Source organism: Diabrotica virgifera, chromosome 2 (genome assembly GCF_917563875.1).
Source record: "Diabrotica virgifera virgifera chromosome 2, PGI_DIABVI_V3a".
Classification (NCBI taxonomy): domain Eukaryota; kingdom Metazoa; phylum Arthropoda; class Insecta; order Coleoptera; family Chrysomelidae; genus Diabrotica; species Diabrotica virgifera.
Window position 1 is genome coordinate 209,416,412 of NC_065444.1, and position 57,344 is coordinate 209,473,755.

At 33.1% G+C, this 57,344-nt stretch overlaps 1 protein-coding gene across 1 annotated transcript; it reads left to right on the top strand.

Moving 5' to 3' along the window:
* The first annotated feature begins 2,270 nt into the window (after positions 1 to 2,270).
* Positions 2,271 to 56,925, top strand: LOC114331561 (radial spoke head protein 4 homolog A). Its single transcript, XM_050643061.1, has 9 exons — positions 2,271 to 2,437; positions 5,540 to 5,729; positions 9,766 to 9,956; positions 13,816 to 13,903; positions 25,178 to 25,411; positions 35,729 to 35,921; positions 53,187 to 53,396; positions 55,309 to 55,620; positions 56,543 to 56,925. The coding sequence occupies exons 1-9, from the start codon at positions 2,304 to 2,306 to the stop codon at positions 56,776 to 56,778; spliced, it is 1,788 nt and encodes a 595-aa protein (XP_050499018.1). The 5' UTR covers positions 2,271 to 2,303; the 3' UTR covers positions 56,779 to 56,925.
* Positions 56,926 to 57,344: the final 419 nt, after the last annotated feature.

The following is a 57,344-nucleotide window of genomic DNA, read 5'->3' on the forward strand; positions in this document are numbered from 1 at the left end:
GGAGGAGTTATGTTTACGGACGAACGGACGGACGGACAGACGGACAATATTAATATTATTATTAAAAGAAAACAATTATTGTTAAAATTCCAGCGAGCAGAGGAAATAGAGGACGAAGAAATGTTAGAAATCTCAAGTGGTCTAAGATTAGAAAAACATGCAATATTTAAAAGAAGACAAGAAGAAGGATACTTCAAAATTGTAATAAACAACTATTTATTAGGAAATAATTAAATGAGACATACTTATAAAAACAACCTACACTTCACAAACTGCTAAAAATCTCTCAAATAAAAAACTGCGAAACACACACCGCCAACAATAATGGTACGGGAGCCAAAGCGGGGATTTTTGCAGTTACTCGAGTGCGTCAGAATATTACATGGGGAGAAACCTTGTACCCTGAAAATGTACCTCTACCATACCTATATTGGCTCTTAATGCAGGGGAGTTCGTTAAGGGGGGACCGAAAAAATAATCTATCCTTAGAAAAACTCGAAATCGTCAGATTAAGGTAAGGTAAGTTAAGTACATGCAAAACAGTGTATATTTAAAAAATCTGACGATTTGAGCGGGGCGTAAGGAAATGGGTGAGTCCCAAAGTTTCACAAGAAAAAAGCGAATATTTCGCGAAATAAACGACAGATTGAAAAACTATTTTTTATTGAGCCCCCATTTTTTATTGCAGATTTGGATTCCTTGCGTATTATGGATAAATGGCGCTATAATCTAAAAAAAAAAGATTGTTGGAAATGGAAAATTACATTAAAAATGGAAATCCCCACTAAAATGAAAAACTTTACTTAACTTTTTTGATTTTAATACCTACTCTTCACAACCCAATAGGTCCCCAAAGCACTCGAGTGACTGCACATTTAGCGTACTTTACTCCCCTACCACAAACCACACAACCAGTACACCTCTCAGCTATCAGCGATGATCTTTCAGCGATTAACGAGCCAGCCGCTCCAGTAAAAACGCACCTTAAGAGATAATAACACCATATAGACATCAAAGAGATAAATTATTACGGGAATATCTGAAGAACAACATAACTAAGTCAGAAGTAGATAATTATGTTGAAAAGTAAATAAACACTTAGAAAACATTGGGAGAAAAATATTAACCCTTTACCTATCTGCGACTAAGAATCACAAAAAAGCAAAAACCAGCGTCTAGAAAGACAGATAAGAAAAGCTCTCAGAGAAGGTAAGAACATAATTCTGAAAGTAGAGTGTAAAGAAATCGAGATGTTAGAACGTAAACACGACTCGTTTAACCTTTACAAAAAGATCAAAGAAGCAACAGGTCTCTAAATCCAAAGGCGAGCACACTTGAGACCCTCAAGGAAACTATTTTTCCACCTACCTCTACCGAAAGTATACTTTTCCGGGCCTGATTGTAGCGAGCAAAGTTGTACTTTTCCTCCCTAGGGAGGAAAAGTAAAAGTGACGTCATAATATTTCGTTCATGAAATATAACTTATTGACGCCCTGTACAATATGTATTTTCTATTACGTAAGTATCTATACATTTTAACGTTTATTTAAAAACACTCTGTATTTTGCAGAATGATAAAAAGCAGTAAACTGTTATTCTGATTTAACAATGTTTACATTAATAATTTGACCTTTATTTGACAGTTGACAGTTATATTGTACCTACTTGTTAGTTTTAGTTCTAATAAATTTTGTTGGTTAGTTACATAAATAAATTAAGTAAAAATGAAAAAATGACTTGTTATTTGAGGAAGGTGGAAAAACCATATGTATAACATGGGAGTAAAGTGCCTTTTCCTCCCTTGAATGATTACTGCCCTCCGCTACGCGTCGGGCAGTAAACTTCATTCTCGGGAGGAAAACTAGCATTTTCCTCCCTTGTTATACAAATAGCTATTTCACGTGCCTTCTCCTCAGCGAAGGTTGGCGACCATCAATCAATTCTTGAGTTTTTCCTCATTATTTACAACGGGGTTACTAAAACAAAAGTTACCCTCTAATAAAGTCGTCTCAGACAAGTACCTCAGAAGTGTTAACAATATCATTAGTCTTTCACTTAATAAAAATATGTAATATACCTGAATTGTTATTACAAATTAAAAATTAATTGAACATAAAGTATTAGAAGAATTTTTTTTATAACAACAAAACAAAATATTTTAATTGTTTAATTTGTGTTTTGAAAACGAGTTATAAGGAGGAAATCTTAACTATATGATAACTATCTTAAAGGTTAATAATTCTGTCAAACCCCAAAAAGTCAAAATAGACAATTATTAATATTATATAAAACAACTAACAAAAATGATTACTGATTTCGAAATAGAAGAAGCCGAAGAGCAACCTGGTGATGCTAGAAGTCTTCCTCAGTATGAAACAGAATTTACCAATGCTAAAATATTCTTACAAAAAGCAAGTACAGACACGGGGGAAAATTTGTAAGTACTTATATTGAAAATATTACTATATTATAGTACACGTCAAATTATCCAAAATATTCACGATATTGGCGTGAATAATATGACTTCTCCTTTCTACAGAGTGTTAAATTAAAATTTTCTTCCTCAGCTTCATATTTCTTTTTCGCTTTTCGCTTCATCGCCTAACTATTTTAGCATTATTTGTCTTGACTGGTTTCTTTTATCCAACGCCTATTCATTATTTTTTTAGTTTCATAGTCTTCTTGAACCATTAGTTTATCTACACTCTCCTTGAACCATTAGTTTATCTAGTACCTTCTACTTGAATCCGTTCTTGATCCGACCAGATGATTTAAGTTTACTCCTCGCATGGCTTTCTCGACTAATCTGTATTTCATTTTTATGTTATTTGGGTTGTCCTATGAAGTACCCTTTTTGGTATATTTATCTGTTTTAATGTCTTTGGAAATGCATCTTTTGTTCTTAACTTTGCCATATGTTCGTCGTTACATATTGTTTCGATATTATTCTTTGTTGTAATTTGGTAATCTTTAATGTATGCGAAAGGTTAAAGTTAAGAATAAAAATAAATGCAGCGAAATAAACAATAAAAGAAAAACAGCTTTTAGAATAAAAAAAAACATAAAAAATGAGTTTTTAAACTTTTATAAAATTTTCAATGGAACTACAGGTTTTTATTGGTATTGGAAATAGGGCAGTATAAGGATTTTTGGATAAATTATGCGGAAGTACAAGAACTTGACCCCAAAGTGGTTCGTATCAAAAAACTCATTTGGAGTATATGTAAGTTCAAGAGATTGGCCCATCGAACAACAGTTCATTTCTGCTAAGTTTTCTAGTTTAGTTCCAACGTGAAATGTAGTAGAACTTTGTACCAGGTTTCGTAATCTTTGAAACGACGTGTTACTCCAAGCTTGGCCAAACTATCCAACATTTTTTTTAATGACCTTATAGCTCGATTTCAACTTGAATCAGTATATCGAATTACTTCAGCAAGAGCACAGAGTTGCAGACTAAGTTAGATTTGTACTGCAATTTCCACAACCTTTATTATAAAGTTTGGTCATCAAAAGAAATATAGATTGCTTTTTAAGACATTTCCTTATAATAGCTATGATATTTCTATCCTGATTACTTCTACCTAACAGATGAGTCTCCTTTAATTTTCATACCATTTTGGTATTTTCAGTCTAATTATGGTATTTTTTGTAACTGTAGATTTGTTCAATGTATAATAAAACAAGAATAAAAAACCCCTAAACGCCGTAAAAAGAAGTGGCGTATACAATATTCCAGCTACAAAAGATCTGATATGAATATTGCCTGGCGCGAAAATGTATTTTTATTTTGATGCAAAACAAAATTCTAGTTTTATTTTAAAATATTTTTCCATAATGTTTGCTAAATTTGAAATAAACGCGCCAAAAAAGAGTTTCAAAATTCAAACTGTATCAAAGTTACTCTTTTGTAGCGCGTTTTACTTCAAATTTAACAAATATTATGGAAAAATCTTTTAAAATAAAACTAGAATTTTGTTTTGCATCAAAATTAAAATACATTTTCGCGCCAAGTAATACTCATATCAGATCTTTTGTAGCTGGAATATTGTATGCGCCACTCATTTTTACGGCGTTTAGCGGTTTTTTATTCTTGTATAAGGAGTTTTTCAAAGTTACTTATAAATTAAATGTATGAAGTTAAATGCAATGTTTCTCGATTACACGTTAAGCTTTATAAATAGTCGCCTTTGTCGCATTATCTCCCAAATGATCTAGTGTCCATCGAGTGTACACTAGATTTTTTTTCTATTCGAAATAGATGAAACAAAAATATTGGGATGGCCGGAAAATGAACTCGAATTGCCCGTTGCCAGATCAAATTTAGCGTCGTAACAACTACAACTACATAAACCATTTAGGGAATAATCGTTAATTGGATTATACATTTGTAGCTTAATAACTTCTAAACGGCTTAACCGATTTTGATTACTACACATGAGTTTGAAACGTATTGACAAGTAATATCTGATGAATTTAAGGTCAAGTATGATAACTGAAGCTATTACAGGAATTATTGAGCTTGAAAAACCGTTTTCCCATAAGAAATAGATTTTATCATAATTGTGAAGCCTATAACTTAAACATTCGAATCTTTCCGGATATTAGGTATACACCGTTAGATTCGCCTAGAGTCCTTCTACAAACGCTCAGTTATTGGCGCAATTCGTAGGTGGAAATTTTGGGTAATTGTCGAAAAACCCAAATTTTCAAAGTTTAGTTTTTGAGTTTTTCAGCTATACTGAGCCGTGTGTATATCTGATCCTGGCAGCTTAAACACCATTTGAAAGCTTAACTCAATACTATTGATTTGGTGTATTTTTTGTTCTCCTGTCTCTTCTTAAAACGAAGATATATACCCCCAAAAAATATGCCGTTTTGTACCTACCAAGTCCTATAGCTGGCTTATGGGTGGTCAAAAGTCACAAACTACATCGGTTCTGAATCGGCCCTGACCATCTCTTCAAACACAGAAAAAAAAATTCAGATCGGTTTAACTTTAACATACATACATAGGTACATATCGACAAACATTTTCCCTTTTTTAAATAAAAATTGAGTCATATTCCGATGCTATAACCGATTTTCAAAATTAGACATGCGTTAGAAAGGTAATTATTAGTACTATCAGAAGCCGCAAAGGTCGGAGTTAAATTTTCGAAGTTTTTGGGAGTTTTTGGGGACGAGAACGAAAAACAGACCTAAATAGGAAGGGCCGTAAAATCCACACCCGTGGACCAAAATGGATGGTTGACATATGAATGGGTGAGTCTTTTCCTGAACATTAAGATGGGTGCTGGCCCAATTTTCAATTCAGTCAGATTTAGAAAATCGAAAATTTCGTGTATATATAGTGTAGCGTGTAGGGGAGTGTGGATGTGCGCCACTGGCGAGAACTACCGTTCTCTGGTAATGCTATCAATTCATTTCCTAAATATATTTTCATTGCGTTTGCCAACATCTGGTAATTTAATTCTCGATTTAGTAATAAGTTATAATCTTTTATTTTTTTTTTTATAATTAAATGAATACTTTTATTTAGGTATGATCACCTATCAGAAACGCTAAACAAAATATTAGCTGAGAGACCCCAAAATGTAATTGACTTCTTTGAAGATTTCAGCAGAAAGATTAAAGAGAAAAGATTTAGACCCCACACGGACCATCTCGAAGATATTTATGTTGCTCCTAACAGCTTGGCATTGGCCCAAAAAATGATGCCATTGCTTAAGGTGTGTATTAAATATTAGTTAACTTGTTAATCGATTTCTGCATAAGAACATGGTAAACTTAAAATGAGACAGAAGTAAAGTAAGCTGTTCATATTTTAAACTCTAATAAGTTCGGTAGCCTCAACGAAGGCCAACAGTTTCTTTATTTGTAGGTTTAGGATCACTTCCGGTTCAATCCTCAGTTGACCAGTGAATTTCTGCATCCGGTGGCACCCAAAATCCCGACAGCCAAAATCTAGACAGCCAAAATCCCGACCGCCAAAACACCGACACGCCAGAATCCCGACACGCCAGAATCCCGACAGGCCAAAATCCCGACATGCAACAATCCTCGCATAAGCAAAAATTCCGACCACTACATTTTGAATATTTATTGTTTCCTTTTCAAATGCAATACCAAATCATATTATAGTATATTGAAATTGAAAAATTAATTACTTACTAATAAGTATGGGTAATAATTATTATGTATTTTAAAAGAAAAAATAATTAAACACTTCATTTTATAATATAAAAGCTATACTTACTGAAATGGAAGGTTGTAAGTGACATGATACTATCTATTATATGAAAGCAAACATGAATTCAGGATTTGATTATATGTACATATATTATTGGACTATATGTATATTGGCAAAAAAAAATGATTTAATTCATATAGGCTATTGATTATGTACTATAGAAAGGAACTAAAACGTTAACGGGATTTTATTATTTCATATGGTCAATGAATCACTATATATGAAAAAACCGCGGAGTGCTACCATTTAAAGGGGTGCGTTTTTGAGAAATGGGTGAATTAGTCCCTGGGCATAGGTTACATTAGGGTGAGTTCTATGAACTTTTGGTACAAACACGTCTATATAAAAATTGTTCCTGGTTAAATTTTCGATCTAAATATAACTTTTTAAAGTCAAAGATACTTTTTTTTACAAAAATATATTCAAAAGAAAAAGCACAAAGAAATCCAAAAGAAAGAAATTTTGTTTTTTGTCCCATAACTTTTGTCCATGGGGATATAGGTATAGACATTGCTTTAAAAAAAAAACTTACATATTTTTTTTTAAATGATGTTTGGTAGATGTCTTTAGGATTTAAAGTTTTCGAAATATGATTTTTCAAAGTTCGCCACTCACAGCAATTTTGGGTAATTTTCCTTGTTATTTCGCAAATATTGTTCTGTAACTTTTTTCTACGTAACTTTAGGCATATGCAATGGTACATGTAAGAGGAATAGAAATCAATTACCTTTAAAATGTTCTACTGTATAAAGTTGTATGACTTCTTTTAAAGAGGTTATCTTTTTGAAGACTTTATACTTTTAACGAGTTTTTATATTTTTTACGATTATTTCTTAAATTTCCCATTAAAACTTTTTTTTCTACATTTAGGTATTTATTATATAATAAAAAGAAAGCTTATTCTGTTTACTTTAAAATGGTGTATTATAAAAAATTCTAGGATTATTTTTGAATAAGATATGCTTTTTCAAAATGTAATAAGCATACTTGCAACGATTTTTGATTTTAGGATTATATTTTAAATTCCTCATTATAACTTTTTTATGTGATTGTGTGCTATGATTGAATCTTATTTTTTATAGGTAATACTTTGGATCCAATTGACTCTGCCGGGCAAACTTCAAAATATGGATTAATTCCAATATTTACTGTCAAAGCTCCTGCACCACAAGCTTTGCTTGAAAAAATAGCATGTAAATGTACCAAAGGATGTACAAAAAACTGCGGTTGTAGGAAGATAGTAATTAGTTGTTCAATATTCTGCTAAGGGTGCATGTGCAATGGTACTAATTGTGGGAACTCTAAGATAACTGAGGTGTCAGAGGAAGATATTGAAGCTAATGCTAACGAAGAGATGGACTTTGATTTTAAAAAATTTTTAAATGACAACGTTTAAATAATTTTAACTAAAGTTATGTTTTCTAAGACTAATGTTTATGTAATTTTTGTAAAAGAAATAATTTTAAATATTACAGGTAAAAAATATCAAAGAATCACTCGGTTTCCATTACATATTTAAATATAGATGATACACCATTTTAAAGAACAGAAGGTAAGCCCCCTTTATTGAACAATATATATGTATTCATGTACAAGAAAAAAAAAGTTATAATGAGAAATTTCAAAAATAATCGTAAAAAATGTAAAAAATAATATTTTTTTTTATATTAGGTTTTATATAATATATAATATATGATATAATATTATATTGTATATACTATAATATATAATATAATATATAGTATATAATATATTATATAATAATATTATTTTATTTTTATATTATATTTTAAAAAATCGTTAAAAGTATAAAATCTTAAAAAACCATAATCTCTTTAAAAAAAAGTCGTACAACGTTATACAGCAGACCATTTTAAAGGTAATTGATTTCTATTTCTATTACGTGTACCATTGCTTATAACTAAAGCTACGTAGAAAAAAGTTACAGAACAATATTTGCGAAATAACAAGGAAAATTGCCCAAAATTGCTGTGAGTGGCGAACTTTGAAAAATCATATTTCGAAAACTATATACCTAATTACCTCTACTAAACAACATTTTAAAGAAGAAATATACAGGCTTTTTTTCTGTAAAGCAATGTCTATACCTATATCCTCGTGGACAAAAGTTATGGGACAGAGAACAAAATTTCTTTCTTTTGGGTTACTTTGTGCTTTTTCTTTTGAATATATTTTTGTAAAAAAAAGTATCATTGACTTTAAAAAGTGATATTTAGATAGGAAATTTAACCAGGAACAATTTTTATGTAGATATGTTTGTACCAAAAGTGCATAGAACTCACCCTAACGTATCCTGTGCCCAGGGACTAATTCACCCATTTCTCAAAAACGCACCCCTTTAAAAGGTAGCACTCCGCGGTTTTTTCATATATAGATGTCCATTGACCATATGAAATAATAAAACCCCGTTAACGTTGTAGTTCATTTTAGCTACAGTCGGAAAAATGAAAGAATACCCATGAACGAACATATAAAACACGCTGTATTTTCCTATCACCGTGTCACAAAGAAAATTGTCCAGTGCAAGTACTTGTAACAATAATTATTACATGTACTTGCGCTGGCCAATTTTTTGTGTGACACGGTGACAGGAAAATACAGCGTGTTTTATATGTTCGTTCATGGGTATTCTTTAATTTTTCTTACTGTATCTTATTTTGAATATAATCAATAGCCTAATATACCCATGTTAGAAATTTTATTTAGAAAATTAGTTCATATTAAATGGTAAATACTTCTGTTTGGTAACAAAAAATAAAAACAGATGGCCATAAACAAAAAACCAGAAGTAAATGTAATTATATGTTAAAAAGGAACTTATCAAACCTGTTGGGATTCTGTCGTGTCGGGATTTTGGCCTGTGGGATTCTGGCGTGTCGGGTTTTTGGGGTAGACCCTTCTGCATCATATCACTTAGCCCTTGCAATGCCATATGATCTGTATGTCAGTCTCTTCTTCCATTTAGCATTTTCTGCACCATGGTTTATTCACCTTACTGAATTTTTTTAGGTGTTTAAATTTCTCTTTTATTGAGGTTCATCGAATTGTCCTATAGTTTTTTTATCAATATTTGCCCTTGAGTAGATCTCCATTTCTTTTGATGACTCCTTATCAGCCACTTCTGAAACTCGTTTTTTGTAGCATCTTTGGTGATGTGACAGAATGGTCCGGGTCTACAAAGGTTTCTTTCAAGTCTTGTATGTATTGCAAACAAATCTACTCGTTTATTACTATAAGCTTAATGACACGTACCCATATTAAAGACACTTTACTATCTTTTGCCAGGTTATTGAAATCTTTGCAGTTGATTCTCTTTGATTTGGGGTCTTCATCCATGAAGACATTGCCTTGTAGGCAACATTTAACGATATTTTGGTAGATTTGGTGTTAGGTAACAAATATTTCTAATCTATTGTTTAGTTGAGATCATATTTAGTTTATAAGTTATGTTTTAGTTAGTTTGAATACTAAAATAAGAAAATCTAATATTTTAGCCTTTGCCAGCATCTGAACCTTCGACGATGGATCCAGCGGATTTAGAGTTAGCCGATATGTCCCAGAACAATTTGTTAGAATTGCTATACTATTTTGAGCAATGTGGCTTGGGTTTACCTCGTAAAGAAATGTTTTTTGTCATGTTGTCGATTAAAAAACTATCGAATACTGAGCCAATTTCTTCAATTAGGTAAAAAATAATATTTATTCAAAAAATCTTTTAAAACACCTATGTTATATTTACAATATATTATATAACCTTCTCCTTCTTCTTCTTAGTCCATTTTTTGAGATTGCATTTTTGGAGATCGAAAACAAAAAATTGACGGTTCCTATAAAGTTCAATAGTAAAGGTTCCACCATTGTTTGAGGTTTATCCAGTAAGTATTCTTCCCTGTGGAAACATGGGGTTCCGTACTATGTTACTATATTAGCCATTAGATCTGTGGTATTATTACCATAGAGCGAAGAAATGTAAGCTCACGGATTTGATTTGCCAATAGCTTGCCTCATGAGCAACCATTTTATCGGTGTTTATTTTCTGTAATGTCTACAAGAGCATCATATATAGATTTCTTCAATGTGGTATCTGATGGAGTAATTGCAACAATTCTACTTTCCCATCTAGTTTCGGGCAACGGTTTCAATGTTAGGCTAGAAATATGATTACTCAGAATACCCCAACGAGGAGTAGATGATGAGAAAAAGTTGTAAATTTTTGGTAACTAATTAAAAGAAAGAAACTGCAAACTAGAATGGCTAGAACATGGGATAAGAAGTGGTCTAGGGATCATTTGCAAAATTCTGTTTTGGACTCCCAAATTACTCCCTTTCGTGTTTACCCTTATGTACCCTTGTCCTCTAGTCTTCCCAGTTAATTCAATTTTTGCAAAATAACTTATGCAAGTCCTAAGCCAGTGGTTTCCAGTACAGACACAAATCCAAGAAAATATTCTGCAATTTAACACTTTGTCGACAGAAACCTAAATCGACATAATCTTGGCAAAATATCTTTATTATCATAGTTTTCATTATAATGTAATATTTGTACTTCCCGTAAAAAAACTTTTCGTTTAAAGAACTAAAGCGAAATTTATTATTTCTAGCGGATATTTTTATAAGATTTTTGAATAAAATTCGAATAGTCTAATTTATGTTTTGCTTGAATTAGCAATTTCAAGGGAATGGTAATGTCGTACTGCTAAGAGTAATAAATTTAAAATAAAAATATAAGGAAATGTAATTTTTCTCTTTAACCACATAGTTGTCAATAAATTTTTTACCACGATATTATTCATTCAAGCAGATCAAATATTAGGTAATATTATTATTTATTACATACGATAAATACTATAAATATACACCGAAGAACATAAATAAATGAAGTTGGATAAACATATTGCTATACTCTTTTTTATGAAAAAATAATAATACTTAAAAAAAGGCCATCGGTACATAATTCGTAAACATTTTGCGGCTATCCCTACTTTTTCTGTCTTTACACGGCAAATTACGTGTAGTAAAATTCACACTGGTATGGATATGTGAAAATTACTAGAACGTCATTCTACTTGACAATGTCATGATTAACTTTAAAGAGATGTCTTTTCAAATGTTCTTGGATAACTGTTATTTGTGTAATTGCAAATTATTAATTTATTATTAATAAATGTGATAATTTTTTTACTATGTATTCAGTGATTGTAATAATTTATATGTAAAACAAAAACTAATACTCAATCGAGAAAAGAGGAAAAATGTTAAAGTGATTTTTTTATAATATGTATATTGTTACTATGGAACGCTTACAATTTTGAACATCTTTAACAACAAAATACTTGGATCACAGCATATATTATCCTGATGTATTCTCTGCTTGGATCTTTCACAAATAATACACAATAAATAACTTTTTATTAAGTTCACGTCTTAATCAATTATTTATCAAATACACTAATATATCAACATTATTTAATCAACAACCCAAAATATTCCCGATGCCATGTCAAATATTTAAAATTGTCACTGATTGTCACTGTCTGACTGACAATATGCTGATAATATTCTTCTCGACTGAGTGCGTTGTAAGACAAAGATTGATTTGGAAAATATTACCACGGACATTGTGTTCATTTTTTCGAATCCAGAAAAAACCAATAATAATTTTTGAAAAATTTAAACGCAGAATGAAAGACTAAATTATTACCGAGGGCCGAAAGTCCCTTGGAATAAATAAAAAGTTTATGTTGAATGAGATATTTGAAATTTAAAAATCACACTAAATTTTCTCTTAGTTTTTTCCCCTGTAACTTATTAAAATAAACATTATAGAAGTTCTCAGGGACTTTTGACCCTCGCTAATAACGTAATCTTTCATTCTTCGTTTAAATTATTCAAAAATACTTATTAGTTCTCTCAGGATTCGAAAAAAATGAATCCCCATTTGAATAGCATTGCAGCCGAAGATACGTACCCATCCCCTTAAAGCTAAGTACTATGTTAATTTTAATATAACATTTTGTTAATCTTTATTTCATTGTAAAACTGTTTCTTCTCCTTTTTCTTTCTCTCTATAAGCATGTATGATTGTTAATTGGCGGATTGATGCTTTTATGCAAAGTTGTCACTGCATATATCTTTTGCACGATAGGCCGCTATTTATTCTAACTTTTGGTCCGTTTATTCATTTGTCCATTGCTATCTTGACCAGTTGGCATCTTGTTCTGGATTTCGTATACTCTCGCAAAGCATTGGCAAAGCGTTAAGAACTACAAACGAGAACCACTTTAGCATGGGCCGCATATGGAGCTTTATCATACACCTTTGAGCATCATGCCAAATGATTTGAAAAAGAAGACGTTTAACCAATGTGTACTTGCAGCCATGACAACGAAATACTTTACTTACCCCAGGCCACAGAAAGCAAACAACTCAGAGAGACCCAACGGAAAATGGAATGGTCCTTTCTCTGTCCCTCTAAGAGACAGGGTTGGGAACAAGGAAATAAGAAGGACAGAATGAATGACGGGTGGTGGAAACCACGAATGAGTGTCGGATCTTGTTAACCATAATACGTTAATATTGGTCATATAGGGAACTTCCACATTTTGTTTTATTACATAATCATGTTCAGTTTTGTTTAAAAATGAGGTTTCCAAAATTCCACGCTTCAAAAACTCATAATAACTTAAAAGTACAAATTTAAAATCTTCTGTGATTTAAAATAGTTCAAACGACCCGTGACGTTACATAGTTCTACTATATGGTTATGTTTATATTTAGGTATATTCTTCTTCTTCTTCTTTAGTTTATTGGCTTTCGCCTACTTGGGTATTTGGCCAGCTCATCGTCGTGGAATAAGGGAAAATATTTATATTCTAATGACATTTATCGTATGTCATTGTAATAATATATACCAGTTTGTTAAGAGTGGAGTTTGATATAGTTTTTGAAGGAAAGGAAAGAAGGTTTACTATGGAAAATAAAGGAAAGTTTATAAGTGTTGTTTAGTGCCATTTTGTAAAAGTACAAGTTTTCTGTATGTATTTAAAATAGTTCAGACGATCAAAAACACTTGTGACGTCACATAACTGCATTTTTTACTGACGTTACTAGTATTTAAAAGTTTTCAATGTATTTTCAAAAACTTTTCAAGTTTTCTATGTATTTAAAATAGTTCAAACGATCAAAAACACTTATGACGTCACATAACTGTATTTTTTACTGACGTTTATAATGTCTGATTTAAAATTATTTACAATTTTGTTTACTTGTTGGTGCAGAATGAGAATTGGAATAATTTTGTATGTCTAACCTGAACATGCTTTTATTCTATAAGCTGAGTGAGGATTCTCTTCTTTTTCAGACAACACTGTAGGTAGAGTCTAAACTGGCTACTTAACCTTATACTCTGCATATTATTTTTATTCGTTTCTCGGTTTCTTGTTATTTCTAGTTATCTATATTGTATTAACTCCTACGACAAAATAGGTTATACTTTGTTATATTTCATATATCAGAACAAAAGATGAAAACGATTTATTTTGCAGGTTTTGGGGTAAAATATTTGGTACACTTAAAGATTATTTGATATTAGAATGTGAATTAAAGGATGAAGAATATATTAATAGAAATGAGGTAAGTTATTATACAGTGAGCACGTAAAGGTTGGAATAAATTCATTTTCTCGAGAACGGACAATTTTGGAAAAAATCCCGTAACAGGTCAATTTTTATTTTTAAATTACGACTTTTTGGCATATATATCATATTAGTGACGTCACCCATCTGGGCGTGATGACGTCATCGATGATTTTTTTAAATGAGAATAGGGGTCGTGTGATAGCTCATTTGAAAGGTATTTCAATTCTCTATTCAGTAGTGTAAACATTGACAAAATTATTTATACAGGGTGTCCAAAAATTTTTTTTTGATTAAATTTATTGACAAAAAAAAGAATGTATGTAATTTATTTAATACAAAATACATTTTACTGCTCTCAGAAAACAAAAAAAGTTTATTTAATAAATAAATATTGTTTTTTGCTTAAATTCAATATTAATGCAGCCACCCACCTGCCTCTCGACAGTTTGAATATTTAATTTAAGCGAAAAGCGATGATTATTTTTCAAATAAATATTGTTTTCTGTTTTCTGAGAGCATTAAAATGTGTTTTGAATTAAATAAATTACATACATTCCTCTTTTTATGTCAATAAATTTAATTAAAAAAAAATTTTTGGACACCCTGTATAAATTATTATGTTAATGTTTATACTACTTAGTAGATAATTGAATTACCTTTCAATTGAGCTATCACATGACCCCTATTCTCATTTAAAAAAATCATCGATGACGTCATCACGCCCAGATAGATGACGTCACTAGTATAATACATATGCCAAAAAGTCGTAATTTAAAAATAAAAATTGACCGGTTTTAAGATTTTTTTCCAAAATCGTCCGTTCTCGAGAAAATGAATTTATTCCAACCTTTACGTGCTCACTGTATATAAAAAAAAAATTTAATTTGAATCGATTATTATTATTTATTATACCTATACCTACTTTAGTAACTCATAAAATAAACTACAAAAATTCGCAGTTCAAATCCGTTGATGGCATGCATAATTTCAGTTTTAAAGCTACTATCGTCCAAATCTTGTCGAACTTTTAACAGTACATTTTCTTGTCCAATTTTATCTACCTATTACAGCACGAAAATCTGTAATATAAAAGGTGTTCTCTATATGATTTATTAATTATAAGGATTATATAAAAATATATAATTTTTATATTTGAATGAATATTGGTGATATATTTTTACCATCAATATTACTATCAATATTAACAAACAAAATTCCTAGACCGGAAAGGCAAGTGGACCTGATGAGTTTGCAACCTGGGATGTAATCTTATAAATTAATAGTATTCGACGGGAGAGTTATAAAAATAATGCTCGTATGATGCGTTGTAAATTCTAAGAGAGGATGACATAATGCCTGCTCAATGTATTTCATTATAAATGGATAAGAAACAAATCATCCCCTTTAGCTTGACAATCGTTCAGTGTAATATTATCATAAAGTATGACGAGCATACGACTACATATACCCGTCTGCCCGCTTCCATTTTTATAGTTATTTGAGCTGCAATCATATCTTCTGTTCAGAAACCTGAAAGTAAGCTGCGATTAATATCTTTCTCAAGTACAATAGACTCTCTGGGTTTTTAGTGAAGTCACTGAAGGTTTTCACCTCCGATTTCGTTGAACCTCCATCGATTTTCATGATAATTGGTGAGTGGTTAGAGGATACCTCAAGCAACAAAGGTGACATGAGGCAAACTTGCGCTTTTTTCACCCCTTCTCGGGGGTGAAAATTATTTTATCAAAAATAATACCATAAATCGATATAAGGACAAATTCTAGGCAAAATTTGTTATTAAAATTATTAATATTAATCAATTCTTTTTGAGTTATTGAAGATCAAAGATTTTATTTTTTCGTAAAAAGATGCATGCTTTAAAGCTGTTTTTCACGTATAACTCAAAAACTATAAGCTTTTTCACAAAAAGGTTTTATTACCAAAATTGAAGATAATAAAAAACTGAATACACTCCTCACTTAAAGAAGTAAACTAATGTTAAGTCAAAATGAGTTATGGGTAATTGAATGTAAATTTTTTTCGACGAGTACTCAAATCTAAGTATTCAAGCTTAAATAACGGGAAAACGATGCATTTTATAAAATATACCTGTTAAGCAGTTGTCAAAGCACTTCGACTTATCTATCAATTTAGCTTTAAAAGAAGTTAATAGCATTAAAATTAAGCAAGTTAGGTACACCATTTCCACAAAAATTAAAATTTATAGTAATCCTTACAATAATTTCTTTATATTAGCATAAGTAATGATATCAACAATTTTGACCGGTTAGAATGAAAAGTTTTAAAAAAAGGTATAATTTAAAAAATCAGAATTTTTAAAATGATCGTAAATTTCAATATATTTTAATAATAACTCCAAAAATACTCAACATACTTAAAAAGTGATATTTAACCAGATTTTAGTTTTCTCTGTATCAAATATTTCACCTTTTTTATTATTTCTGTAGGGTAAAAAATATCCGAGATAGAAACGTTTAAGCTTAAATTTTGCTAAAAGAACCATGTAACCGGGGCAATTTAACTTTTTATTTTTAAAAAAGTAAGTGGTTTAAAAGATTAAGTTTAACGCCGGTCGTTTAATTTCCCTTGGAATTAACTTTCAAATGGTTTTTAGGCGAACCTGATATCCACAAATTAACGGAGTTATTTTAAAAAAAAATAACATTTTTTGGAAAAAATTTTAAAAGATAAATTTTGAAAAATTTTTGGAGCATAAATTTTAATGCTCTCAACTTGTTCGAGGACTCATTTGATAGATATTTCTAAATACTTTTACAAATGTTTAATAAGTTTATGTTATAAAATGCATCATTTTCCCGTTATTTAAGCCTGAATACTTAGATTTGGGTACTTGCCGAAAAGAATATACATTCAATTATCTATAACTCACTTTCAGTTAACATAAAAAGATCTTTTTAGTAAGTGGTTTATTTCGTTTTTTATTAGCTTTAATTTTGGTAATAATAACTTTTTTGTAAAAACTTATAGTTTTTGAGTTATTTATTAAAAATCGGGTAAAAACATGCATTTTTCTCACGAAAAATTAAAATATTTGATCTTTAATAACTCAAAAAGTTTTGATTAATTTTAATAACTTAAATTGCTTAAAATTGCTTATAAATTTTGCTTAGAATTTGTCCCTCTATCGAATTTATTGAATTAGTTTTAATAACAAAATTTTCACCCTCGAGAAGGGGTGGCACCCACCCCCAGGGTAAAAGTGCAAGTTGGCATCATGTCACCTTTGTTCCTTGAGATATCATCTAACCATTCACCACTCACCAGTCACCTTCAGTGACTGCACTATTTATCCCGTTTGTTTACCCATACAATGCCTTAGTTGAGGCAGACCCTAGGCCACAAATTCGGTCTGTAACAGTAACCCTGGCTCCTGGATTAGTGGTATGTGAACCAGCCTTGGCATGTGAAATATTTTCCTGTATGAACATCATACAAAATAATAATTTTTTTCTATTGGGGAGTCTTCCCCCAGATCCTTTGGTTAGAGTCCAGGCCCGGACTGGCCCGCCGGCCCACCGGCCCTCGGGCCGGTGCGCTTTTTGCCTTGGTTACTATTATAAAAATTAAACGCTGAAAAATTTTTTTTTTGAACTGTTACACAAATATGATGCAGCTATCATTCCCCTAAAAAATATTTCTACTTGCTTGTGATTTCGCTGTTTGGCAGCAGAAACCTACATAATGAAGCCAGTGGGTACAACAAAATACCAGATATTAGATAATCAAATAACGTAGGCTATTCAGGCGCCTTTCGTGGATATCAATATCCGCTCCAAGGACGCGCAGCGCCCTCGAAGACCATTTTTACGATTTGGGCGCCTTTCGAAGGTATCAATGTCCGCTGTTTCTGTTATAATAAATTGCTTAGATACGACGCACGGCGCCCTCAAGACCATTTTTACGATTCGGGCGCCTTTGTGGGTATAAATATCTGCTCCGAGGACGCGCGGCGCCCTCGAAGACAATTTTTACGAAGCGGGCGCTTTTCGTGGGTATCAATATCCGCTCCGAGGACGCGCGGCGCCCTCGAAGACCATTTTTACGATTCGGGCGCCTTTCGTAGGTATCAACATCCACTGTTTCTATTATAATAAATTGCTTAGATGTAACGCACAGCGCCCTCGAAGACTATTTCTACGATTTGAGCTCCTTTCGTGGGTATCAATTTCTGCTGTTTCTATTATAATAAAAGGCTTAGATGCAACGCGCGGCGCCCTCGAGGACCATTTTTACGATTCGGACGCCTTTTGTAGGTATCAATATCCACGGTTCTGTTATAATAAATCGCTTAGATGAGACGCGCGGCTATTTTACGATTCAGGAACCTTTCGTAGGTATCAATATCATCTATTTATATTATATTACAATAGTGTTACATCCCACAATTGGCCTAATGAGTGCAGTTTTCTGTGCGCCATAACTAAATCATACATACCGGATTTTTGCACCCTAGAGTCCTACATCATAATGAATCCAGTGGTTACAACAAAATTCAACTCATATCAGGTAATCAAAGACCAACACACATAGCTCGAAAATGGCATCCAGGTTTGCTGACCTCTTTTGGTTCAGTTGTGCGGCGAGTCTTAGCGTCTCCGGTATGACTCCGTCTATGCCAGGTACCTTTCGGATCTTTATCCATCCAACGGCCCCGCCGAGTTCCAACTCAGTAAAGGGTACCGTCTCTATGAAACCAGTAACACTTAAACGTCTGTTCTCCACTTGAGGAAAGAACTCCTGTATTAAACAGTCTCTCCTCCTCGGCAGGGGATAGTGTGTCTTTTCCCCTTCAGTTAGATGCACACAATCTCGAAACACTGCCCCCAGATATCTCTTTTGAGATCCTGAAGCAGGTTACTCCACCTTTCTCTCTTCAATCATGTAATCTCATTTCTATACTGGTTCTGCATTCGCTTTAATTCGTTCATTCTCTTTCTCCTGCTTGAACTTTTAGTAACCACTTCCACTCCCTTCTTACTCTCATACAATTCGTTCTTAGATATTCAAGCCCCTCATTCTACCAGTATGGTTGTTTTCTTTCATACCTCCCATTTGACCTAACACAAGCCAACTCCGGTGCCCCACTCAGATCCTCGATTAACTCACTCACATCCTCACATCTCAGACCAATCAAGCTAAAAGCATCCACGAAGACTTATTCATTTAAAAATCTCTTTAGATCGATATCTTCATCTTTCCGTTTCTTCCTTTTGCTCGCTAGTTCAAAACTCACAGATTTATGTAAGCTGAGTGATTCTTCTTTTAAAACAATCCAGCTTACGACCCTGTTTAAAAGTGACGTTGAAACCAGCGAGATGTCCGGAAAGTATTAACTATTACCTACGAACGTAGGTGCGTAGATCCATTATCATAGGTATTTCCCTCTCCCATCTTGAACTCTTTGGTTCCATGGATGATCGTTCACATTCAGGTCACCGGCGCTTCCCCTTGTCCATCCTTTATTTCAAAAGTTCTAGAATTATCTTCCTCTATACTTACACATTCTTTTAAGTCAGATATTGTCATTCTAGTTGGTCGGTGTTGGTCATTCTAGTTATTCTGGTATAACAAAATCATGTATTGATTGGTATAGTACTGTTCTCTTAGCAATGTCGTACGCGGCTTTGAAGTCAACAAATAGATGAGGGTTTTACCATCGGTAACCAGAGACCGGTACACTCTCCGTCACAGCCTCTTGGATAATCGAGTCAATATACTCTTCATATACTCAAAGCGGAACATTTGGTGAAACATAGCAATTGTACACCATCAGGTATCAAACTTGTACTTTAACATACCGATTCGTAACAGAGTGTCTGATGATGCCAACTCCTCGATTCATCACGTATACGATCACGTTAGATCTCTTATCTTTAATAATTCTTTGTCGAGAGACCAAATGTGATAACATTCCCTTCGTGTGAGTGCCTCTGCAACGTCGTGAGCGGCCCTCGCCCTTCCCATATTTATTTAAAGGAACTACGAATTAGATGGTTCTTATCTCTCTAACATACCTATCTGCCGTCTGAGTTCTGGTCCTAGGTGCTTTCATTCACCCTTTTCTCATCCCTTGTGGTCAGGTATCTCTTAAGTACCCACTTTTCCAGGATGAGTTTCTTATACTCCGGACATTGTAAGCTGTCGGCTCTATGACCGGATTCTTTACAAGTGAGGCAAAAAGTCGCCTCACTACTGCACTATCGTGCCTTTTGCCCCCTTTGCCACATCTGTAGTAGGAGTCCGTCATGTTTTCTCCCTTGCAGTCGGTTTTACTATGCCCGTACGGCAGGCATTTAAAGCACCGCTGGACATGCAGTCTCTCTCGGATCTTGTACGAGTTCCAGTCAATTGGTACATGTTTTCTTTCCAGGGGATTCTTGGCTGTGATGCGTGTCAGTCCGACCGTGACGTTTGTGTTCCCTTCTTTATTATCCCTTCCTCCGTGCGGGCCACGATAGTCTTCTTCAGGCGCTTGGCCTGTTCTTTCCCTGACACTTTGAGGGTGAAGTCCTCCTCCGTAGTATTCTTAGCGCTTGTGATGCTAATCGCCTCCTTCTTTGTGTCTAGGCTACCCTTGATTTGCTTGAGCAACTCGGCGTAGGATTTTCTACCTTCCTTCCTGATGACCTTCTGCGTCTCCATCCTACTTTCCCCGCATTCGTACTCCGCCTGCGCGATGTGAAAGTCCATACCCATAAATGTAACTTCTAGGAGATTCCTGAAGTTCCTACCTCTGTTAGCCCCACTACTCTTAGGGACGCCTCTCTGGTCTCCAGTATCTCCAAGTCTTTCCTCAATTTAGAAATAATTGCCAGTAGTCTCTTGTCCCCGTCGATTTCCGTCACCCCTTTCCCTACAGGGACCATGAAAATGGTCTGACGGTTTTCCCGGTTCTCTTCCTTCTGACCCCTCCTTGTAATCGTGCTCATAGTACTAAGTTGAGGGTACTCCACCTTTCCTGGTCTGTATGTACCTCCTGCACATACTCCCATTTCCTGTTTTTCCTTATCAGGTCGTGGAACCTTCCCCCTCACCGAATCCATGACCACTACTAAGTCGCATGTAGGTTTATTCTATCTTCCTGGTTTGGCGACCGTATAGTGATCTTCTTCCCATTCGACTTTATAATGTCCTTTATCTTTTTAAAGCCTCTTTCTCCTGAGTTCAGGACCGTTGCGATCATTTCTATCTCTCATTCACTAAGTTTTTCGGGGAAGAACTCTTCGAAACCGATCTGTGTGGAAACTCCTGCCGTTTCCTTAGTCGTTCCTTCCTCACCGGTTTTCTCTACTATTCTATTTCGTTTCTCAATGCTGCCGAGGGCGACTTGTCTGAAAGTGCCCTCCATGTCTTTGGTGACTATCTTTAAGTTTTTTACCTCATTCTTGATCTCGACCTTCGTGTTTGTATGGTCGGACATTAGTTTCACTAAATTATTCGTAACTCTGGTAAGTTTCTCCATTGTTCTTACCATGACCGTTATGTCGGAGCTCTCTTCCTTCTCTCTAGGTCTTTTCTCCCTAAGTGAGGAGCTCCTTTGCAATGTTGTTTCCCCTGGGAGATCCGTCTTGGTCAGGTCCCTACCACTGACCGGAGATCTTCGAACAGATCCCCTTCTTCCGAAGATCATAGTCTCTTTCTTCCTCTTTCCCTCTTCGCTTAGAATTTTTCCTTTTTTCCCTCTACTAGAATGAACACCTTATCATCTCATTCATAGCTTGTTAAAGCTGCACCACCACCGGTGACACGCTCCATTCTCACTTCGTTTTGTTTTATTTTTTCCTAAGTGATTAAATACTTATCCATATAGTTCCCGCGATTAGGAGAGAATTATACTGTCCGGCGAGGCAGTGAGCCCTTGCCCACGCTAAGGCTTGAATTACAAAGGACTTTCGCCAGTTCTCCGGGGGCTCCGTTGGCGAGCGACTAATATTAGGCCATTCACTTCTCAGGTACGGATCACCTGAAACCGTGTGATTGCGATTTTTTTTATCTAGGTCTACTCTGCTACTATATGGAGTTTTAGAGCGCTCTAAGGATTTGAAAAAATTTAAAAAGTACATACCTTCTGTTGAACAGCAATGATCATGATTTTTGATCAATGTTTTTGAACCAGTAGATTCTTCTGTAGAAGCAGTTGAAAAATTACTCACACTTTTCGAAAATTTGTTTGGAGTCTTCAGAGAGTACCAAAGAGTCTAATGGAATAAAAGGGAAACTGGGAAACTGAAGCTATATTTTTGTGGCATCTTACTATAATTTACTATTGACAATAAAAATGGTAAATTACTTTATGTTTTTAAATTAATATTAAACTTAAGCAAATTCACAAGTAATATTAATTTACTTCACATGTAGGTCTGGTTCCGCGTACCAAAAAAAAAGTTGACTAATAGCAAGCTGAAAATTTGTTAATACGTTAACAGTGTGTAATCGGACAAACTTTGATGTATTTGTGTTTGGGAACACTGGAACAGGTGAAGTTTTAATTGTACAACAGGTTAAAAATTTGGAACGTCAGACTACGAAAACGTCTCATGTATTTTGTCGGACAGAACTTCCAATTGATTTGTTGCCCTTTCATTAAACTCTCATGTAAAAATCAGACTGATATTTATCACTAATATAATTTCTGTCATTTAACATGTTCTGCGTGTCGGACTTATTAGAGTCGAACATGAGAGTTTAATGAGTGGGTAACAAATCAATTGGAAATTCTGTCCGACAAAATACATGTGACAATTTTCGTAGTTTGACGTTTCAAATTTTTAACCTGTTCCACAATTAAAACTTCCCCTATTCCAGTATTCCCATACATCCAAGTTTGTCCGACTAGACACCGTTGAACTATTAACAAATTTTCAGCTTGCTATTATTACAACTTTTTTGGTACGCGGGATCCAGGCCTAATGCACTAGGATTTCAAAAAAGTTTGATGCAAAAGCTTATAAAGGGGTCTGGCGCCTTTGTTTAGAGATTGGGTTGGCGCCTTTTTTAGAATTTGGGTTGGCGCCTTTTTTAGGAGCCAGTCCGGCCCTGTTAGAGTCATATTTATTGGCACCACTTTTACATTTGTCTCTAAGAGGTTTGGCCTTTGGAGAGGTTATAATTTGGCTTCTCTTTCGTTTTCGATGTTTTCACGTGACGAAGAGAAGCTTTCCCCTTTTTCTTTGGCCGGAGCGCTATACTTCTTATTCAGAGTCTATAATAAAATCACAATAAAGATGCACTAGAAATAAACAAAACAAGACACGTTTAATGTTACAAGGAATAGTAACAAATCATGATTTTCAATGTATATACATTGTAACTCCCAAATCATGATTTACAAAGTTTATATGTACATTGTAAATAATGTTCGGGAGTGTTCCTTGTAACACACAACGTGTCTTGGTTTGTTTGTTTCTAGTGTATCTTTATTGTGATTTTAGTATAGATTCTTATTCATTTACCTTTGTTAAAGTTTAATAAATATACATGTACTTGAACACTAAGATAACATTATCCACCTATATTGACGCTTCTAACTTTGAAGATTTATAAACTTCTAGAATTATATCTCTTACAATACAATTGGTAACACTTATGACAGTCGATATACCTATACTCCAGAAAGCCATTGCGCATCCGCTAGGAAAAATATTCCGATTCGGATTTTTTGCACAATCTTACTCAAAAAAGGACCCTTTTTAACAAATTTGCACGTTGGCCAGGACCAAAAGTGGGTAAAAAATTTTTTAAACGTTTTTTTTTCCTAAAATTATTTTTTTTGCATGGAACAAAGTTTTTTTTAGATTTTTTGGATCATTCCAAACAGAAAATGTCTTTAGTGACATTTCTCTAAAGTTGATAGTTTTTGACATATAAACGATTAAAAATTGAAAAATTGCGATATCGGTCATTTTTAACCCTCAAAAACTATGTGAAAAACTGAAAATTTGAATGTTGCCAAGGCAGGTAGATATTCTTTAAACATCGATTGATGAAATCCCATAGACGTAGAGTATTTTGCAATACAATATTCAAAATTCCTTTGTTTTTTAATTGCTAATCAAGCATGCGCGACACTATTTTCCACCGACAGTATGGTGCAAATGAAAAGAATAAATTCGTTATTTCGTAAACGGAAAAATCCCGAAACAGGTCGATTTTTATTTTTAAGTTATGATATTGTGGCATATATGGTATACTGATGACGTCATCCATCTGGGCGTGATGACGTAATCTATGATTTTTTTAAATAAGAATAGGGGTTGTATGCTAGCTCATTTGAAATGTTCTTCAATTCTCTATTTAGTAATATAAACATTTATATAATTATTTATACAGGGTGCCCTTCTACTTCTTTTTTTGTCAAATAATTTAATTTAATAAAAATTTTTTGGACACCCTGTATAAATAATTATGTAAATGTTTACATTACTGAATAGAGAATTCAAGAACCTTTCAAATGAGCTGCCACACGACCCCTATTCTCATTTAAAAAAATCATCGATTACGTCATCACGCCCAGACGTCATCACGTCACTAGTATACCATATATGCCACAATATCATAACTTAAAAATAAAAATCTACCTGTTTCGGATTTTTTCCTTAAAGTTTACGAAATAACGAATTTATTCTTTCATTTGCATCATACTTTATACACATGCAACGGTGGAAAATAGTGTCACGCACGCGTGATTAGAAATTAAAAAACAAAGGAGTTTTGAATACTGTATAGCAAAAAAAACTCTTCGGGATTTCATCAATCGATGTTTAAGGAATATTTACCTACCTTGGCAACATTCAAATTTTAAGTTTTTCACATAGTTTTTGAAGGTTAAAACTGGCCGATTTCGCAATTTTTGAATTTTTAATCGCTTATATGTCAAAAACTATCAACTTTAGAGAAAAGTCACTAAAGACCTTTTCTGTTTGGAATAATCCAAAAAACCTAAAAAAACTTTGTTCCATGCAAAAAAAATAATTTTAGGAAAAAACAGAAAAAAAACCTTTAAAACATTTTTGACCCACTTTTGGTCCTGGCAACATGCAAATTTGTTAAAAGGGGTCCTTTTTGAGTAAGATTGTGCAAAAAATTCGAATCGGAATATTTTTCCTAGCGAATTCCCAGTGGCTTTCTGGACTACTAGTCTTTGTTTCATTAATAATTGAGCACACAAATTTAATATATGAAATTTTAATATTTTCAAATTACCATTTGCAACAATGATCTTTTTAAGGTTTATGCTCAAGACGCGCTGCAAGAAGTACCTCCAGTAATAGATAATGATGAAGAAAACATTATAGAGGAAAATAGGATCAGGAAAGCTTTAGACGAAATTGCGAAACAACAACAAATAGGTGGTGAAGGAGGAGGAAAGTATCCTCGGTCTTTGCCACCAATGCCTAAAATAATTTATGCAGAACCACCGGAACCTCCTTCAGAATTATCTGGGGTGGGACTTAATAAATTGGTAAAAAAAGATTTAATAATATTATATACATATTACATATACAACTATATAAATAAATTTTGGTTTTTTGTTTTAAATATAAAATAGTTTTATTGCACTTTTTAACTTTTTGTGTAAATATTACTCCCTGTTAGAGGCAAAATGCTGTCACTACCAGAAATAATTTTTTTTATTTTTTTACCTTAGATGTGATTAAAAAATGAGATTCAATACAATTTTCACCTGCCATCCCGTCACGCATTTACCAAAAATATCATTTTTCCTAAAATCGGTCAGAAATTTAGACATTTTTGATATTTTTGAAAGAAACGTTCGATATTTCCTTATACTTCGTCGTTGCCTGGAAACGAAAAATAACTGTACGGAAGTGTTATTTCCTTACTGTAAGGAAATATTTTTTCCCTGCAGCAGATTCAGAACAAAGGGCCCCGCAGAAACCTTAGGGAAATGGCTCTCTGTCAAATGCTCTGAAACTTTGGGTTCTGGTAGTCCTTGATGTGTAGAACAAAAGACTCAATGGGCGCATAGCTCCAAAAAATAATGGTTTTAAGATATAAGCCTCTGAAGTTATAGGTACAGTGAGGACGTTTGAGTTGGAATAAATTCATTTCCTCGAGAATGGGCAATGTCCTGTCGCCAGGGGGGGTACAACGGCCTCCTTTATTCAGATGGACTTACCCAAAATTTTTTTATGTATTTTGACCCGTAGAACACGAATTTTTTGGGTAACAGTTGATCCGGATGTCGATTAGATTGTTATAAGCAAAGAACTTGAGGAATTACGTAACAGCGATTTCTTGCAAAACAAAACAATTTTTTGGATTTTTTGGGTAATTTTAAGCAAAAAATGTTCTTACAAGTTTTTTCGTAGGATGCATAATTTTCGGGATAAACGCGGTTGAACTTTCAAAACATTGAAAAATTGCAATTTTTGAACCCGAATAACTTTTGATTAAAAAATAAAATACCAATTCTGTTTACCGCATTTGAAAATTCAAGTCAAATTTTATCGGTTTTGATTATTTGCATTACTAAAAATTTATTTTTTTATTGTTAAACAAAGCTTTAAACACATAGTGTTTCCCGTACCCAATACATACGTTTTAATGCATTCTACGTAGAAATAGCCTCGCTTGCACTTGTACCTACTCTACCTACTCGTTCGATTTTAAATACTCAAGCACTATGTGTTTATAGCTTTGTTTAACAATAAAAAATGAATTTTTACCAATGCAAATAATCAAAACCGGTAAAATTTTACTTGAACTTTCAAATGCGGTAAGCAGAATTGCTATTTTATTTTTTAATCAAAAGTTATTCGGGTTCAAAAATTGCAATTTTCCGATTTTTTGAAAGTTCAACCGCGTTTATCTCGAAAACTGTGCATCTACGAAAAAACTTGTAGAAACATTTTTTGCTTAGAATGACCCAAAAAATTCAAAAACATGTTTTTTTTTTGGCGAAAAATCGCTGTTATGTGATTCCTCAAGTTCTTTGTTTATAACAATCTTATCGACATCCGGATCAACTGTTACCCAAAAAATTTGTATTCTACGGGTCAAAATAAATTAAAAAAATTTGGGTAAGTCCATCTGAATTAAAGAGGCCGTTGTACCCCCACTGGCGACAGGACTACGACTCTGGAGATAAATTATAAATCAGGTCGATTTTTATTTTTAAATTATAATTTTTTGGCATGTATATCATACTAGTCACGTCATCCATCTGGGCGTGATGACGCAATCGATGATTTTTTTAAATAAGAATAGGGGTCGTGTATTCAATAATATAAACATTATTAATATTATTTATACAAGGTGACCAAAACATTTTTTTAATTAAACTAATTGAGACAAAAAGAAGAATATATATAATTTATTTAATTCTAAATACATTTTACTGTTGTCCGAAACCAGGAAAAAAATTTTATTTCATAAAAAAATATTGTTTTTCGCTTAAATTCAATATTAAAGCTGCCACCCACCTGCATCTTAGCAGTTTGAACATTTAATTTAAGCGAAAGGGGTCGTGTAATAGCTTATTTGAAAGGTTATTTAATTCTCTATTCACTGATACTAACATTAACATAATTATTTATACAGGGTGCCCAAAATTTTTTTTGACTTAAATTAATTGAGACAAAAAGAAGAATGTATATAATTTATTTAATTCAAAATAGATTTTACTGCTGTCAGAAAACAGAAAAACTGATAATTTGAAAAATAAACATTGTTTTTCGCTTAAATTAAATCTTCAAACTGCTAAGAGGCAGGTGAGTGGCAGCTTTAATATTGAATTTAAGCGAAAAACAATATTTATTTATCAAAAAAACATTTTTTCCTGTTTTTGGACAACAGTAAAATGTATTTCGAATTAAATAAATTATATACATTCTTCTTTTTGTCTCAATAAATTTAATTCAAAAAAATTCAAATGATCTATCACACGACCCCTACTCTTATTTAAAAAAAATCATCGATTGAAAAATGTAAATCGACCTGATTTGTAATTTATCTCCAGAGCCGCCCATTCTCGAGGAAATGAATTTATTCCAACTCAAACGTGCTCACAGTACCTATAACTTCAGAGGCTTATAATATCTTAAAACCATGATTTTTTGGAGTTATGCGCCCATTGAGTCTTGTTCTACACATCAAGGACTACCAGAACCCAAAGTTTCAGTGAATTTGACAGAGATCCATTTTCCATAAGGTTCCTGCGTGGTCCTTTATTACACTGCCAAAAATAAGCAAATGCGTCAAATTTGACAATTCAATATTTTTGTTTCAATAGTTACAAAACCTGTATTTAGTGGCATCACGAATATTTGAGTCAAAATAATAATGCATATGTCATATGTCTATTTGAAAATTTTAACATATTTATTTTAATATATTTATTTTATTTATTTATTTATTTACGGGTTTCCCCAATTTCAAAAAAAATATACATATATAAACAATAAGTAGAAGTAAAAGTAGTATTAGTAAAGTCCAGTAAAACAGTAAAAAACTAAAAATAAAATTAAATGAATTAAATGAAAGTGTGACAGCATAAAACTATAGTAAGTACATTACAATAAACCTAAATATAACATACACACAATCCACGTTATGCAGTGACAATACATAATAATATAATATAAATTGACATTAATCAACTAACTACAGACAATAAAAAATGAACACATTACATAATACAAAAGCATTATCCATGGCAAAAATTAACAGATCCACTGAAAATATAATATTAAATATTAAACATAAGTGCTGACCGGAAAAATTGATTTTAGTCGGTTTTTAAATACTCGACTGGAAGAAGAGAATAAATCGATGTCCAAATCATTCAGGTGACTTAAAGTTCTATCTATTGGTGAGTTAAGACCATAGTTTGTTGAATGATGAGGTACATGGAACAAGTTATTATTTCTCAGATTATGGTTTGGAATATTAAAGTTTATTAATTTTAATAAATCAGGACAATTGATTTCACTATTTAATAGTTTATAAATAAAAGCTAGATCATTTATAATTCTACGGTCTTTTAAGGAGTGCAAATTGAGATCACTACAGATGATGGTATAGTTGTGGTTTAGTTCAATAACATTATATCCCAATCTGTATGCTGCAAATCTTAAAAACTTATTTTGAACTCTCTCGAGACAAACAACATGAACATTATAAAATGGTGAACAGACAATAGAGGAGAATTCTAATATAGATATAACCAATGATGAGTAAACAGCCTTTATTGTATTAAGGGAAAGATCAGCACAACTGCGAAGTATATAACCCAGTACTTTTGAAGCCTTTGCTGTCACATAGTTAATGTGATCCACAAACGTTAAGTTTTCATCGAATATTACTCCTAAATCCTTTACTGCTTTAACATAGGAGAGCGCTTTACTGTCGATGACATATGATGATTGATATTTTTTTGCAACTCTGTGGAAGCAAATGAAATGACATTTATTAATGTTTAAAAAGAGTCTGTTTTTGTTACACCACTCAACTAAATTATTGAGATCGTTTTGAAGGAGACTACAATCTTCATGATCTTTGATAGATCTGTAAATCTTCAAATCATCAGCAAATAGCAAGTACTTAGAGTCAGTGGCGGCTAGTCTTAAGGGGCCACCGAGCCATGGCACTGGCTCTGAAAAATATACTTACAGGAAAATATATTGATCAATAAAAATAATTTTATTTTTACTATGTTTTTTTTAATATTAATGCATTATCTACATACATTATTTATCATTATGTAATTTAATATCCACTAAAAATCAAATAATTCCTGTGAGTTACTCTGCCCGAGCACCATTCCGTATGGCTCGAGATTTGACTTCAAAAGTATAGGAAAAGGTAGACGCGGCTAGCTTACAACGGACGCCGCGGTTTATGAGATTCCGAGCCAGGCAAACTTTGGCTCGAGTGTGTTTTAGAATGTGACTTGCTGGTGTTAGCTTAGAATGGTTTTTGTTTATCTATAACTTTTTAGCGTTGATGTGAAATTTCATCTAGCTCTCCAAATTTTAAAGGCCGTGTAAGGATGTTTAATATAAATATAATATTCAAAACATTGCTGGATTTGTGGATGTGATCAAAAAAATGCATTTTTCTGTTTCGTGTGTGTTTTGTTTCATTGATTTAGTGCATATTTACGAAAAATAAATATATGCCTTGCCTTATTTTTATAATTCTTTATCCATGCGATCATCTAATTATATATAAATGTCAATTTTAAAGATACTGTGTCAAAAAACGAAAAAAAATCCATTTTTATTCAGTACCTGGTAAATTTACCTATGGTAAATTTATCTATTTGTGCACCGCCTCTTTTAGTAGTCACTAGCCGTCACTGCTTAGAGTGATTAAAACATTCACCTATGTCGTTAATAAATAGATTGAACAGAAGGGGCGAGCAATGAGCACCTTGTGGAACTCCAGATTTTATTTGTATTGCATCTGACATAAATGAACCCAGTTTGACTTTTTGTGTGCGACCTATTAAATAGCTATCAAACCACTTTAAAAGCTGATCGCTGAAACCATATGCCTTAAGTTTATGTAGCAGTAAGTAGTGCTCAATCCTATCAAAGGCTTTTGAAAAGTCTGTGTATACACAATCTACCTGACATTTTCTTTCCAGATCTCTGATAATAGATGTTTCATAAGATAGTAAGTTTGTAGTTGTGGATTTCTTGTGCATAAAGCCATGTTGATAATTACTTATTAATTGTTGACAAGTAAAACTAATATGGTTTTAAATCAACTTATCAAGTAGTTTAGGAATGGTCGATTGTTTAGATATACCTCTGTAATTTTCTGTATTTTCTCTTTCGCCAGATTTAAAAATTGGAATTAAATGGCTAGTTTTCCATTTATCAGGAAGAATGCCTAATTTCAATGATAAGTTATATAGAACAAACAATGGTTGAGTTAGACTGTAAGCACAGTTTTTCAAGAAAAAATCGGGAAGACCATCCGGCCCAGCTGTTACATTATTAGAAAGTTTTGACAAACCGTCAAAAATAACTTCCGCTGTCAAAGAATCACACTTTATAGATGGATAATTATTAAATGTGTCATGATAACTTACATCCAGGGAAGAAACATAAACTTCAGAGAAGTAAACAGCAAAAAGTTCACTTATCTGATCACCATTCACAGCTTTTTTATCAGCTAGATACATATTATTAGGAACATCATATAGATTATTTTTTCGGCTAAAATGACCTGGGATCGGTATAAAAATTATTTTCAAGGTCTTTTTTGTAATTCACAAAACATTCTTTAGATAAAATATTACATTGACTACGTAACTTTGAAAATTCTATGTAATAACAGCGATTGCCAGTATTCTTGTAATTTTTGTGAGCTATTTTCTTTTGGATGATTAAATTTTTCAACTCAGCATTGAACCACTTTGGGAAAGTTGATACCTTACTTTTCTTTTTGGGCACAAAAAGATTTAATGCCATACTCAGAATATGATAGAAATTGTGTACTGCAGTATTTATGTCATTTAAGTTTAAATACTTGTGCCAATTGATAGGTCCCAAATAATTATGTAAGCTAATATAATCAGCGTTTCTGAAATCATAGTAAAATTCTTGGCACAGCAAATTATTTGTAATGCCCGATATAGGTAAATCAAAGGAGTATGGTTTGTGATGGGTAGATTCAGAAAAAATAGGATCTATTGCAGATGAAACTAGAATACTATCCACATTCGAAAATAGTAGATCTAAAAACTTATTATTAGAGTTATAGGAATAGTAATATGCTGTTTAAAATCAAGAAAAGCATAACATTGTGCTACACTAGAAATGTTTTCATTCATCTGAGATGGTGATATATTATTTAAATCGGAAGTTATATTAGGCAAGTTAAAATCACCAAAAATATAAAAGTTGCATTTATTATACTGAATTCTCAAATCTTCAATCGTTTCAACATGTGATAAATAGCAATTATTTGGACTGTTAGGAGGAATATACACGCCACCAATGATAAAATTAAAATTTGAAGCAGAACAAGATATAAATAACTGCTCCACTGAATTGTTTATGAGGCTCATTCTAAAAGCTTTTATTTTTCTATGAATAAGTATCAAAATCCCTCCACCTCTACTTTTAGTACTTGAAAGATTAGATCTATCACATCTGAATATCTGATAATTAACCAAATAAAGTTCCTTATCTAGGAAATCATCGTTCAACCAACTTTCAATGTAATTTAAATGTTCGATTTTCGGAAAAATAGTATGTATACCTTGTAGGAAAAGCCACATTCCCGGACTCTGTATTGCCTTGTCTCGGCTTGCGCCTCGACGGCAATATTTACATCGTCCGGGAATGTTAAGCTTTTCACGAGAAAAATGGGATAAACACGTTTAAACTCCTCAATAGCTTGAATTTTTTAGGGGGGGGAAGGAAGGGTCTTCGCCCAATTTATGAATGTTCTTAAGAACTACATAAGTTACTTTAAATTAAAGTTAACCTACAAAAAAAACTTTATTTCATCTATACCTAGTGAAGTCTATAAATGGGAAAAATCCTCAAAACCCTTAAAAATCCAGTTTTTTGTGTTTTTGAAGATGGCGCACCTTACCTAAAAATGGGAAAAAAATCAGAAACCTAGTTTTTGATAAAATACACAAAATAAAAAAATGGACATGCAGCGATCCCAAAAAAAGTTTATTATGCCTGTTGATTTTTTTCAAATTTTTAAATTAATTGCATCCCACCTGAAAAAATAAAATAAAAATGGAAAAATGAGATTTTTTAGGGCAAGGGGTTGCGGAATAAAATTGCGCTGTCTTAATTTTTAATCGCATAAGATTACATAAAAATGAAAATATTTATTCAGGTTGTATTGAAATCAAAAGATATAACTAACGCTGTAAAACTCGCATAACACCCTTAAAAACCTTGAAACAGAGTTTTTGAGAGATTTGAATGTAGTTCGCCCAATTTTGGAATTAAAGACTTCAACTTTCAAATTAAATATAAACTATAAAATAAAATCTTGATTTGATCTATTTTTTAGTCTATAAAATGGATAAAATCCCCAAATCCCCCTAAAAAATCCGTTTTTGGGTTTTTGACTTGACCCACGTGTTTAATAAAATACACAAAATCAAAAATATACCTGCAACCACCTACAACAAAAAGGTAATTGGCAAAAAAAATCTCCAAATACAAAATGTATTTTAAGGTTATATACACTCAACTTGCGGATCTATAAAAAATAAACCTTCTGTAAAAGCCTTATAGTAAGGGAGGAAAGTATGCTAAATGTGCAGTCACTCGAGCGCTTTGGGGACCTATTGGGTTGTGAAAAGTAGGTTCTAAAACCAAAAAAATTTAAGAAAAGTTTTCTATTTTAGTGGGGACTTTCCATTTTTAATTTAATTTTCCATTTCCAACAATCGTATTTCCGATTATAGCGCCATTTATCCATAATTCGACAAATGTTTCAAATAAAAGTTACTTATTTTTACGTAATGAATCCGAATCTGCAATAAAAAATGGGGGCTCCTATTTAAAATTTTAAAGTAACCCCCCACCCCACCTAAGTGGGGGGTCGTGTTTAGTGCCATTTGATATATTTTCTAAATGTATTGAATAAGTGTATAACCTCCTAAAAGAAAACAAGCTTACTCAGAATACTAAACTGAAGATTTACAAAGCAGCAATTAGACCAGTAATCACATATGGTGCTGAGGTAATGTGTCTGACCCAGAAAGAGGAAAAAATATTGAGGATCCTAGAGAGGAAAATAATTCGGAGGATAGCAGGCCCACTAGATTCAGGAAATAATGAATTTAGAAAACTCATGAACCACGAAGTAAGAGGACTTCTGAAAGGAGAAGACATCATCAGATTTATCAAGGCACAGAGACTCAGATGGATGGGACATATAGAAAGGAGAAATCCAGAAACCGTTATCAAGAAAATTTCCAAATGGAGACCTGTAACAGGCAGACCACGACGAAGACCCAAAACTAGATGGGAGAACCAGATAGTCGAGGACCTTAAGAAGATGGAAGTCAGAGAATGGGCAACCATAAGCAAAAACAGGAACGAATGGAGGAAAATTGTAGAAGATGCCAAGTCACACAACCAATTGTAAAACTAAAATGTTAATGCGGATTGATTCACCGCGACAAACGAATCGGAAGAGCCCAAAGAGGGCGGCAATCACTCAGCTAGCAGTGTGGATGCCATGATGATGATTGAATAAGTGTATTTTTCAGTTTTTCGATCTGATGTTCATTTCGCGAAATATCGCGGGATTTGTATTTAAAATTTTAAATTTACCCACACCCCTCTCCGTGGGGAGTCGTGTTTAGTATCATTCGATAGATTTTTGACAAATATTGAGCACGTATTTTTTAGTTTGTATACCTATCTATCATTCATTTCGCGAAATATTCTCTTTTTTGGTGAAACTTTCTGACTCAGCATTTCCTTACGCCCCGCCCAAACCGTCAGATTTTTGAACTTTACACTGTTTTGCATGTACTTAACTTACCTTATCTTAATCGGACGATTTCGAGTTTTTCTAAGGATAGATTTTATTTCGCCCCCCCCCCTTAACGAACGCTCCTGTGTTTAAAGCCAATATATGGTCGAGGAACATCTACAGACAGTGTACCAGGTTTTTTCCCATATGATAACACAGACCAACGATGAAAAAACTTTTTTGATAAGATTACCTCTATCTTATGTATTTTAGTGTGCTGAGTCCGAAAAGAATTTTAAAAATGCTGTATCACCCACCATTCTTTCACAATTTAACATTTAAAACTGCATAATTACCTTTGAAACCAAGATGACTACTAAGGAAACAGAAGCTTGTATTGCATTCAAAAAAGTTGTAACCAAGTTTTTAGGTAATGTGAAAGACCCTAACTACGACCTTATATTATTATTAGCTAATTCATTAAATAAGTTTTTTAAGATATTAGATAATATTTAAGATTTGATATATCAAATGAGCCTCAAAATCCACCTTTTGCATAACCACCTTGACTTTTTCACTGAAAATCTGGGTGATGTCAGTGAAGAACATGGCGAACGATTCCACTAGGATATCAAGGTGATGGAGAAACGATACCAGGAACGTTGGAACACCAATGTGATGGGTGATTACTGTTAGTCACTTCATCGGAAACAACAGAGTGCCTCGCATAGGAGAAAAAGCTACTTCAGAAGTTTTACATAAAAAAGAGAAAGAAAATACAAAAGTATTGACTACTGAAATGATTGCACAGACCTATATTATTACAAAATAAGAATTAGATAAAACATTTTATTCTAATAATGTATCATTTTAATGTATTTCGGTATTATGTCTTTTTCAAATTATTATAATAATGTATAATAAACCAGTGTCATATATTGTGGAAAAACTATAGGTGTTACGTAAAATCTAATTTCAGATTCTTTTTCAGCGCCAAAAAATACATAGGATTTACATAAATTTGTAAGAAAAGTTTTATAAAAATTGTTTTTTGTTGGCCTATGCAATCTGACGCGCTCGAGTTACTGCAAAAATCCCCGCTTGGGCTCCCCTACCATTAACTATGCGTTAGAATATTTGTAAATTATTAAATTGATGCATCGCACCTGAAAAAATAAAAACGAAAATATGACGTTTTTGGTAGGGTGAGAGGGTTGCGGGTTAAAATTGCGCTGAATATTATTTTTTAATTACATAGACCGTAAAGAATAAAAAAAATTGTGGTAGTGAGGGCATTTGGTCTATCTTAATCATTTAAAGCTTTTTGAGAATTATGTATCTGCAGGTATATTACGTATGCAACGGATTAGGAGAACCTTGGGTACAACTTCCAGATGTGACTCCAAAACAAGTTCGAACAGCCCGTCAAATTTACAAATCTTTTACTGGAAATTTGGAATCGCCAATTTATACTTATCCACAATTTCCTGGCGATGAACGTGAATATTTACGGGCACAAATTGCAAGGATAACCGCAGGTACCTACACAGAACCAAACTGATATAGAATCATCTGATACTTTTTATTATTTTAAGCGAATTAAAGCTGAATTTAATTTTCTTTCATTGCACCTCTCCGGAGCCTAACTGCAGGTTATAGAACCCAATCAACATACCTGCGAGCTATTAAAGTTCTTCTTCTTCTTTTAGTGCCTATTCGTTTCGAATATTGACGATCATTCTGGCTATAATTATTTTATGATGCTTTCAATAGATTAGTTGTTGTTGTGGAGAACCATTTCCTCAGGTTCTTTAACCATGATATTCTTCTTCTCACAATTCCTCGCTTTCCGAATACTTTACCTTGAAGGATTACCTTCAGTAATCTGTATTTAGTGCCGTTTCTCATTATGTGTCCGAGATATTCTAACTTTCTCCTTTTAATGGTATACATCACCTCTCTTTCTTTGCCCACTTTTCGTAATACGATCTCGTTGGTTATCTTGTCCATGATATCCTTAGGATTCGCCTGTATAGCCACATCTCGAAGACTTCAAGTTTTTTCTCCATTGCTTCAGTGAGTGTCCAGGATTCAACTCCGTAATACAATATTGAGAAGATATAACAACGTAGGAGCCTGATTTTTATCTCCAGATTAAGGTTGTGGCTTTTAAAGAGTTTTGCCATGGTATTGAATGCACTATTCTACATTTTATTTCTTGTGAGTGATCCCATTGTTCATTTACTATTGTTCCAAGATAGTTATACTGTTTTACTGGGTCCACTGGTGTATTATTGATAAGTAGTTAGGCGTAGTGTATAATGATTATACATTGGAGACCGTGGAACCACAAACGAAAAAGGGGAAGGCCACAGATGCGATGGTCAGATGACCTGAAGAAACACACTGGGTCAAAATGGATGCAAATTGCCCAAGATAGAGAGGCATGAAGGAAGGAAGAGGAGGCCTATATTCAAGGATGGATGTTTAGGGATGATTAGATAGATAGATAGTTGGGCGTCTCTAATTTTATTTTTGCTGATGATCATAAATTTAGTTTTTGATATATTTACTTGAAGTCCAAATCTTTCACTTACTTCATTTACTTTGTTTATTAGTTGCTGTAAACTGTTTAAACTGTCTGCAAAAATAACGGTGTCGTCTGCATAGCGGATGTTGTTTAGGCGCTCTCCATTGACAAGCATTCCATGTTTGCAATTTTCCAAGGCTTCACTAAATATTTCCTCTCAATATAGGTTAAATAATATAGGTGAAAGTAAACAACCTTGTCCAACGCCTCGTAGAATCTGGATCGCTTCCGTTTGTTCACCTCCAAGATTCGTTCTTATGGTGGCTGATTGGTTACAGTATAAATTTTGTATTATACGTCGGTCTTTATCATCCATTTGGGCTTTTGTTAGAACATCCATCATTTTTCGGTGTTGAACTGTATCAAATGCTATTTGGTAGTCCACAAAGCAGGTGTAAATATCCCAAGTCATATCTCTGCATCTTTGAAATAAAACCTGTAGACTAAACAGTGCATCTCGCGTACCTACGCCTTTCACGAATCCAAACTGTGTGTCCTATATTCTCTCTTCGCATAGCTTGTATATTCTACGATGTATAATTTTAAGAAAAAGTTTTAATGTATGGCCCATTAGATTTATTAGCCTATATTCTCCGCACTTTTTGCTCCATGTTTCTTTGGTAAGGTAATAAATTCTGAAACTAGCCAATTTTTTGGCATATTGCCTGTGTCATAGATATTATTTAAGATTTTACATAGTATTCGTAAAGATTCATCATCAAGAAGTTTAAGAAATTCAGATTGTGCTCCGTCTGGTCCTACAGATCTACCTTCTTTTAGTGATATTATGGCTGCTCTTATTTCTGCCACTATTAGTATAGGTGATCCTGTTCCCATAAGTATTGGGGACTGGTTCTCCCTCTCATCAAAAAATAAATTTCGTATGTAATTTTTCGAGGTATTATTGATAATACTCTCTTTGTCCACGATTATATCTCCATTGTCATTAACAAGTTTATTTATTCTTCTGTTTTTACATTTGCCTGTAATTTCTCTTACCTTCTTATGCACGTTGAAGTCGTCGTATTTACTTTGCAGAATTTCAATTTCTTGGAATTTTTTCTCCAGTTTTTTCTGTTTGGCTTCTCTTATCTTTATCTGTATCTCTCGCTGTAATGTTTTATACATGGAGTTATCGTTCTTGTTTTCCTTCTTTCTTCCATTAGTTGCAGAATCTCTGTCGTCATCCATGTCTTATTCTTACCTTCTTCGTTCTTCATCAAATTGTCTTTAATGTCGTGTATCGTTTTATTAATGGATTCTATCTTATCTTCTGTGCTTTCCGTTGTATTATCGATTTCTTTGAATTTTCTATTTAATGTTTTGCTGACTATTTCTTTTACTTCGCTACTCTTCAGTTTTCTTATGTCATGTTTTTTTATAGTTTTTCCGCGTATTTTCTTTAACTTGGGTCTATACACGCCCACTAAAGGATTGTGGTCAGATTGAATATCAGCGCCTGGGTAGGTTTTAACACTGTTGAAACTATTTCGATATCTTTTGTTAACAAGCATATGTTATTAAAGTTGGTTGGATGAAAATTAAAGGATTTTTTACCGATCATAATTCCTCCACAGAACATGACTCTTCCTCTTTTATTATCATCATCACACAGCCAAATTTGTCCACTGTCGGACATAGGCCTCCTCAAGATGTCTCCACCCTTCTCCGTCCTGGGCAGTTGCAATCCAATTTGTCGCTATTTCGTTTAATGTCGTCGGTCCATCTGGTAGGTGGTCTTCCACGACTTCGTTTGTCTGCCCTTGGCCGCCACGCTAAAATCTTCTTTGTCCATCTGCTGTATCTCTGTCTTGCGACGTGTCCTGACCTGTTCCACTTCAACTTCGTAATGCGCTTTATGATGTCTTCCACTCCAGTTCTTCGCCGTAACTCATCATTTCGTATTCTGTCTCTCAAAGTTAGGCCAAGCATGGATCTTTCCATTTTTCGTTGTGCTACTTGTAATTTTCTTATTGATGTTTTAGTCAATGTCAGTGTTTTAGCTCTATAAGTATGCACCGGAAGTACGCACTGGTTAAATGCTTTTCTTTTTAGCTTTATTGGGATGTTTTCCTTGAACACGTCTCTTAATTTGCATACGCTGCCCATCCTAAAGATATTCTTCTAGATAATTCGCATGTTTGGTTGTCTCTACTTATTTGTATTTCGTGGTATTTCCTCTTTTATATTTGTGAACAAATCTGGCAGTCTACTCTCTTGCTTTTCCTCCTCTCCCTCTAAGTACACGAATTTTTTAATCATTTGATTTTACATATCCCACCTTCGTTTGAAAATATCACTTTTTTAATTTCTAATATTACAGTTTTGGTGTTGAAAATACCAATTTACGTGATCAACCTTGTCGAATCTGCCTGGTTAACTTGGGATCCCGTAACTTTTTCCTGCAATGTAGTCCTTGGGCACGGCAACTTTTCTTCTTATCGTTTCAACTAAAATACTTACACCTATAGCTTCCAAAATCTGCAGGTTTCAAATACATAGTGATTCCATAAAATATAAGTTTATTTGAGTAGGTATATATTTAAATTTTCACTAAAATTATGTTTTTTTATACCTATTATACATAAGTAGTGGTAATCTTAAAATCTTTACTATTTTACCAATAACTTTGAAGAGCTCTTACGTTACTATTTTTTCGAATTGGTAATTCTAACCACAAAACGACCAGTGATTCTACATCACGTGGTTTCTACTAAAAAACAGCGTCCAAATGTTAGACCTCAAGTAAAATCTTCATTAAAGGTAACACTATTTGCCCTTTAAGGGTTTGCTCACTACAGAGACCAAAGGATGGTATCCTAGCCTAGAGCATGGTATCGTACTCTTCATATTCGTGAATTCTCGCATTTAAAATAATTTTATTTTACCTGGCGATCGAAACTATATTATTAGTCGGAGAGATAGAAGCGGATTTTGTGCGTGATAAGTAATATGGAAAAACTAGACGGGGATATGTTGAATTGGTTGTGTACATGACTTTCACCAACGACCGGAAACCAGAGTTGGGGCCGAGGGTAGTTATAAGGGGTCAAAGTCGCGGATTTTATTATATTTTTTTTATGACGCTCATGATCGAGATAGTGCACCAAAATTTGGGAATAAGTAGGTCATGACGTAACTAAGTAAAATCTGTAGGGGCGGAACGCTGCGTGGCCGACAAAGGGGTGGGGGTAGGGGTGAATATAAAAAATATGAAGGGTTTTTTGCGACGTTCGTGATTGAGATAGTGGACCAAAATTTGGGAATAAGTAGATCATGATATTACTAAGTAAAATGCCCAAAGCCGGGAACCAGAGTTGGGGATGAGGGTAGTTATAAGGGGTCAAAGTCGCCGTTTTTATTATTTTTTTTGTGACGCTCATGATCGAGAGAGTGCAGCAAAATTTGGGAATAAGTAGGTCATGATCTAGCTAAGTAAAATCTCCAGGGGTGCCACTCTGCGTGGCCGACAAAGGTGTGGGGCAGGGGTGAATACAAAAAATATAAGGGGTTTTTTGCGACGTTCGTGATTGACAGAGTGCACCAAAATTTGGGAATAAGTAGACCATGACATAACTAAGTAAAATTCTCAGAGCCGGAAACCAGAGTTGGGCATGAGGGTAGTTATAAGGGGTCAAAATCGCCGTTTTTATTATTTCTTTTGTGACGCTCATGATCGAGATTGTGCACCAAAATTTGGGAATAAGTAGGTCATGAGGTAACTAAGTACGATCTCCAGGGGTGGAACGCTGCGTGGCCGATAAAGGGATGGGGGTAGGTGTGAATATAAAAAATATAAGGGGTTTTTTGCGACATGCTAGATTGAGATAGTGCACCAAAATTTCGGAATGAGTAGACCATGATTTAGCTAAGTAAAATCCCCAGAGCCGGAAACCAGAGTTGGGGATGAGGGTAGTTTTAAGGGGTCAAAGTCGCAGTGTGTATTATATTTTTTGTGACTCGGCACAACATTTGTCCCCCACGCAGCCTTCCGCCCCTGGAGATTTTACTTAGTAATGTCATGATCTACTTATTCCCAAATTTTGGTGCGCTATCTCGATCACGAACGGCAAAAAAAACCCCATATATTTTTATACTCACCCCAGCCTAGCACCCCTTTGTACCCCAAGCAGCGTTCCGCCCCTGAAGATTTGACTTAGTTACGTCATAGTCTACTTACTCCCAAATTTTGGTGCACTATCTCCATCATGAGCGCCACAAAAAAAAATAATAAAAACCGCGAATTTTACCCCTAATAACTACCCTCGTCCGCCACTCTGGTTTCCGCCTCTGGGGATATTACTTAGTTATGTCATGGTATACTTATTTCCAAATTTTGGTGCACATCTCAGTCACGAACGTCGCAAAAAACCCCTTACATTTTTTTATATTCACCCTTGCCCCACCCCTTTGTCGACCACGCAGCGTTCCACTCCTGGATATTTTACTTAGTTACGTCATGATCTACTTAGTCCCAAATTTTGGGGCGCTATCTCGATTATGAGCGTCACAAAAAAAATAATAAAAAACGGAACTGAACTTTGACCCCCTGTAACTACCTTCCTTCCCCACTCTGGTTTCCGGCTCTGGGGATTTTAATTATTTATGTCATGGTCTACTTACACCCAAATTTTGGTGAACTATCTCAATCACGAACGTCGCAAAAAACCCGTAATATTTTTTATATTCACCCCTACCCTCACCCCTTTGTCGGCCACGCAGCGTTGAGCCCCTTGAGATTTTACTTAGGTACGTCATGACCTACTTATTCCCAAATTTTGGTGCACTATCTCGATCATGAGCGTCATAAAAAAATAATAAAATCCGCGACTTTGACCCCTTATAACTACCCTCGGCCCCAACTCTGGTTTCCGGCCTTTGGTGAAAGTTATGTACACAACTAATTCAACATATCCCCATATAGTTTTTCCATATTACTTATCACGCACAAAATCCGCTCCCAGCTCTTAGACTATATCGATCGCTATGTAAAATAAATGCATTATTTTGAATGCCAGAATTCATGAATATGAAGAGTAGGATACTATGCTCTAGGCTAGGATACCATCCTTTGGTCTGCGTAGTGAGCACACGCTAAAGCTGACTCCGTTGAAGCTAAAAGAATTTATGGCAGGAATCCTAAAGGAGCTATACAGGGTGATTGATTAGTGGGGTAAAGCTCAATAGATCCGCTATAGTAATAGATAGCAATAAAAGTTAGTAACAAAAATTTTAGCCACCTTTGAGCTTCATATTACAAAATTAGTTAGAATGTTACAGGGTGTTCGATAACACGTGGCAGACCAAACTTATGTTTTTTTTTTTAATGGAACACCCTATAATTTATTTTAAATTCGAAATACTGTTAACTTCTCCATCACAAAAATATAAAGGTTTGTTATGTTATACAGGGTATTTACAAAGTTATAACCAATTTTATATGAAAATCGTAACAAGTTCAACTCCCTGTATAAATAAAAATAAGCAAAACAGGAATGGTTTGTTAATGCCATATTTTTTTAAGTATTGTCAAAATTTTCAAGAATGATTGATATTGCTAATTTTCTTTATATCAAATACAGGGTGAGTCAAAACGCAAGTACATTATTTTCTCAGTAATTTTAAATAGAACACCCTGTATTTTATATCACTATTGAAAAGTACCATTACCGTACTTTAATTTTTGGATAACATTCCCTATGTCTAAATTTATAAGTTTTCGAGATATTTTCACTTTTCAATGGACCAGTAGCGTGGCCACACAAATCACCAGAATTTAATAAACTGGACTGATTTTTTTTGGGGTTTCGTTATTAGTGAAGTTTATAAAATACCTCCAACAACAAGGGATGAGATGAAAAATAAAATACGAAGTGTATTTTGATGAGTTAATTTACAAATGCTTCGTAGAGTAAGTAGCTCATTCAATGATCGTTTTTAGACGTGCATAAATGTGTTAGGAGGTAATTTTGAACACCTTATGTAATTAAATGTTAAAAATATTTTATTAAAAGTAGCTTCTAATTTTTTCAAACATGTTTTTTTGCAGAATGTATTACTGAAAAATTATGTTTCGTGCTTTATTTGTTACATTATTACATTTACATACAAAAGTAGTGTTTAATTGTCTTCACAAAATGTTGTATTTTGTGTTTGTGTGTGTTTTTTTAAAAATTTATTACTAATTTTCTTTGTTTATTTGTTGCATTTACATAAAAAAGTAGTTTTTAATTGTTTCAAAGATGTTGAATATTGTAGTTGTGTGTGTTTTTTTTTTTTGTAAAATGTATTACTAATAAATTATGTTTATTTCTTTATTTGCTACATTGTTACATTGATTACCGGATTGATAATCAGTAATCGTTAATTGTCAATTCAGTCATGGCTTACTTAAAATTTAGATAACTTTAGACACCTAAAATAATTTGCTCTGAAAAATGAAAATATATCGAAAACTAATAAATTTGGACATAGGGAATGTTATATAAAAACTAAAGTACGGTAATGTTACTTTTCAATAGTGATAGAAAATACAGGGTGTTCCATTTAACATTACTGAGAAAATAATGTACTTGCGTTTTGAATCACCCTGTATTTGATATAAAGAAAATTAGCAATGTCAATAATTCTTGAAAATTTTGATAATAAATAAAAAAATATGGCATGAATAAACTAATGCTTTTGTGCTTATTTTTATTTATACAGGGAGTTAAACGTGTTACGATTTTCATACAAAATTGGTTATAACTTTGTAAATACCCTGTATAACATAACAAACCTTTATATTTTTGTGATGGAGAAAAAAAAACATAAAATATAGGTTGTTCCATTTAAAAAAAAACATAAATTTGGTCTACCACTGTGTTATCGAACACCCTGTAACATTTTAACTAATTTTGTAATGTGAAGCTCAGAGGTTGCTAAAATTTTTGTTATTAACTTTTATTGCTATCTATTACTATAGCGGAGCTATTGAGCTTAACCCCACTAATCAATCACCCTGTATATAATTCACATAGTAAATTAGATTAGTATTAAGATTACTTAAAAAATATATATAGTCAGTCCGTCCTCAATTTTTCCCATGCGGTACGATTCATTTTCAATCAAATTAAGTCAAAACATAAATTGAAACGAACGTCGATGTGTATATACATTTTGTATACTGTATACTATATACTACACACATCGGCGTACGTTTCACTTTCTGTTTTGACTTAATTTGATTGAAAATGAATCGTACCGCATGGGAAAAGTTATAGCGGACGGACTATAAGTTTCCATATCTGCTTTTCACCTTTTCATCCATTCATTAGGTAAAGTATAGCTTTTAAGATAGATTTTAAGAAAGATTTTAAATTACCTATAGACCAGTAAGGATCTGCGAAAAAACGTCTATTTTTGGATGTGAGAGGTGGAACTCGAATTTTTGCAGATAAAGTTAGGTGACACCTTCAGTAATAATAATTGACTTATGCTCCTTCTCAAATATGCCCGGAACATTAATAAAAAAATTAAAATATTTAAAAATTTCGAAAAACATCGATTTTTTTCTGCTTTCTTTGCTTATAACTTTAAAACGATTCGTTTTGGAACAAAGTCGTAAAGAAATAAAATAAAGATAATTGAATTTTCTATGATATACGACTGGTAAAAAATGTCTTAAGGTATTACCTTTTCTGCAATATAGCAATAAATACAAAATAAGGGGGCAAAATAAGTCTGTTGTTATTCAATATTTTTGAACCACTTTGGTGGCACTTAGAACCTTAGTAATTCGCTTAGGAAATTCTTTGTAACATACTTAAATCGTGTACCAGATTTCATTAAAATCGACCTAATAAATTTTGCATAATAAAGGGTACCCCCCGTTAAGTTAGGCAAAATGCCCTCACTCCCAGAGTTTAATTTTATTAATTTTTTTACGTCCTATGCAAGCAAAAAATGAGATAACGCGAATTTTTAGCTCGCCACCCCCCTTACCCCTCCCCCCTAAGCCAAAAACGTAGATTTTTAGATTTAATTTTTTTTTAGTTAGGTTCAAATTGATATAAAAATTTTAAAAAATTCACAAGTGTAGCTGAGGATTTTACAAAACATGTATATTTTTTATGGACCCATAGGTCGAGTGTACATGACCTTCAATTTTTTTTAACTTTTTTAAAACCTATAACTTTTTTTTGGAGGGGGCTGCAGATTCAATTTTTTTTAATTTTGTGTATTTTATCAAAAGCTATCTCTCTGATTTTTTTCAGATTTTTCCGTCAGGTGCGCCATCTTGAAAAATCAAGAAAACTGTTTTTTAGGGGGTTTTTGGGGATTTTCTCCATTTTATAGACTGCAACATAGATCAACTCAAGGTTTTGTTAATAGATTATGTATAATTTAAAATAACTGAGTATATTATAATGTTCAAAAATTGGGCGAAACACTTTTAAACCCCCCAAAAACCATGTTTTTTTTTTAAGTTTTGTAAGGATTTTTGCGGGTCTAATTATATTTTTTGAGATCGATAGAGCCTGAATATATTTTTTATTTTTTTACGTTATATGTGATTAAAAAATAAGACTAATCGCATTTTTAGCCCACCACCCCCTCTCCCTGTCCCCACAAAAACGTCAATTTTTCTATTTTTTTTTTGTTTAGTTAAGTTGCAATTAATTTAAAAATTTTATGAGGCTTCTACAAAACATATCTATTTTTTATAGACCCGTAGGTCGAGTGTACAATACATATATCCTCAAAATTCCTTTTTTATTTTTTTAAAACGCATTTTTGACTTCCAATCGATATTTTTTTTAAAACGTCCAATGAATTTACATCTCTCTCGCGGACGGCCGGTTCAATACGTGCTTAGCGCTCATATTTAGTTATTAAAAATAATAGTAATAAAATAATGACAAAACTTTCTCCAGGCTCCTGCAGGGGAGGGGGACTTTAAACTTTGAGTTGGTCACTTTATGACTTTCATAATAATAATTTTTAATCGAGTTATTAAGCCTTGAAAATGGCCATTTTCGCGTTTTTCAAAATTTTAACTTGCATGTAACTCGATAACAGTCAATTTTATAGAAAAATCACAAGAGACCTTTTTTGCTCAGGTTGATCCAGAGAATCTAAAACAAATTTGTCCTAAGTGAAAAAATTAATTTTTTGAATTCGTTTAAAAAATTGTTTTAACAATTTTCCGACCGCGGTACTGCCTGGCACCATGTGGATTTGTTATAAGGTCCTGTTTTTGAATAAATTTGTGCAAAAAAATGAATCGAAATAATTTACCTAATGGGACAAGCATACAGCATGGACTATTTGCATTATGAGCCAAACGAAGATGGTTCGGAAAACGATAGATACTGTTGTAGATGCGAGTTGTGCAAACGGCAACATAACCATAGGCTGTTGTTCGCATGTAGCTGCCATAATATAATATTTATCGCATGGAAGATATTTTACAAAAATCATCAAGCCAGCAGAATATCTTACAAAACTCTTTGAGAATACAGATGTTATACCTGTAATAGACGAAGACACCGATGAAGGCTTTAGAACTGAAGTGTAATACCAACGAATATACTCTCCGAATACTCTACGAGTATATACGGAGCTATATATTCTTTGGTAATACTTTCCTTATTCTTTTTATGGTGTTTTACGTGGCAGTAAACGTGAATGGAAATGACATGAAAAAAAAAAATGAAAAAATATTCAGGCTGTATTGATCTCAAAAAATATTAGGCCTGGATCCCGCGTACCAAAAAATGGTTGATTAATAGCAAGCTGAAAATATCTGAATATGAATATGAGAATATCTGAATAGTTTAACGGTGTCTAGTCGGACAAAGTTTGATGCAGGTATGGTAACAGGGGTAGTTTTAATTGTGAAACGTAATTTTAATTGTGGAACGTGCCATCCTGACAAGTTTATGATTGTGAAAACTAGCGGGTTGTTTTTAAGTGTATTCAATAGCAAATTATATAAAATATCCGTAAAAACTCAGTTATTTCAAATTATACCTACATTACCTATAAAAAATCTTGAATTAATCTATTTTGAAGTCTATAACATGGAGAAAATCCCTAAAAACCACCGAACAAACCAGTTTTGCGGAATTTTGAAGATGGCGCACCTTACGGAAAAATCTGTCTGAAAAAAGTCAGAAATATAGTTTTTGATAAAATACACAAAACACAAAAAAATAGACATAAATCCATCACCAAAAAAATATACGAATTTAAAAAAAAAAGAAGTTATAATATGTACTTATTCGGGTCCATAAAAATAGATGTTCTGTAAAAGCCTCAGCTGTGCGTGTGAATTTTTTGTAATTTTTAATTTAATAAAATTATTAACTATTCTAATGGGAAATAAGCCACAATTTAACTAAAAAATGACCATTTAGAATAGTTAATTACAAAAATGCCACAAAGAAATAGCTTCAGAATAACATTCATAATTTAATTGCAAACCAACTTAAAAAAAATCGAAAAATTGATATTTTTGGCTATGGGGGAGGGGAATAGGGGAAGTGGGCTAAAATTGCGGTGAGTCCTAATTTTTTTAAATCATATAGAACGTAAAAAAAATAAAAAAAAATATTCAGACTATCGACCACAAAAAATATAATTAGATCCGCAAAAATCCTTAAAAAACTTTAAAAAAAAACATGGTTTTTGGGGGGTTTAAAAGTGTTTCGCCAATTTTTGAATATCCTAATATACTCAGTTATTTTAAATTATACATAATCTATTAACAAAACCTTGAGTTGATCTATGTTGCAGTCTATAAACTGGAGAAAATCTTCAAACCCCCCAAAAAAACAGTTTTCTTAATTTTTCAAAATGGCGCACCTGACGGAAAAATCTGAAAAAAATCAAAGAGATAGCTTTTGATAAAATACACAAAATGCAAAAAAATTGGACCTGCCCCCCTCCAAAAAAAAGTTATAGGTTTTAAAAAGTTAAAAAAAAATTGAGGTTATGTACACTCGACCTATGGGTCCATAAAAAATGGACATATTTTGTAAAAGCCTCGGCTACACATGTGAATTTTTGAAATTTTTAAATCAATTGGAACTCAACTAAAAAAAATTAAATCTAAAAATCTAGGTTTTTGGCTGTGGGGGGAGGGGTAAGGGGGGTGGCGAGCTAAAAATTCGCGTTGCTTAATTTTTTAGTTGCATAGAACGTAAAAAAATTAATAAAATCGAATTCTGGGAGTGAGGGCATTTTGCCTATCTTAACGGGGGGTGCCCTTTGCAATCTAAATGTTTTTAAAAAAGTTAAAATTTTTTAAAATCTTTCTGAACAAAAAGTAGACCATTTAGAAGTTGGCTAATTTTTTTACATATAAAGGTGCTCTACCTATCTAATACACTTTACAGAATTAAAATCGGATTATTTAAGGGGCCCCAGCAATGTTTTAAATTTATAAACAATTTTTTGGCTTATAAACAAATAGCTTTGTTTAATAATAAAAAAATTAATTTTTAGCAATAAAAATAATTAAAACCGGTATAATTTGACTTAAACTTTCAAATGCTGTCAGCAGAATTGCTATTTTATTTTTTAATCAAACGTTATTCGCGTTCAAAAATTGCAATTTCTCGATTTTTTGAAAGTTCCACCGCGTTTATCTCGAAAACTATGCATCCTACGAAAAAACTTGTAAGAACATTTTTTTCTTAGAATTACCCAATAAATACAAAAAAATATTTTATTTTGCGAAAAATCGATTTTGTGTAATTCCTCAAGTTCTTTGTTTATAACAATATTATCGACATCCGGATCAACTGTTACCCAAAAAATTCGTGTTCTACGGGTCAAAATACATAAAAAACTTGGGTAGGTCCATCTAAATAAATGAGCCCGTAGCACACCCTCCTGGCCACAGCACTAATTTGTATATAAGCCAAAAAATTGTTTATAACTTTAAAACATTGCTGAGGCTGCTTAAATAATCCGATTTCAATTCTGTAAAGTGCATTAGATAGGTTTCTTTATATGTAAAAAAATTGGCAAATCTTTGTATGTACTAGTTTTTGTTGTGCAAGGTTTTAAAAAATTTTAATTTAAAAAAAAAAGTTTAGATTGCAAAATTATTATGCAAAATCTAGTAAGTCAATTTTAATAAAATTTGGTGTACGGTTTTATCACATTACAAAAATTTTCTAAGCGAATTAGGAAGGTTCCAAGTGTAACCTAAATGATGGAAAATCATTGAATAATGACAGGCTTGTTTTGCCCCCTTATTTTATATTTATTGCTATTTTGAAGCAAGGGTGATAAGAAAATTTAATTATCATTGTTTTATTCCTATAGGACTTTGTTCTGAAATGAATAATTTTTCAGTTATAAGCAAAAAAAGTAGAAAAAAAAACGAAATTTTTTGAAATTTTTAAATATTTTATTTTTTTATTAATGTTCCGGGCATATTTGAGAAGGAGCATAAATCAATTATTATTAACGAAGTTATCACCTAACTTTATCCGCAAAAATCTTAATGCCACCTCTCACATCCACCTAAAAACAGATCCTTACTGGTCTACTATTAAACATTTAAGTATTACAAACAGCTTTATTACTGAAACAGACAAATCAATAATAAAAATATCTAACTGGTCTTCTCCAAAGAAGAACAAGTGATATAATAAGTGAACAAGTGAGCTATCTCATTAGAAGGGAGTAAACATGTTGCTGACTATACTTTTTGAGTTCAAGAAAATAGCTATTCATAGTGCTTTTTGGAAACTAATCGATATCTTAAAATATCAGGACTCGATGATATGGATTTCGAGACTGATCTCAAATTATATTTCCAACAAAAGGCAACAGTGCGATTCGAAAATGAATTGTTCGATATCTTCACAGTCGGAAAAGGAGTTAGACAGGACTGTATGTATAGGTATTGTTATTAGCCTTATTTAATATATCTGAAACATCTTTAGTGGACAAATCCAAAGATGATATTGCAGTAAATGGCCAATTTTTAGATAATATTAGATATGCAGACGTTACAGTATTGCTGTCAGATAATGAGCAGGGGCTCCAAAGAGTGACTGATAATGTTGTAGAAACATGTAACAGACACGACCTAAAACTAAATTATAAGAAACAAAAATAATCAGAATGATCAGATTTGCCGTTAGAAAGAGTGAAAGAAACATGCTATTTGGGCTGTAATATTAAGGGTATTTGGGATCATAGCTACGAAATAAAAACTCGTATTTAAAAAGCCAGAAGCGCTTTTAACGGTCTTAGGAAGATTATCTGCAACTTGTCTTTAAGTATCAGTTTAAACATAAACATTTTCAGATGTTACGTCTTTAGCATCCTCCTCTATGGAGTAGAAAACTCTTACAGAAGATGCCATAAAACGATGGTGAAGTCATTTGAAATGTAGTGCTACCGACGCGACGTATTATTAAGGGTCTCATAAAATAGTGTTGCCCAAAATCGGTCTTGGTTTTGCAGTCTTGGTCTTATTCTTGCGTTATCGCAAGACCAAGACCAAGACCGCCTAATTTTAGTAAGACCAAGACCAAGACGAAGACTTACCGTGCAAGACTTAAGCAAGAACAAAACTAAACCTGCGAGACTCTTGCGTCTTGCAGTGAGGGTCGTTTTAGGGAGTATATAAGTTCGGTTATATTCTTAGATACTCTATGAGAAAAAAAATTTTAACAAAAATTTTGAAAATTGGACTTATGCGCATTACGAACAATAACATAAACATACATAGCGAATCAAAATATCCATTAAAAGAACCCTCGACACATTTGACATGTACTCAGAGGTCATTATTTTAATGTAAAAATAAAATTTTTTAGACATACATGCTTTCTCAGCAGCCGACTTCTTTGCTCTGAAATTAATTGTTCTGGTTTTGAGAATAGTCGTCTTCTAATCATAATCATATAACAGAACATTCCTGCGTTGCGACGCCTGTAGTAATATCGAATATCGTATCCAAAGTTTTTAAAAATATATCACTTAGCACTTATATAAATTTACATACTTAAATAATTTTTTTTCATTATTAGTTTTCAAGGAATCTAAACACCAGACATCTTATTTCATCGTTATACATTATTTTAGTAAGACTATTATGTATTGTTTCTGCTAACTATGTCCTGTGATAGGGAGCGTTCAAGTATTACGTAATGCGATTTTTGAAAATTTGTTAACCCCCCCCCCCCTCCTACATAACGCACTCTTATGGGAGTTTAACTATTGCGTAACGCAATTTTTGAAGATTTTTGACCTTCCCCCCCCCCCAACCTGCATTACGTAATACTTAAACGGTCCCTTATGAGGTCACTCGGCTGAACAAAATTTGCCGAAACAGCACGGCTATTATTTTTTATAAATATCATAACCAGACAAAAGTATAGAGATAATGTCGGATAACGTGTAAACATAATACCGAAATATTATTTTAACGATATACACTTCTTCAAGAAATTAACGCACCACCTTAAAAACGGGTAATTTTTAATGTCTCAAATTTCCTAAACCTGTTGTCCAATTTAAGTGATTGTTTTAAATATTTTGTCTTACTGTTTTTAAATATCGCAGTAATAATAGATATTGTTGCTAGACAGGTCAATTATTGTAAGTGTATACTGGATGTACCAATCAAACTGTGTTTTTTTCTCACTCTATGGAATATTCTAGCATTATGCTAACTTATTATTCAAGCCTGCTATAGCATACTGAAATTAAAGCCCAACTATAGCCTCATATTTTCTTAACATTATGTTTTTCACTTATATTGGATAATATAAAAAGTTAGGTACTTTTTTAACTAGCCATGTTTTTCATCAATACAGAATGTTTTTAAATAAGTATGGCAAACTTTAATGGGTAATTCTTAGTGTGACCAACTAGTCCGAAAAATTCGGGACATGGCCCGGATTACGAAGTCGTGTTCCGGCGTCCCGGACAAGACAATTCCAGCCATCCGAACTTTCAACATTTTTCTAGAATTCTATTTTGAATTCGTTATTCTTCTAAGAATTTGTTTGACATGTTTGACAGTTATATTTTTGATGGGAATAAGCCACAATTTGTTGTAATATTAATTACATTTTTATATTTACATAGAAATCCAACATTGAGAACGATTTCCGGATTGGAAGTCGAAACGTCAAAAACTAACAAAAATGTAATTATCATTACAAATAATGGTGGCTCAATCCCATCAAAAATATCATTGTCAGCATAAAAATGTTAAATAATCAATAAAATTATGATAATAAAGTTCTAAAAAAAATAGCCCGATTTTCATTGAAAAGTCCCGGATTTCAGGTATTTTTGTCAACCTTGTCCTGAATTCCACTGAATTGGAGTTGGTCACACTAATAATTCTGCACGAAAAAGTAATGACAGGTTGCTTCATAAACGTTTACTTTATAAATGCTTTGTTTACCAAATAGGGGGGGGTGAATTTTTTTTTACAAACTGACGATTTATTTATTGCTCTATAACCGGTTGAGATATGCCAATGAAATTTTGTGGAATTTAAGAGGTAGTTTTAACTTCAGTTAGTTATGTAGAACATATGCAGGGATCACTTAGATCGTGGCTTCAAACCCCACCCGGTGTCAGTTGTTTAGAGATTTATTAATTTGGCTAGTCTTTACTATGGCTATGATATTCAAGCTTAAAATGTACCTCTTTGTTACGTTGTTCTAAGATATGCAATAGGCTAATGGGCAACTGTGACACTTGCAAGACTCTTGCTGCAAGACCAAAACCAAGACCGGGAGCGCAATACTAAGACAAAGACCAAGACCAGGTGTACTGGCGCAAGACCAATACCAAGACTATCTAAGTCTCGTCTTGGTCTTGCATTTGGGCAACACTATCATAAATACACCACACAACTAACATAACTATTCTCCAGAAGTTAACAAAAGACAAAAAAAAATAAAAAACTTAGTTCGGCCAGAATATGTAATAGTAAATACCGACTTCTACAAGGCAATATTGAGGGCAAAAGGGGCCCAGGACGTAGACGTATATGCTAGCTGGCCAATCTTAGGAAGTGGACGGGTCTAACGTCAACTAATCTATTTCGAGCTGCAGTGTATAGAACAATATAGGTCAACGCGGTCGCCAACCTCTAGAAGATAAGCATCTTTAGAAGTATTTTTTGCCACGTATTTTATTCACAAATATCTGATTAAAAAAACACAAAATTATTACTTTGCAGCAACACACATATCTCCATTGGGATATTATACCTTCGGAGCAGGTGAATTAGGTGAAGGAGCTGACGAAGAAGAAGAAATAGAAGAAGCAGCTGGTGAAGGGAAAACTACCTTTAGTAAAAATCCAAAATATGAAGCTCCTCCTTTGAAAGACCTCCTAGATATGTCATTATCATTTTGGGTTCATCACGCTCCATATATTTTACCGCAAGGTAAGTTTTATTTTATAGATTTTAATAAAGTTAGAATATCATACCAGTAAAGATTGTAGATGTTACAAGTGGCGTTATAGAATATTTGTCAAAATCAACTGTAATGTTTGACCAAAGATCTACGAGACTATTTCTCCTCTTCTTCGGCTTTTTCCCATTACATACACAGTATTATTGAAGTTATACTTCTTTACGATCGAGAGTGAAATTTTATAATGCCTGGCGCATGCGCACACAGACAGTATATAGTTCGTTGCTAATCTTTCAAGATATGTATGTATCAGCGCTGTCAGCGCAAATAAGTCATTGAAAGGATATAAGTTTTACTGTTTTTAGTAAATTTATGATTTATTATAAGTTTTGTGTCTTTGGATTTGTCTTCCTTGGATATTTTATAATAATAGTAAGTACATATATTTAAAGTATTTTTGTATACTTCACTTGGTCTATTAAATTTGTCAGTATGTATGAGAAATCTTGTAACCTGTCAAATCAAAGGAAATATAGCTCAGTGGTAGAGCGTTTGACCGGAGATGGAGAGGTCCCGGGTTCAAATCCCGGACGATTCATATTCCTTTTTTTAATTTTTGGTATTTTAATAAAAACATTTTAAAAGTGGTAGGTAAGAAAGTTAGTTTAATATTTAAATAAAATACAAATAACCTGTTAAGTTTATTTATTTCTTTGAAATTATATAATAGAAGTATAACTTCTTACGTGCGTACAAAGTACACACACATTCTTTTTTTGTCACCTGTACTTTGGCATTATTTGTACATGCCATACCACTGTAGGGCTCTGTTTTCCAACTTTTTTAAAATCTATCATACTAATTCCGTTCTGTTCCACATTTCCTCTCTTCTTTCGATCATCTCTGGTGACCTGTAGACATCTTCTAATAAAGTAAACTCCAGTTCAACTGTTCTTATTAAAAAAAAAAACAGTAAAATCCTGTATAAAAGGTATATTATTTAAAATCCCTCAAAAGAGCCACATCAAAATCACAACATAACTAGTTTTCGACTGGTGTACCAGTTATGATCAGTGCTTACGTGCAATGTACATGCTAACCACCAAGATACTGTTTAACAAAAATATGTGGGTCAAAGCCCAGTAAAAGTTGTCCGTCAAGGAAACATTGGTTTAAAATGCTACATTAAGATAGGATGTTTAAAATATTTAGCTAATCTGCCCCAGGTAACATCTGTGATGTGACTTGCCGTCATACTTTAAACATGTGAACAAGTCAAATCCACAGCTCAGATGTTACCTGGGGCAGATTAGCTAAATATTTTAAACATCCTAGCTTAATGTAACATTTTAAACCAATGTTTCCTTGACGGACAACTTTTACTGGGCTTTGACACACATATTTTTGTTAAACAATATCTTGGTGGTTAGCATGTACATTGCACGTAAGCACTGATGATGACTGGTAAACTAGTCGAAAACAAGTTATGTTGTGATTTTGATGTGGCCCTTTTGAGGGATTTTAAATATACCTTTTATACAGGATTTTACTGTTTTTTGTATTATATGGTATACAGCCAACTACAGGAAAACTTTTTCTTGTGGATTTTTTTTGTTCTTATTTTATTTCGTACTGATGTTGCCATTGGTCATACTTCTGCTCTATATAGAGTAATATTATTCATTATACCTTGAAAGATCTTTTTTTGTTTTCTGTAGGTAGAGTATTGTTCCAGATCGCCCCATATAGTGATTTCCTTAAAACTTGTTTTCTCTGTGCTATTCATTTATATATTTATATTTCATACAAATACTATCTTGGCCATACTTAAGTTCCATATAGGGTAATATTCACCGCTATGCCCTGAGAGATCTTTTTTTGTTTTCTTTGATTGGAGGGTTGTTCCATCATCGCATTTTTATTTCATTTGAATGCCAACAGGAAGAACCACTTGGTGGAATCCAAATCCAATGCCCGAAGTAGGTGACGAAGAAATGGAGGAAGAGTTAGGAGAAGAGGAGGAGGAAGGGGTTGAAGATAAAATGAAAATGGATCGAGTAGAGCCAGAGACTGGGCCACCTTTACTTATTCCAATTTCCGAGGATGCGTCTCTTGAAGCTGTTCCGGCTTGGAGCGTTCGTTGTTCTTCTAATATTATGGACGATTTTGCCCTGGCTGTCGTGAGATCAAATGTTTGGCCAGGTGCTTATTGTTTTTCTACCCAAGGAAAGACTTTCCAAAATGTTTATTTCGGTAAGTTATTTCTTTTAATGTCTAATCTATCTTTCTAAAAGACAATTTGATAAAATACAAATTTATTAAGAATTTTAATGGAATAATATAAAGAGATACGGGAGCATGTGTTCCACATTTTCGATACACCCATGAAAAGTTATTTGGTAACATATGAATTTTGAATGAAATGCCAACCGCATAACTTCAAAATCGCATAAAAATAATCCGCATAAAAAGAGACCTTACTGTATGTACTTTTATAATGCAAAAAAACCTCATATCCATAGTATGGTATCTAATTCATTCGCTGAATAAGGTCACTGCTTGATACCACTCATCACTGGTCAAATTCATTGTAGTACCTTCCATTTCCACCAAACAAGAAAAAAAATTTCAAAACGAACAAGACACTTTTTGACAGTTAATAATTTAGCGTCTATTAAATCATAGCCTATTGTAGGCTTGTTTATTAAACTAATCATAAAATGAGGATTTATTGACAAAAAACGTGACTAGTTGTTAACGTAATTAACTTTTTGATTATCCAACATAGGTGAATGAATCAAAAAACAGAATGTTAAGAAAGTCTAAGGCTACAAATTAGTTTTAATTTCAATATTTTTTAAATGCTATGATGAACTTTGATGAAAAAACACAGTATTCTTGTTACACCCGGTATACGATGACATTTACCTATCCCGCAACAATGTTACTAGGTCGATATTATTAAAGAATAAGGCTATAACGTACTAAAAAAACTCACTAAAATCGGACAACAGGATTAGGAAATTAGAGACATCAAAAATGTCCCATTTTTAAAGTGTTGCGTTAATTTTGCTGTTTAGTGTATATTGCCCGTCCTTTACCTGCATATTTATAAATTCTGCTGAAAATCTCTATAGTGCTATAATATTGTATAAATATATATAAAAACTTACAGGTTTTGGACTAAAACATATGGAAAGCAATTTTTCGCCTGTACCTCTTCCACCTGTTGAACAAGAGTATCCAATTGGACCTGAAATAATGGAGATACTAGATCCAACTGGAGCAGAGGAAGAACAATGGCGAATCGATCACTTGCCCAAGCCGAAAATAGAGCTTCCCGTTGGTGTAGAAGGAGAAGAAGAAGAGGAAGAGGAGGAAGAAGAAGAAGAGGAAGAGGACGAAGACTAGTTAATACTTAATTTTATATTTATTCCTTAATATTTTTTATTTGGTTAATTCACAAAAATAATGATTGCTATTTAATTGAATACTTTTTTCGATGTGTAAAAATGTCTATTACACTAATAAATAGTGAATATACTGTTAAAAATTAAATTGTATTCTGTATTTTCAGTGTTTCTTCTGCAAAAATTTCAGTATCATAGACATTGAACGTCAAAATAGGCCAAGGTACAGCTTTGGACGTTGTAGGAAGATATGGTCTTGGTGGTACAAGACACGAAAGAGGCTAGTTCAATCATGCCCAGAGACGGATTTGGTTGTAACGAATACATTTTTCAAATTACTCTTTGACAGTTTCTCCATACAAAGCGGGCATCCAGATGTTATCTTTGTTCCTTCTCATTGTGAAACTGATTACTAGCATTGACAGTGAAATCTTCCCTGTCGCCCCACCTAGTGGGGATATTTATTGGAGTGTGCTTGATAGAACATTACTATAATTTCCTCTTAATTACAAGATCATCTGCACAGGCCTACACTTCTACCCCCTGTGTGTCAAGGAGTGAGATCAA

Coding starts and splice junctions, on each gene's coding strand:
- LOC114331561 (XM_050643061.1), top strand. CDS start 2,304: ATGATTACTGATTTCGAAATAGAAGAAGCCGAAGAGCAACCTGGTGAT. Junction 13,904..25,177: donor AATATATTAATAGAAATGAG/GTAAGTTATTAT, acceptor GATCTTTTTAAG/GTTTATGCTCAAGACGCGCT. Junction 35,922..53,186: donor AATTGCAAGGATAACCGCAG/GTACCTACACAG, acceptor ATTACTTTGCAG/CAACACACATATCTCCATTG.